General features: G+C 32.4%; 3 protein-coding genes and 2 pseudogenes across 3 annotated transcripts; all 5 read right to left on the bottom strand.

Moving 5' to 3' along the window:
* Positions 1-15,617: 15,617 nt before the first annotated feature.
* Positions 15,618-17,946, bottom strand: LOC100784901 (thioredoxin-like 1-1, chloroplastic-like). Its single transcript, NM_001289199.1, is given in 4 exon segments — positions 15,618-16,217; positions 16,641-16,805; positions 16,925-17,101; positions 17,653-17,946. Coding segments are annotated over 4 exon segments (747 nt in total). The 5' UTR covers positions 17,782-17,946; the 3' UTR covers positions 15,618-15,941.
* An 8,451-nt stretch (positions 17,947-26,397) lies between these two features.
* LOC113000397 (putative disease resistance protein RGA4) lies at positions 26,398-27,907 on the bottom strand (annotated as a pseudogene).
* On the bottom strand, positions 27,907-29,516 carry LOC102669852 (putative disease resistance protein RGA3; annotated as a pseudogene).
* Positions 29,517-30,972: 1,456 nt separating this feature from the next.
* Positions 30,973-38,704, bottom strand: LOC100814307 (U11/U12 small nuclear ribonucleoprotein 65 kDa protein). The gene is made up of 11 exons (XM_006605125.4): positions 38,237-38,704; positions 36,765-36,836; positions 36,256-36,483; positions 35,349-35,430; positions 35,034-35,213; positions 34,514-34,678; positions 34,258-34,428; positions 32,438-32,525; positions 32,184-32,242; positions 31,906-31,971; positions 30,973-31,628 (listed from the first exon to the last, which is right to left on the bottom strand). The coding sequence occupies exons 1-11, from the start codon at positions 38,440-38,442 to the stop codon at positions 31,545-31,547; spliced, it is 1,401 nt and encodes a 466-aa protein (XP_006605188.2). The 5' UTR covers positions 38,443-38,704; the 3' UTR covers positions 30,973-31,544.
* A 6,258-nt stretch (positions 38,705-44,962) lies between these two features.
* LOC100784372 (NAC domain-containing protein 87) lies at positions 44,963-47,293 on the bottom strand. The gene is made up of 3 exons (XM_003553953.5): positions 46,764-47,293; positions 46,258-46,538; positions 44,963-46,085 (listed from the first exon to the last, which is right to left on the bottom strand). Exons 1-3 carry the CDS (start codon positions 46,948-46,950, stop codon positions 45,336-45,338), a joined length of 1,218 nt encoding a protein of 405 aa, XP_003554001.1. The 5' UTR covers positions 46,951-47,293; the 3' UTR covers positions 44,963-45,335.
* Positions 47,294-62,435: the final 15,142 nt, after the last annotated feature.

Below are 62,435 nucleotides of genomic sequence, written 5' to 3'. Positions count from 1 at the left end.
AATTTGAGCCTGTTGCCTTTCATTTGGAATTCTCATTTATTCAGCTTATAAAACCTTTCCTTTTTTATGGTAGCATTTGAAACAAAATATTTCTCAAAATCATAAATTTTCTTTCATGTCTTTTTTGAGAAGCACAAACGACAAAACACTTTTTCTTTGAACTCGTGAATAGGTGAAGGGTGCGTCAACAGCTACCCTGGGAACGGATAAACCTTGCAGGTTGCACGTGGTCAATTGTTTAGAAAAAAAAAAAAAATGAGCGTCTCGGTGGATCGAAAACCCGAAAGGGCGGTCCAGGCAAAAATTAGGGACTCAAAAAAATAAAAATAAGACAAAACAAAAATAAGCATGACCACAGAAGCACCAGCTCTTCTACCATGTTTTTTGGATTGGCACGTTCTCCCCAAGAAATGTTTATTCCCCATCAGTTGCTGCATATGCCGGGCTTTACCCCGTCACTTTTTTGATATGCCCTAGTGGCATCATCCCCATTGAAGATTGCCGAGTGTTTGGGATGCGACGTCGGGTCACTTTCCATCTTACCTGTCCAATCTTGTTCCATCAAATTTATCATTCATACAATCATACGAGTCAATCCTCCATACAGTCATACAAGTCGTGTCGTCATTCAGGCATTCATACATTCATGCATATACACATTCATGCATATACAATAAAGACAATATCATGCATACATGGCTGCATTAACCATCATGAGTTTTGCTTCAATTATCTTTTCATTTCAATCAATCATGAATAATTTGTAACCCTCTATTTCCCCAAGTGTCAGCCCCAGTGTGTCTGATCCAAAGATGTCACCCTCTCTCCGCCAAGTGGCAATTTCTTTAATGAACAGCTTGTGCATCATTTGCCTCTGTTTCTTGTCATCAGTTGACTAGTTCGGCAATAACCTGAACAGTTGACATTTATCTTTGTTTCTTATCAGTTGACTAGTTCGGCAATAACCTGAACAGTTGACATTTATCTTTGTTTCTTATCAGTTGGCTAGTTCGGCAATAACCTGAACGGTTGACATTTATCTTTGTTTCTTATCAGTTGACTAGTTCGGCAATAACCTGAACGGTTGACATTTATCTTTGTTTCTTATCAGTTGACTAGTTCGGCAATAACCTGAACAGTTGACATTTATCTTTGTTTCTTATCAGTTGACTAGTTCGGCAATAACCTGAACAGTTGACATTTATCTTCGTTTCTTATCAGTTGACTAGTTCGGCAATAACCTGAACAGTTGACATTTATCTTTGTTTCTTATCAGTTGACTAGTTCGGCAATAACCTGAACGGTTGACATTTATCTTTGTTTCTTATCAGTTGACTAGTTCGGTAATAACCTGAACGGTTGACATTTATCTTTGTTTCTTATCAGTTGACTAGTTCGGCAATAACCTGAACGGTTGACATTTATCTTTGTTTCTTATCAGTTGACTAGTTCGGCAATAACCTGAACAGTTGACATTTATCTTTGTTTCTTATCAGTTGGCTAGCTCGGCAATAACCCGAGCAGTTGACATTTATCTTTGTTTCTTGTCAGTTGACTAGGTCGGCAATAACCCGAACAGTCGACATTTATCTTTGTTTCTGGTCAGTTGGCTAGTTCGGCAATAACCCGAACATCTGACATTTATCTTTGTTCCTTTGTCGTCAGTGGCAGTTCGTCGTCAACCCGAACAGCTGACATTTATCCCCAGTAAAACCATGTGATCCCCCAGTGGAGTCGGACCCCGTTTCTTTAACAGAATCGGGTATCATTTTGTTTTGTTATTCCCAGTCGAGCCATTTTCCCCGTCTTGCAACATTACATGCATAACAGATCATGCACAGCATCACATGCATAACATTGCATTCATAGCATTTTGCAGTTGAAATTGGTCAAAAATGGTGTACTTTGTATTTAAGTCTCTTCGACCCGTCGCTTCAAAAATTTCACTTTTAAATCTCCGTAACGAAGAAACTTAAATAGGGGCATCTGTCATACCCCATTTTTGACCTGTTTTTTAATTCTTTTTTTTCTCGTCTTTTAAGCCAGAAGTTTTCGTCATTTCAGATGAAATTTCGGCAGGGAGGTATTTTAAAATACCTCATTTTTGTTTCGAAGACGACCGTTTTTATTTATTTATTTATTTATTTTATTATTTTTTTTTATTTATTTATTTTATTTTATTATTATTATTATTATTATTCTTATTTATTATTTTCTTCTTTTTTTTCCTTTTATTAAGTGTTTTTATTAATATCATTATTAGTATCTTCTTTTTATTTTATTTTATTTTATTTTATTTTGCTGTTTTATATTTTGTTTTTTTTCTTTCCTTTTTTTTTTTCCCTTTTTCTTCTTTTCGGTCTTTTTTGGTCCAGGCCCAAAGGGGCGTTTCGTTTTTATTACCCTAATTCTGTCCTTTAAATACTGCATTAATTACTGTGCGTGTCAGGGGTGAATACAGACAGTCAGAGTGCCGGAATAGCCAAGCCACCACAAACCACCAACACAGCCTCCCTCAGGCCACCACCTACCACCATTTCACAAATCCGTACAAATCAACCACAAAAAAAACCAACAGAAACAAAATCCAAAACCCATTCAACACCACAAATTCGTATTCCATAACCACAAATCACACGATTTGTACCCCAATCCTCACACAGATCACGGAAACCGAATCGACATAAACCAAAGTAATACGAATCCATAACCATACACTACACGGTCCTAACTCACCAGCTACCAGCCCAAAACCATTTCAGCCCAGCCAAACACGAAAGAAAAGGGTAGGATTCTGTCCGTTTTTGAGTTTAGATCTAGGCTTGCCGCGTTGAGATTTTTGAAAACCGACCTCAGATTCATAACGAGTGAGTGAAGAGGGTTCGAGAGGTTTTTTTTTTTTAAAAAAAAGGGGGACTTGAGCTACTCCGGCACGGTGGCGCCGCCAGTGGCCGCCGCGCCGGGGGGGTGTTCTTGGCCGCAGAGGACTTCAGAAAGGAAGAAAGAGAAGAGAGAAAAAGAAGAAGAGAGAGAAAGAGTTTTTAAAAAATGAATTAAACCGGCCCCCTAGCCCTTATATAGAGGCTGGATCGGTTTGGTTTTTTTCCTTGAACCAAACTGGTCCGGTTCTCCCCTCTCTGGCCCGTTGGACTCATCTCTGGCCCATTTTTTTTTTTTTTTTCTCTTCTTCTTCTTTTCTGATTTCTGCTCTCACCCCCCCTCTTCCTTACTGCACCCCCTTCTTCTTCTCTATTCTTTTTTCTTTTTTTTTTTACGCACCATATTTATTTTATGTCTTGCATTTTTTTATTTTATGCATCATATTTAATTTTATGCCTCGCATTTTTTTATTTTCTTTATTTATTTTCCAGCACCATATTTAACTGTTTGTCTTGCATTTTATTTTCCAGCTCCATATTTATTTTTGTCTTGCACTTTTATTTTCTTTTTATTTTATGTACTCTATTTATTTTTGCCTTGCATTTTTATTTTATTTTTATGTCTTACATTTTTTTTAGCATCATATTTATTTTCTGTATTGCATTTTTACTTTCGTTTTATTTTATTTTCAGCATCATATTTATTTTATGTCTTGCATTTTTATTTTTCTTTATTTATTTTATGCGCCATATTTATTTATTGTTTTGCATTTCATGCATTTTTATTTCCTTTTTAGCATATTTACTTTAATGCATTTGCAACTTTTAGTTTATTATTTTTTGTCATTTATTTTATTGCCAATTAGAATGTATCTAGGTCCAATGTAAATAAAAAAATGAGAATCTGCACCGACACTCACATTTATTTTTATGTTTTCTGCCAAGGATGATAATGTAATTTGAACCGTATCCGAGGAAAAGGACTCTCACTTGATCCAACGTCATTTTAAGGGATCCGGCGCGTTTAGACTTATCTCTGCATAACTAAAAATAAAAAAAAATCAAAAAAAAGCCAAAACCCAAAAACTTTCCATAATCAAAATTTCAAAAAAAAGGGGTCAATCTTTATCCTTTCTTTCTTAATCAAATCTTTAATCAATCTTTAATCAATCAAAACTTTTTTTTTTTCCAATTTAAAATCAATCGAACTCACTTCTTTTATTTCTTCTATGCCTTGTCGGCCTCCTATCTTTCTTAAACTCTTCTTTTTTTCGAACTTTAAAATCAATCAAAACCAACCACTCGACTTTCTACCCCGAACTACATTTTGATCCCATTCGGGTATGTAGGCAAAAGACTTTGTCTTTCCAAATCAATAAAAATAAACAAAAACTTTTTTTCTCCTTTCTTTTAAACCTATCTCTTTAATCTTTTCACACTTGAGCATTTATTTCCAAACAAATAATCAATTTAGCATAAAGATAAAAATAAGCAAGAGGTTCCTATAGAGTACTATAGACGTTTAGGGTGCTAGTACCTTCCCTTTGCGTAACCAACCCCCGGACCTTTGATCTCTTAAAAACTAGGGTTTTTCGAGCTTTCTCCCTTTTCTTCGGAAAAATAAAAGATCGGTGGTGATCTTAAAATTGCGAGTCAACGCTAATCAATAGCTTGATATCCAAAAATCACCGCGACAGTATATAAATATTGATTTTTTTTAAGTGTTATCTATATATACATATCACATGCATAAATAGCTACTAAAAAATGCTATATAACGACAAAAAAGACATTGATAAGTTGTTTTGCTAGCTTAGTATAATTTTATAATTTTAAATAAATATAATATCACCAACAAGGATCGACACATTTAGTAGTCTTTCGTGATCTTATCTAAACTTTTATCTACCAAAAAATATAAAACATCATAACTTTGTTACACTAAAAACTAAAAAATAACACATAATTTCATAAGTTTTAATATTCAAAGTACACATAAGAATAAAATTAAATATACAATAACTTTTTGGTCTAAGTTTCAAAAACACACAGCAACATTCAACAACAATACCAAGTTTACCAGTTGGTTCGACTTCTATCTTAGCAATGGATCATCGTTGTGAGTGATTGTAAATATTCACTATTGCGATAGTTTGATTAACCCTAGGCATATCTAGATGTGACATAACTTAGAGATCATAGAGATTGAGTTTGCTTAAGAAGCAAAGGAATGGTCTAACTATTTATAATTGTGTAGATCTTGTTATTATGTATGGTGAGGGATTGGAGTAATACTTTTTGTGGGATAACATGTAACTAATGTGCAGGAGTGATAAACATGTGAGTCTTGCGTGTCATGAGTTTTGTACCTCCCAAAAAGTAGGTTCATGAAAGTTATGGAGGTCATGCACCCCTCATTTTCTTTGTTTCATTTGTTAGAAGCATGTTATTTGGGCTCATATTTTACTACATCAAGGGCTATTGGTACTATTTGAGCAATCTTCTATTCATTTACAAGTCATAAAGGCTACAACAAAACTAAAGACAAATAATAAACAAGTAAAAAGCACGAATCTAACACTCCCCATCAATGACTTTGTTAGGATATCTACAAGTTGATCATTTGAGTTAACATATCCAATGATGATCTCCTTGGATAACACTTTTTCACGAATGAAATGACAATCCATCTCAATATGTTTAGTCTCTCATGAAATATTGAGTTAACGTGAATTTATATTGTTCCATATTATTAAGTAGTAATGTTGAAGTGAGATCTTGGAAGATATAGTATGCGAGAAATTAGGAAATTTATTTGGGATGATATTTTGTAATTATGTGTGAATTATCATCTCCTGAATATATAATTTATTCTATGAATTGAATATGAGATACCTCCATCTACGATGAGGATGAGATTTATAATGATGGAAGATCCTAAATACCTCTATGGAAAGATAGTGGGTCATCCTTGCATTGATATGAGTTCACAAATCATTTGAAAATCTGAAATCCACACTAGTATGGGAGTTAAAGAGTTCAGTCTAGTAATTTTGAGAATCACTGAGTTGTGCATGTGATGTTTATTTAATTGCATTGAGGTGTCGATGTTTATTTAAATATTTTATTTATTGAGAATGTTATCAGGATGAACCGTGATGGTTTTAATTTGACTTTTATTGGAGCATATCTTATTTTAAATTCACTACGGATATCATGGTTGATTTACTAGATTAACAACATTATTTGTGAGCTCTTTTAGAACTTTTTTATTCACTGAGATTATTATCTCATTAAAGGCGTTGCTTTTAGAGTTTGAGGAAGAAGCTTTTGAAGAAAGAGGAGAATTGAAGACTTAGTTCATTATTAGTTAAACTTTGTAGAGGCTTATATTTGAAAATAAAGTTATTTATTTATGTATGAACCTATTCATTTGAAATTTATAATATTTTAATTATTTCAAACCATTGTAATTTCTAAATTATTATTTTATGGACATTTTAAAGTATATTTTTATTATGAGATGGTATTGTAACGAAGGGCATTACATTTATGGTATCAGAGCATACCTCTTTCTGTGTGGTTCGAGGACGAATCAGGCAGAATCTGGTAAGCATGCAACACCTTGAACGAATCACATTGGAATGAGAGGGATCTAAAGTTGTACAGGTATGAAATTGTACAGTTGAGGATGACTTAAATAAATTAATTGGTACTACTTATACCAACAAGATGTATCTACTTTTCGGTAGTCTATCACTTAAGAACTCTATCGTTAAGCATACTTGACTCGGACTAGTTATGGGATGGGTGACCTTCTAGGATGTTTTCCAGAATACGTGTGAGTGAGGACAAAATACGTTAAAAAGTCTCGTGTTGGTTTATGGGGATAGTCAATGATCTTGAGAGTAGTCAAACAATGTCAGAGCTGGTTGTCGAGGTCCGGGAAAGAGCTACCTATGGAGGGTTTTGACTAGTGGAGAGTTTTGACCAACAAGGATGTTAAGTGAAGTGTCATAGTATGGAGTGTCATAGTGTGAAAGTCGCCGATAAGTTGACAATCATGGGCATTACATTTAGTCCTCTCATAAAATATTGGGCTAGAGACAATGTGAAGAATAGCTTGGTTGTCACAATATAGCCTTATTTGCTGAATTTCACAAAACTTCAACTCTTGAAGAAGTTGTTTGATCCAAACAAGTTCACAAGGAGCCAAAGCCATGGATCGATGTTCTGCTTCAACATTGGAGTGAGCAACAACACTTTGTTTCTTGTTTTTCCAAGAAACAACATTACCTTTAATTTATACACAATATCCAAAAGTGGAGCGTCTATCAATAAGGGATCTTGCCTAATTTGCATCATAATACCTAACAACTTAGGCAATTCCTTTATCTTCATACAACAATCCTTGACCAGGAGTCCTTTTAGTGTACCTGAGAATGCTGACCACTGTATTCCAATGATTAACTTGAGGGGCTTGCATGAATTGACTAACTACCCTAACTGCAAAAGATAAGTCAGGTCTAGTAATGGTAAGATATATGAGCTTACCAACTAAAATTCGATATCTCTCTGGGTTGGAGTAAGGTTCATCATGGTCCAATACTAATTTTTGATTAGGATACATGGGACTTCCCACAAGCTACAATTTGTTATACTTATTTCTTCAAGGATCTCTAGAGCATATTTCCTTTGTGAGATCACAATACCATCTAGGCAACTTCAATACCAAGAAAGTATTTTAAACTACCAAGATATTTAGTTTGAAAATGTTTGAATAAGAGTCTTTTTAGCTAAGAAGTTTTAGCAAGATCATTCCTTATAATGAAAATATCATCCACATAGAAAACTAGATACACACATTTCCTAGGAGATGTATGACAAACAAGCTGAATGATCTGCTTCACAGTGTTTCATCCCAAAATTTTACACAACAAGACTAAACTTTCCAAACCAAGACCTTGGAGACTGTTTGAGACTATAAAAAGATAGATTAAGTTTGCAAACTAGAATAGACTCCCCCTAAGCAACAAACCCAAGAGGTTGCTCCATGTAAATCTCATCTTCCAATCCACCATGAGAAAGGAATTTTTAATGTCTAACTGATGAAGATGCCAATAACGGATAACAACCAAGGCAAGAAAGAGATAGACTATTGTGATTTTAGCCACAAGAGAAGAAGTATCGCCATAATCAAGACCATATATTTGGGTATATCCTTTGGCCACTAATCGGGCCTTAAGACAATCAACTTCACCATTAAGACCAACTTTAATAGCATATACCCATCTACAACCAATCACCTTCTTCCTTTGAGGAAGATGAACCAATTCCCATGTGCCACTGTGTTCAAGAGCTTGCATTTTAAAAATCATGGCTTGTCGCCATCTAGGATGATCAAGTGCTTCATAAACACTTTTTGGAATAGTATGGAAGACAAAAAGGAAACAAAAGAAAAATATGAAGGAGATAATGGTAATAACTTAGAAAATTATAAATAGGATGAGGATTTTTAGTAGACTGAATTCATTTCCTAAGAGCAATAGGCCAACCTAAGTTTTCATCATGATGAGGCGATGATGGAGAAGGATCCGTAGTAAGGGAAGCTAACAGACAAAGACATGAACTAGAAGAGTCTTCATGTAATGTTGGAGTAGTTCCTTGTGTCCCGTGTTGAGATACCATAGGACGAGGTAAAGATAACTTGACTAGACTGGTTGTTGGAGGGTGATAATGATTGTCTTCTTGGTTGGGAGCCTCATAAGTAAGAGACATTATTGGACTAAAGGATGAGATAACTAACACCTACTGTATAGAATTGGAATCTTGCATGGAAGATGAGAATAAAGAAGTTTCTTCAAAGAAGGTAACATCAGTAGACATGTAAAACCTTTTAGTGTCTAGAGAATAACACCAATACCCCTTTTGAAGATGGGAGTACAAAAAAAAAACACACATTTAATTGCCTATGCAGAGAGTTTATCCGAACCTAGAGAAACATCATGCACAAAACAAGTACAACCATGTAAAACCTTTTAGTGTTTAGAGAATAACACCAATACCCTTTTTAAAGACAAGAGTACCCAAAAAACACATTTAATTGCCCTTGTAGAGAGCTTGTCCAAACCTGGAGAAACATCATGGACAAAATAAGTACAATCCAACACATGAGGAGATACATGATATAAGGGTTCATTTGGAGAGATAATGGAAAGAGGAATCTTATTATCAAGTGTTAAAGAGAACATTCTATTTATGAGAAAACAAGTAGCGAGAATTGCATGACCCCAATAATTATCAGGAATATTTGCATTAAGCAACAAGGTATGTGCAATCTCAACCAAATGCCTATTTTTCCTTTCTGCAATTCCATTTTATTGTGGTGTATGGAAACAAGTAGATTGATGTAAGATGCCCTATAAGGATAAAAAAGAAGAGAAGGCAGAAGAGAAATTTTCTTTGAGATTATGACTTCAAAGGACTTTAAAAACTTTACCAAATTGGTTCTCAATTTCATTGAAGAATGATACAAAAATAGATAAAAGTTCAAATCTATCTTTTATTAAGTATACCCAAGTACACAAGAATATTCATCAATAAAGGTGACAAAATATCTTAACCCAAAGGATGTAACACGACTTGGACCCCAAATGTCCGAATGAATGGTGGAAAAAGGAGAATTACATCTTTTTTCAGTTTGATTTGGAAACGAAGACCTAATATGTTTTCTTAATTGACATGATTTGCATTCTAATCTTTGTAGTTTACTAAGACCAAGAACCATTTTCTTTAACTTTGACAAATTTGGATGACCTAAGCGATCTTGAATAAGTTTGGGAGATGGAGTTGCAAAACAAGACACAAAGGAACTTGTTTCTAGACAGTAGAATCCTCTTGATTCATGTCCTACTCCAATTATTTGACCTATACCACGTTCCTATATAACAAAGATCATCATAAAATGTTACAAAAAGTCAAATTTTAAGTTTAAGGAAGGAGATAGAGAGATTTGACCAACTCCTTTAAAAGCCACCTTAGAGCCATTTGTTATGGTTATAAGATTAGGAAGCTTTTGGGAAGACATAGAGGTAAATAAGGAGACATCACCAGAAATATGATTAAAAGCACTTGAGTCGATCACCCATGGCCTTGATTGTCCATAGACTAACAAATGCAAGTTGTTGAAACACTAGATGCTAAAGGAGGTTGAGTATGGTTGTTGGATTTTAACCTTAGATATTCCTGATATTATTCATCAGAGAATTTAGGCTCATCTTTCTTGAATTTGGATGTATTTGTTTCCTTGTCAGAAAATTGTAACCGCCGTAACTGTTAATAAATAAATAATACAGTAATAAGTTAATAAATAAATAAATAAATAAGTAAAAAAAATATAATTAGATCATAAATCTCCACTATATAAACCAAATGTTAACCTAGAGCAGCTTTTACAAAACACTTATGTCCCTTTTTCTTTTCTGACGCACAAGAACCCTAATAGAGCAACCAGAGGAGGAGCTCTAGAGAGCACCAGAGACGCCACCATTGCTAACAGAGAACATTTAAGCGACTACCTCGAGGTAAGGGATGAGTTACTCACGCTTGGGAATTAGAATGAACATGTGTAGGGATCCCTAGAGGGTCAATTTTGGGTTATTTGGGGTGTTTATGAATTTAATTATATTTTCATGTTTAATCGCGGATTAAGTGTGTTTGATGAACCAATTGGTGTTCTGCTGCGAGTTTGTTGTAGAATTGATGTGTTCCTGTGTTAGGTGTGTATCTTAGGAATTAGAATTCCTTATAATTAGCATAAAAATTGTGTGGTGGTGATTTTGTTTATACCAGATATGTTGGCCTTTCAATCTTGTTCTTTTTATTTTTTTTATTATTATTTTTTCACACCGCATTGTATACGTGTACATATATATTGATACTGTTTTTTTTTTTTACAAACTTTATATTTTATTTCACGTGGGTGATTTCTCGTCATGAAATTCATATGTGTAGGGATTGTTGGATAATTGAATTGGCTAAAATCATTTAAAGAAATTAACTAAAGTTATATTCACATTGTAATTAGGCATATTCTTGATGTTGGTAACTTAGTTGAAATATATTTAGAATATAGGTATACATGTTGTTCATAGAAATCAATATCAGTATATATATTTTATTGTTATATATATAATTTGTATTTACTTAATGATATATTTGATATTATTGTGATTATTTTATATTAATATATATTTAATACTTTTTATATGTTATATATATATATATATATATATATATATATATATATATATATATATATATATATATATAATATGTACGTTTACGTTTACATTAATATATATTTTGTTATATATATATATATATATATTTTGAATATAATATACTTATATATATACATATTTTATGTGTATTTTATAGTTATTTGTTTATAAGCCTTGAAGTTAAATATTGTATGTTATTATTATTATGATACATTGTTATTTAATTGTTGAGTATATTTTGTAATTAGTTAAAATGTGAAATGTTAAACTTTAGACATGAAATATGGTTGTGAATGAGTGTGTGATTGATATTTGTAGTGATATTACTTGTCATGTGAGTTATGAGTTATATAGTAACCTGACCAGTGTTTACCTTGAGAGAACTTTTATGCGCAGTGTTAAAGGAAATTGTAGGATTCCTAGTTAGGATCCTGAAGGGTTAAACTATAGCGCAATTTGTTAAATATGTTTGAAATATAAGAGTGAGGTCGTGGGTATTATATAACTCATAAACAGTGTCTGCATGTAAAAAAAAAATATTTTAGGGGTTGGACCTGAATCAGGAAGGTGAGGCCCAAACGGATTCTTCGGAGTCTAGGCCTTGGGGGTAAAGATACTCGGTTTGAGTGCTCCTTTATGCCCATGTTGATCCCATGTTGTTGGGGCATTCTCGCAAAATAGAGTAACCCTAACTAGTCACCTTATGATGTTACTTAGTGAGAGTGACCGAGTATACCCATTGTGTGGTGTGCTTTGTCATGTACTCCTAAGCGCCTCAGTGTTGTTTTTCACTGACATGGTACCACATTGCATATAGGCTTGAGTCTTAGTATAATTGTTGCATAACGCTTGTGCTTGAATTTCATTGAGTTAACAATTGTGATTGATGTTATTTTATGGAGTGTATAAACTTGAATGGGTGTGAATAATGTGTGCGATTTTGTACAGTAATGTTATTTATATAAATTCAACTTTAAGTATTATATGTTTCACATGCTCTAATATTTTATTATATACGAATGTGATAACTCACTCCCGGTGTGTCTTTGTGTTTGGACTGATTGCCACTTTGTTTCAGGTGAGCCTTCATATGATGAGTCACATGCTAGAGATGGAGAGACTTAGTCTGTGATAGGGATATGCTCTGATAAGTGTGACATTGAGGCATAGGATTTTACTTCGCATATTATGATTTTCACATGTTATGATTTACTGAATGATATAATTGCGTTATACTTTTCTACTTTAGTTTCTTTTTATTATTTATTTAGAGTGGACGGCTTTGTTTTGAGCCGGGATAATCTTACCTTTTATTAAAAAAAGAATTCTATTATGTTTCAGTAAGTGGATGTGAACCTTTATCCTTTTGAATTGATTTAAATTAAATGTGTTTAAAAAGAAAAATTATTAATTAATTTTGCATATTTTTTTTTTCCTTCTTTTATTATTATGTGTTTATAATCTTTTAATTAAATTTTGTATGATTTATTTAATTAGTTAGTTATAATTGTAAGGGTAGAGGGTGTCACAAAAACCATGTAAAGAGAATCATGCTTTCCAAGGATGGCCTGTTCTCTTGCAATGTATGCAATGAGAACGACCTCCTCTATCAATTCTCTTGTCAGACAAGACAAGGAACATACATATCAGACTTGATCATTTTGTTGTAACAAGAAAAAAATGAGACCCCAAGAAAGAGAGAGGTGTTGAACAGTGTCTTCAATATGAAGGAAAATGGAGTGAAACTTGAAATAGGGCTAGTAGACTACAACATAAGGGTATTGCTAAGCCAAATAAGGTTGATGCATTAAAATAAGATAACTACAATCAATAAAATAATTATTAGGCCAGATCATATTAACAATAATGGTAATCACGAGATTAGGCCCATGAATCCTATGATTAATTAAAATAATAAGTATAAAAAAGTTAGATTTTTTTAAATAAAATCAATTGTTTATTCTTATTTATTACATTTCCTACCTTATTGGTATTATATCTTACTTAAACATTAAAATACTTTTAATATATATCTCACCCACTAAGTACATACCAGATAAAATAAATGAAGAAAAATATCAAAATATTCTTATGCAAATAAAAAAAATTAATGTTATACAAATCCTAGATGATCATACACTCAAATCTTAAATTTGTGTTTTAAATTTAATCTATGAAAATAAATTATAAATCGATCATTCTTCATCCAATAATTACATGTTACTAACTGCATAAATGCATGTTATTACGTACCTAGTGTTGTGAATCCGAATTCACCCTTTCTTCCAACTCACTTCTTTCATTTCTAAAATTATAAAATGATTCCATAAAACAAAATGAGTGAAAAAAGGGGTGGACTTCCACTTAGCCATGTGGATGGAGTGAGACTTCACAACAAAAAAGAGCTTCTAAAAATCTGTAATGGACCACATGCTTTCACAGAATTGACGCAAAGGCGTATTAATCACAGCACTTTGTGAAAAGCAAGAAAGGCCACGTTCACCCCTAAATCAGCACAAGCAATCTGTTGTCCACCTTTTCCTAAATTTCTTCGTTATATTTTCACGTCAAGTATCCTAATCTCCAACCACCAACTTGTTTCCATTTGCCTAAATATTTCACAACACTCCAAAGCGACCCACACACACCTCGTTTTTTTCTCGGAGCTTCCATTGTCTTTAACCCCATGAAATTGTACCAAATAGGTTTTCCTCTCATAAAGTAATGGATCGATAGGACAAGAGAAGTTTGTTCCTATACGAAGGAAATCAAGCATATCTTTATGATGTTTGCTAATGTGACTCCACAAAAATTTTCTTCTCCTCTAAATTACCATTTTCATATATAACTGTCTCTTTCCTCATGGAGATATTATGCGATCTTTACTTACATTTAGGATATAGTAAGGGTGCGTTTTAATAAATATTTTAATTAAATGTTTATTTTATAATTTCTTATCAAGTACGATTTAATCAATTTCATTATGAAAATAAGTTTTTTTTTGAGAAATTAAGTTTGATTAAGAAATTTGTTAAGATAAACTAAAATGTCTTTTTTTTGAAAAATTATAAGTTACATTTATAAAGCTAAATAAATTTTGTTAAAAAGAACTCTTGAAACTTTTCCTAAATATGCAGTGTTTAGGAAACAGTTAAATCTAACGCCAACAAACTTTCATATGAAAGTTACAATATAATTATTTTAAAAATTTTGGTTTGGAAACTTTGATTTTCTTGTTCAGCGTAAATCCAAACACGCCCTATTCTGGACTCAATAATCTAAAAAATATTTTAACATAAAAAATTCTATAATTTTTTTAAAAAAAAACTTTAGTGGCAATGGCATCATCTAAAAATTCACAAGAAAAGTCATGCCGGCCCCTGCCTAGGGTCCTACTTTTGTAAAAGGTTCTAGATCTCTCTATAATAAAATATATTTAGATAAACATTTTTTTTAAATATTTTATGTACATAGTCTTATTTTTCTAAGTTATTCTGTTAATTTAAAAGAACTAAAATTTCTACGTTTTAGATTTTTTTATATAAAATTTACCCATTTTATTGTATTTTGTTAAATAAATTATGTTTAACATTTTGTATATAAAAACATAAACAAACGGATTCTAAAAAGAAATAAATGATGGTTTTTATATGATATAATTTATTAGAAGTATAAAAAATAAGATCTTTTACTTATTGAACTTTTTATGGGTACATCTTATACTTATTATTCTATAATTTTTCTAATATTTATAATAGGCCTAACTCAATTCCAATTATATTTGAGCTAGCCTATTTTGAAATCGACCAAGCTCAAACTGGCATAGCTAATTCTTTTGGTCATCGTAATACTTAAAAACTTCTTAACCCCAAACAAATTTGGCTAAAATTTCTTGCACCTCCAATAATTGCTTCCTGCACCCCATTATATTTTGGATAGCCAGAACCGTAATGTAAAATTTGCATTCCATGATGCAATTGGGACACAAGAAGCAATAATAAGTGTAGGAAGCAACAGCCATAAATTTTAAAACAGAAAGACCAAATGTGGTTTGGGCTGAGATACAGAATGAGAATCCCAAAATTTTTGTAATGAAAAAGTATATTCTAACAATATATATATATATATATATATATATATATAATGTGAACCCTCATTCCCTTTAAAATAATTATATTATCCCCTTTTTCAATTACCAACCAATTTATCACCCAAAAAAACTACCAACCAATCATGAGAACAGAAATAGCCCATCCCATTTCCTTCCCTCAAAAGGTAAGAGAAACTCATCCACAAGTCCCTCAAACCAAAACGGGATCTCAGAACCACAATACCTCTTACATATCTTTTTTTCCGATATGACAATACCTCATATCTTAACATGCACCTGGCAATACTTCAGCAACTAGAAAAATACAAAACTAGGGAAATAAATTAAACTATTACAAGAAATAACTGGCTCAGAACAAGAAACAAATTATCCATTGGTGAATAAAATGGCATTCATTTTACAACAATAGGATAAGAAGCGATTCCTCATACACGCAAAAAAGTAACTATTAACTAGTAATTCTACAGCTTCTAATTTCCCTAACCTCAGCAATGCATGGATTCAAAAAAACATGCCTTTGAGGAATACACACTATCATACTATGTGAGTTAATCTGCAATGATATCTTCATTCTCACAAGTATATTATGTGAAGATATTACACCAAACCAGATCTACACTGTACAAGGGATGGGGTCAGAAGATGGGTTTTGCTTACAAACTGACCACATCATCTCCCTGAAGTGGTTAAGGTTCTCTTTTTAGAGACCTCAGAATTGAGAATCATTGAAGGTGAAGGAAGAGATTTTGAACCAGGAGCAGGAGCAGGTTCGGTTCCCAACTCTTCATCTGCATGTGCAGGTTGTAAAGGTTCTGGTGAGTTGGTGAAGGAAAGATCTTTGTTGGCAGCAAGAGCTAGAAGCTCTTTCTCTTCTAACCCTTTGGTTGGGCCCAAGCTGCATCTATCTGGGGTGTGTTTGGCCAATGCATCTTTAAACTTCTTGATCTGTAGTTAAATCAAACCAAATATTGTTATTAATAACGACTCTATCATATTACCATGAAGCAACATAATACATGAACAATCCTACAGCAAACATGCATTTCAACATCTACTATTCAAGTATGTGCAACAAATGTTAATCTTTGATCTCAGGTTGACAGATTTCCTCAAATAAACAATCTTACTTTTATCCAAAAGAGTTGAAACAGGCATAAAGTAATATTGTAATAATGAACAATTATTAAATGCCAATAATGGATAGCTACAGAGTTAATAATTAATGAGAAAGGGAAGGTCAAATCTCCTTAACAGAACAAAGCACATAGCTGTGCCACCCAGATTTCAAACATGCATAATATAAATTAACCAAAGTAGGCATAATATTAAGCCAGATGTGAATCAAATTGACATAGGATGTACACTAACCGTGGCATTGGTGCAGCTAAAGCTACATAATCGACCATGAGCACCTCTATAGAATCGGAAGAAGGGAAGAACATGGACATTAAGGCTATAACACATGGACTTATGCTCCTCATAGTTCACCTGAAGGAACTGAACATCAGGATTCATCTCTGCAAATTGACATATCTGCCATACCATAAACAAATAAACATCAGAACAACAACACAAATTAGCCAATAAGAAATCCGAAAATGTCATGTAGTTTGATCTATGAATTAGATCAAGACCAAGGGGTGGAAGGATACCTTAGGATGAAGGGCTTTGCAGCCACCACAACCGGGAGAGAAGAAATCAACCACCACCAACTTGTCCCCTGCGCTTAACAGTGAATCCACAAAGTCTTGTGCCGAAGTCACCTCCTTCATGTTGGGTTGAAGCCCCTTTTCCCACCATTTCTGAACTTTCCCTAGTCTAAAGCTCATCTGCAAAATTCCACAAGAAAGTTCCAGAAACCCCATGAGAAAAACACAAAACCTTCCCAAAATTAAATGAAATACAAGCAATTTGAAAAATTCTCAGGAAAAATCACAAAACTTCAAACAATCAAACAAGTCTTAATTACTTAAAAAAAATATAAAATAAATAAATTCTAAGGGTCATCTGCAATATTCCATAACAGATTTCCAGAAACCCCATGGGAGAAACACAAAATCTTGCTAAAATAAAATAAAATAGAAGCAACTAGGATTTCAGGAAAATTGACAAAATTTCCAACAACAAAAGGGTCTTAATTACTATAGAATCATAAAAATAAAAAATTATAAGGATCATGAGCAACACACAAAATCTTCCCAAGATACAATAATATAGAACCATACCAATTCGGAAAATTTCAGAAAAGTTAACACAACTCCCAACAACCAAAAGGGGTCTTAAATCGATAAAAAAAAATACAAAGAGAACCCAAGAATCATAAAATAAAATAAAATAATTTTGGGGGTAAAACCCATAAGGGGTAAAAATATTTACAAACCTGAGCCCCAGTTGAAGCTCTCAAGCGCGAATTGACCCTATTGGGTAATCCTCTATTTACATGAAAGACAAGCTTTATACCCTGAAACTCAGAAGAAGAGGACCAAGATCTGAGAACCTGAGACTTCATCTTCAAAGAAGAGAACTTTCCCACGCCAGAACCGAAGCTACAAGTGTTGGAAACCGTTGAAACCCTTCGATGATGCCGTTGACCAACCCCATGCCATGAGGAAGAAGAAGAGGAAACCAAACTCGCCTTGGTCAAAACCTCAGCCATTTAATCTTACAGAAAACCACAACAAAATGAAACACAAACCAAAGAAAGTTCTCTCCTTTTGGGTTCACTAAATTTTCTCGACAGAAAGAAAATGAGAGAGAAACGCTTTTTTTTTTAGAGTGCAGAAAAAAAAGAGCTTTATCCACAAGAAGTGTCAAGGTGATGCCAGATCGACGTGTAAAGCTGCGGGTTTGAAGTGGAAACTGAAAAATAAATAGAAATTTAATAAAGTTGAATTAAACGTCAAAAGAAAAAAAAAAGATAAAGGTAAAACGTTCGGTGGACGGCTGTGATGGAGCGGCGTGGGATCGGACGGTGAGAGAGTGATCATGTGGAGACACGCGGCGAATAGTTGTGGTTGCGTGATAATCGAGTTGGATAAGGGACGTTTAACGTAGGTGGTGGGACCCGCACGTGCGGTGGAGTTCGCAGGTTGTAACGACACGTATGCGTTGCGTTTTGGTGTGATTTGATCAATGGTTTTGGATAAAGGGGCCCCTTAGGCCTCAGCCACTTCTTTTTTTTTCCTAAAACATCATCGTCGTTTAAATGATTTGATAAAAAAAAAAAAACTAAAAGGTTAAATCATCAATTTGCTGCTTAAATTATGTTAAATGGTTGGATTTGGTTTTTAAATTTTAGAAAGATTAAATTTGATCCTTAAATTTTTTGAAATAAACTAATTTGATCTTCAAATTTTTAAAATATTAAATTTGATTATTAAATTTTTAATAATGAATTAATTTGATTTTTCTTAAGACTAAATTAAACTATTTAAAATAATTTTGAGAATAAATTAATTTATTTTTAAAATTTTAAAGATTAAATTATATTTTTAAAAAAATTTACGATCAGATTAAATTATATAAAAAAATTGGAGAGCAAATTGATAATTAAGATTTTTTTTCTTCTTAAAGTTTGAGTTGTTTCTTTTTGTCCAGAATTTTACGTATTTGAATGAGAGGGAGACGGCATAAGCATCCAGCATGGAATTATTTTTAAGGTTAAATTAATATTTTGATCATTTAATTTTTAAAATTGATTTAATTTAGTTTTTTTGGTTTAATTTAATTTTTTAATTTTTAAAATTAAATAATATTTAAAAAAAATATGTATTTTGGGGGTTTAAAATCACCTAGCGATCGTTTTGAACGGACACAAAGTGCAATGTTTTATAATTTAAACCAAAAAATCAAATTAAATTAATTTAAAAAATTAAAGTATGAAATTAAACCTAAATAATAAATTAGATGACTAAAATGTTAATTTAATCCTTTTTTCATAAAACGATCTGACATGGAATATATTTAACGTGAATGGATCTTTTGTCATTGGTCTTAATCAGAGGTGACAAAATGAGGATTTAGTTGGGTCACTCTAAATACAACCCATGAAATGTAAGATTTAAGTTTAAATTTTTCAGCCCAAATTAAATATTTGTATTTTTAGTCTGATCCGATCATGAAATTGACCATATAAGAATTAATATTGTGAATGTTTTAAAAGTTGGAGACATAATATTTCAAGTAAAAATTGAAGGAACTAAAATTAAAAATTTTTAAAAAAAATAGGAGGATAAAAATTACATTTTAATCTTTATTATTTTGTAAAAATTAAATGAGGTGGATTATATTAAATTTTTTATATGTTTATATAAAAGAAAGATATACATAAAAATTTACATAATATAATTACGTTAATAATTAATATAAAAAGATTCATTGTCATCGTATGGACTAATTTGATTAGTTTCAATACATATATTCACAAATATTTGAATTTTTTTGGTGAATTGACTGTATTTAAATTTGTAAATTACTTGATTTAGTTTGACACAGCATCACCGCCCGAATTTAAGTTGCTTTGGATTTGTCAAACGAAATTTTATAAATGATGTATGGAATTAATTGCTATTTTTTTTCTAAAAAAAAAATTAACGGCATCTTATCAATTTTCCACTTTAACTACAAGTATTTTTTGACTTTTCATAAAAAAAGTATTTTTACTAAAACAATTTTACTTTCAGTTGAATATAGGATGTTGGAGGAATACAATTTTTAACTAGATTTTATTTATTTATTGGTCAAACTTTAAATTAGTAGAATCATTTTCCTCTAATAAAACTTTTTTGTTGATTTCAAAGCAATGATATTTTAATTTTTTTATTTATAGGCATTGAAGATAGGTAACAAAACATAAGATGTATAACATCTCACACACTTTGTTAATGAATTGAGTTAAACTCTCTTAATATTTTATAATTCTCTTTTTTATTGTGTGTACATAATTTTCTAATTTTAAAAATTAATCTCTCATACTACTAGTTTATTATCTATTATTTATTATTAAATGTTGATTCTAATATATGTGACTCTACACAAATTATTGATGTTGAAAAAATCTTGACATAGACTGTTCACGTGACATTATTATAGACCGCCTAATGCATGTTTAGTTTGTAGTGAGAAATGTTACAACACACGTTTTAAAGAAATTCAATGGATGAAAGCAAAATGAACCCAAAAGCAAAGATTCCGATCGGTTGGCAAAATTACTTTTGTCCCAAATATAATTTTGCAACTTCAAACCAAAACATGCATGCTCTTACATGATGATAAGGCATGGTTTAGAAATCGATAAAATGTTAGAAGTTTAAAAGTAGATGACCAACTTTTTTCATAGAAATGTGCGACATCTTCGATTTTGATCCCAAGTAATAGAATTCCAAAAAAATTCCTGAAAGTCTTTATGTTATCATTTTCATCCCTAAATATTTAATTATTTATCATCATATTTTAATCTCAAAAAATATGTTAACATTGTCACTTAAGTCACACACCACTTTCCTTTTCCAGCCTCAACTGGAACCTATCCTTCCTGCATACCTTGAGATTACTGAATCCTTGCATTTTCAGGAACCTCCTTTACCAGTATGTATTTTGATCTAATATTTGTCTCCCAACCTCCTTTTGTATGTTTTTGCCTAGTCGATCTTATTATACAGTAAATCATACGAAAGCAAACGACCTCTATCTGCATTATGAAAAAAAAAATATTCATTTTAATTTTTGTTTCATCTTTTGAAAGTTTTGCTAACTCATTAAACTATTTACTGGTTTTCCAATGCTTTTTGCAGCCTCAAAGGAAGTGGCATGGCTGAGATTATTGAGACCTACAGTGATGCAATGATTTTGTAGGTCATCCATCTTCCCAACAACCTCCAAGGACTCAAGGAGAAGTAGTATAGTGTCACTCACTGCCTTCTTTGTTTTTGGGTATTAATTAGGGGTGACAAAATAGATTAATCATCCCGATGTGTTATCAATATGTTAAAACAATTAATTTATCTCATCTTGCATTTCATATATGGATTGAAAGTCATTATCTTTTTCGTTTGTAGTTGATTTAGTGGATTGGCCTAAAACTAAATATTAAAATAATAATGATAAATATATCTTAATCGATTTTAATTAATTTTATCTTTTATAAAAATTAAATAATAAATACTTACTAAAAATTGAATTTATTATCTTAAATTTTGAATAATAATTTATTTAAATAAAAAATAAACTAATTAAAAATTAATAATATATGTATAAAATGTCAAATAAATATACTAAAAAAGATTAATGGATTGATTTCCGTTTTTTCTCAATCCATTTTTTTGACAAACCAAAATGAAATGAGTTAAAAACTTCAACTCGACAAAAAAATGAGTCAAAAAAGGTTTATCCCATGGATTTAACATGTTTTGCCACCCGTATTACTAGCGTTCATGAGAACGAAAATAAAATAGACTATTGAAGTCACATATATCTTAATCATACAAGATTTGATTTTACTTAAATTGTAATCTTATCAATGCATTTGTAGTTGGGTGGTGAAAATTAGTTTCCTCTTTAATATGCCCTCATTCCCCCACGTGATATATTTTTTGATACTATTTTATTTTTATACCATTCTATCGCGTTTGAAAATAGCTAGGCCATAGATTTTGTGTAGCAGCTTTAGAATTGCTTTTAATAAAGATTTGAATGTAACGACTACAAGAGGTTATTAAAAAAAGCTTTGTGGCAGGAAATTCACGTGAAGAAAAATTTCTGAAAGTCAAAAGACATTTCATAAACCCTGTATTTTTCAAGAATGGATCTTCTGGGGAGAGATTATCACTGCATACAGAGATCCTAACCTTTCATTGAATTTCATTAATATAATAATTTTTAATATAAAATGAAAGTATAAAAAATTGATGAGATTTTTTTATGAGTACGAATTAAAGATAGATTTACAATAACTTAATACTCTTCTCTCAACTAAGATTCTCTTGACTGAAAAATTGAAACACCTTATATATAATCTCATATTTCTTTTTCACTATAGAAAATTCCTTTTTGTATATTTCACCTATCATTAATTTTGATCCAACAGCTCAGAAGATTTATTTTCATCACTCAGCTCACAATAAGCAAACCATCTTTATGTGTGATACATGTATACATGTGTGATACATGTATACCTTAGGCCTGCTTAAATTCCTATTTTTAATTTTTTTTTATAAAAAATAACTAGTAGTTTAGTATGTATATGACACAGAATAAATATTTATTTTGGGTCTCGAAAGTGCATGTGCTATATATTACAACCTACTCTTCTTTCTCCTGACTCATTTGGTGCTAAAACCAAAGCATCACCCCACACCCACACAAGGTAATAAAGCGCACAGCTTCATCTGAAATACTTCTGTGTTGTGTATGTCTTGTTCTTTTTTATTTATGTTTTTATTATTTAGAAACAAAAAAATCACTTTTGGATGTTGCTACGGTTCCCATGGCTTGGTAAATTGGTAGTGGCATTTGTGCAAAATCCAAATGCACCGTTGTTATTACATCCAGTATATAAATTCTTGGAACCTGTTAGAACTGGTGGAAGAATTAGAGGTAAAACAAATAAACAAAGAAAAAAAGTGTTTTAGCCTCAGCTTCTATAAACTTTTAAAGAAAAAGTATAAAGTAGAAATTACACTTTTTAATTGGACTGTCCTAGCATTAGCTGCAGTTAATTCAACGAATGCTCAGAAAACAAAATCTTACAGACTTTGGCAAGTGTAAAATTAACAAGGATGTATGTGGCTTGGTGGTGGTTGTTACAAGAAAAACTAAACTAATCCAGTTTATGCTGTAAGATAGCTATTTTCTTAACTCCAAGTGTATATTAAATGAAGTACATAATTACATAAGGTGAATAGCGTGAATTTGTTTAGTCAGCATATTCAATAAGATTGTAACTATAGTCTTATTCAAAATGCCACATCAAAACAGATTATGCAAAAACGTGTTTTTAGAGCGGTGTCATTATGTTGGACACCTTGAATGTCTGTCTCAATTCTCAAGCCTACTGTTATAATTATTTGAGTTCAAAATTGAAGAAACAGATTTGTAGTTTTCTGTAAAACCATTTTGTACCTCCTTTTCTCTGTATTATGAAAAAAGCAGTTTTCATTTTACATTTTGTCTCATCTTTTGAAAGTTTTGCAAACTCATTAAACTATTCATTGTTTTTCTAGTGCTTTACAGTCTTAAGCGTGTGTTTGTTTCACATACAACAGAATCACATCAATAAAGATAAATACTTGTAGCTTCTGCTGTGATGTGACTCACGTTCAAGTAGATAAAGTGCAAAACCAAACCTCAGAAAATGATTCTCTTGGAAAGACAAAATTTGGTGAGCTTGTTAAGATGATTTACAAAGCATGGCAGCAAGTAGCAAGAAGGTAGTTATGCATGATTAGTCCAATAAATAAGAATACTTGTAATTCATTTCATATCTTTTAATCAATATGACATCTCTTGAGAATTATTCTCTCTATTTGGTTATGCCTATGATTTGTGTCCATCTCATCCTCTGGTTACCAACAATCAAGACGAAATAGACTAAGTGTGTTTTTGATTGAGCGTTGACATAGTGCATGTTTCATAGCGCGTTGCATCAGTGAATTTATCACATCCGATACCCACGTTCAAGGATAATTGTTGTAACCAAGGGAACACACATTTAGTAGTGTGGAACTGCCATTTGTGCTTATTGTATAGTTTTTTTGGTACATTTATTGTATGGTTTGAGACAAAGGAAGCAAGCACAACCAAAGAGATTAAGGAAATTTTAATCGGGTGACTTGTTGAATAACAACAAATATAGACTCTGATTCTCAATTACTGGTGAGGCTAACTGATTAATTAAGAAAACAACTGTGAATAAGGCCTCCCACAAAAAAATAGTGGCATTTTGCCCTGTGCTAGAAGTGTTACGTCAAATTCATCGACATGTCTATGCTTCTTCTCAGCCTTGCTATTTTGTGAAGACGTGTAGGGACATGATAATCTCATTTCAGTTCCACATTCTTGAGCGAATTTCTGAAAGCTTCTGTATTCATCTCCCCGATTACATAGCAATTTTTAATTTTTCTGTTTAACTGATTCTCATATAAATTTTTAAATTAGTTGACTGCATGCAATGTTTCAGACTTTTGTTTCATAAGATATATCAGAGAAAATCTGCCACAATTATCAATGAAAATTACATAATATCTAAACCCAAAAACTCAGTTTATTGGTGTTGGACTCCAAACATCATGTGAACTATATATCTTAGGGTCCTTGAGCACGTGAAAAAGATAACTTGAAAGGCAACAAATGTGATTTCCCATACTGGAATGCTTCACAAAAAGAAAGGGAATCATTAGACGACACATTGACGTTGCAATTCTTTAGTACCTCTTCTATAACTCTACTACTTGGATGTCCAACTCTCAAGTGCCATCTTTCTTTGATTGATAGAAATGCTTTAGGACCTTGTTATTTGATTGAGAGGAAACATTTATCAACTGGTACAATCCTTCCTTAAGCTTCCCTTCCACTAGAAATGTCCCTGTCACATTGTCCTTCACAGAACAATTGTTTGCATGAAATTCAGCAATCATATCGTTATCAGCTGCACGCTTTGATATGCTTAGAGATTTATATTAATTTTAGGAACAAATAACATTTTATTTAGATTAAGTGGTCTGTGATAGGTATTAAGCATTGTGGAACCAGTGGCAAGGATCTTAAGTTTATCACATTGGTGAGTTATCCATTCTACGTGAGCAGGATTACATTTCTTGCTTGTTCCTTCGGTGATAAATTAACTATTCTCAAGGCAGGCATGACTTAGTTCTCATGTTGTAAACTCCACATAGAGCCATTCATTTTTCTCTCTTTTCATCAAGCACGTGAAGCAGTCCTGGTGAAATTGGCTGTTTAAATTATGCAAACACAAGACCTCAAATTTTTATGCTGAAAAGGAGATATCAAGGAAGAATAAATAAACAATGTCACAATTGCTTATTCCCAGCTCCTACAAGTTGTTAACAAACTTCAATTAACTGTCTTCAATACATTGATAAGAAGACACAAGAAATCAAATAAATAAAGTAGTAAGTCTATCAAATCCATTTTTTTATTACATTTATAAAAAAGACTATACGAGGTCTGATATACAAAGGAGTTAAAAATACAATATGAATATTGTACAGTTACATGTTTATCAAAGCTTATTATATTAAACATTGTTGTGAACTTAAATGAAAGGAAGAAGCACTGTTAAAATCTTCAAACACACCTGCGGGGAGCTTCAAATTTTGGATTTCAAAGTGCAAGAGTTCTTCTGATCACAAGGAAGGATACAATTTTCAGTTTCAGAACAAAACACATAGTGCAGCATAACAAAATAAGATGGAAATCTGAAATCTGTAATAGAATGAAATATTCCCGAAATCCCTCTCCCTTCTTAACAATGTCAAATGAAGCTATTATTTTTAAACAAAAATGGAAGAAATTCAATTCTAAGAAAAAGTATTTTAAATTCTAAATTGAAACATTCCAGGTGATTGTTAAGTTTTGATCAATCCAATATATAATATGGAATGAAATATAGGAGAAATCCTAAAATTGATGTCTTTGTTTGAAAACTTAAAATTCTAAAATTTTGTGACAAATGATGTTATTGTAGATACATATAGGAAGGAACAACATCCACAATATACCTGCAGAGGCACACCGATCATAATATTTGTCACCTCGCCTTGACGTAAATACATGAATGTGAGATAATTTTTGGCTTGTCCTCTCCTGTTTAATTCTCACATTGATTCTTTAACTCAGGCCTCTGGGCAGACTTAAATCTCCAAACTTTTCAGACAGCTAGGTAGACACCTAAATTTGGAACAATCCCAAATAGTTTTGACATTGGTGAAGAAAGATAAGGTTTCCAATTGTGTTTGTATCTGCCACATTTGTCTTCACTCTTCAATATCAAAAAACATGAGGAAACTCTAGCAGGGACAAGAATTTTAACTTGCTTCCAAAGCAGCAATAACAGCCAAACTATTCACACTTTTGGCCTCACATAGCAATACTAGGAATGTGAGCTATTTTAGAAAGTCCTCTCTCGTTTCCTTCTCAAAGTAATAATCTGAATTTCAACTTTGCTATGGATTAGACTCTTTGGAAGACACCTCAACTTGGAACAGCCAACAATAGTCAATTGGTGAAGCAAGGGAAGGTTTCCAAAGTAGTCAGGCAAGGATTCTAGGATTGATAGACCTTGTGATGTTAACGACTCCAGTGCTGTTATCTGTTGTAAAACCTCATGGAAACCTGCCGAAAAATTAAGATCTTGCAATTTTAACGACTTCAAGGCTGTCATGTGTTGTAAAGGCTCATGCAAACCTGCTGAACATTTAGATTCTACGTTTGGAACATCTTGTAATTTTAATGACTTAAAGGTGGTTATGTGTTGTAAAGCCTCATGCGAACCTGCTGAAAATTCAGATTCTAGGTTTGGAAGATCTTGTAATTTTAACAACTTCAAGGTTGTCATGTGCTGCAAAGCCTCATGCGAGCTCGCTGAAAATTCAGATTCTAGGTTTGGAAGATCTTGTAATTTTAACAACTTCGGGGCTGTCAATGTTTTTTCTTGGTAGGCTTCAGGGTTGTCATGTTTCTTTTTTTTGCTAGGCTTCGGGGCTGTCGTGTGTTGTAAAGCCTCATGCAAGCCTGCTGAAAATTCAGCACATTCAGAACATGTTTTCCCATCCTCCCTTGACAACCTTATTAGGCTTGGCAGCTCCACAAGGATCAAAGATTCTAGAGCCATGAAAACTACTCCACTGTCATAGCACTCCTCGTATACGTAATTTACATTATTCATCTTAGACATCGATAATTTCTATAGAGAAGGTAGTTTCCCCATAACTGAACATTCTAAACAGCTTACGCAACCCATCAGCTCTAAAGAAGTTAAACATTTGAGAGAAGGACTAGATATCCATTGTGGGAATTAGGAACCTTTACATCCATGCATTACCAAAGTTTGAAGCTGTAGGGTATCAGGTTGAAGCACTTCAAGAATCTCCTTTTAACATTTTCTTGTATTTCCGACTCTTCATTTCTGTCCCATGACAACCACAACTTGTTTAGTTGCTTACTCGACTTATTAGCTTCTTTGGCGCCCATTACACTTTTTACTCACTCCAATGCTTGATGTGAAAATCTCCTTTAAGCTTCAGTGGTCCCAATTCTTCCAAAAGGAATCCTCTTTCTTTGCCAACAATATACATGGTTAAACTCCTTAGGGAAGTCAACTTCCCCATCTGAGGAGGCAAGCTTGATAGAGAGAAGCATTTGTTCAAAGATAGCTGTTGTAGAGCTTTTAAGCGTACCAAACTGTTAGGCAACTTTTGGAGCAACTTTTGGAGACTTTCACAGTAGTCTAATTTCAATGTCTGCAAATTCCACAATTTACCTAACGATTCTGGAAGACTTTTGAAGTTACCTTGGGAAAGATTCAAGTATCTTAGATGTTTTAAATCACCAATTGAAGATGATAATTCTTCTCTAGGTTTATAGTGAAGCACCCGCAAAGAGTAACATTTGAATGAGAAAGTTGGTTAGTTTCAAAGCTAATTGGCAATTGATAGGTCCTCAAAGATTTCATTTGCTGCAACTGGATTGAATTGGGCCAGACGGTGGATTCTTTCAAACATACTAGTTACATCATTGTTAATTGTAATGCAACAAACCTCTTCTACAACAAATTGTGCTAGACCATGAATAAGGTCATGCATCTTGAAACTTGTAACTTTGTCAAATTCATCCGAATCAAGATCTTGAAAGAATGATCTCCAATATAATTCACGCCACACACCATCACCAACATCTTCAACATCTTCATTAGAAGAAATAAATCCATTAGCCATCCAAAGTTCAATTAAATGTTCTTTTTCTATTCTGTCATCTTTGGGAAATATTGCACAATAAGCAAAACATTGTTTGAGTTTCATTGGCAAGTTCAAGTAACTTAACCTCAGGGCAGGCATTATGGAGTTTTCACTTGGTGGTAAACTCCAAAGGTTGCTTTCCTTAATGTAGAGCCACTCTCTTTCCTCTCTTTTCAAGCGCAAAAGATCTCCTACTGTTATTGCTGCCAGAGGCACACCCCCACACTTTACTATCTCTTTCCCTATGGCCACAAGCTCTGGTTGTTCTTCCTCATTTGGTCCAAAGGCTGGATGTTTAAACAATTCCCAACAATCATTGTGGGATAACTTTGATAATTCATGACAAGGCATTGTTCCCATGATAGTTGCAACCTTTGAAAGACGAGTAGTGACCAAGATGAATTGAGCAAGTGTTGTTTTTTTGAAGTCCCCCTAGACCTAAGATTGGATAGACCGATAAATCCTCAAGATGAGAAGCATTAGCATCACCAATCAAAAAGTCTACAATTCTTTATGTATCTTTTTTTCTTCCATAGACTTGTTGTGGCTGGGCCGAGATGGTTTCACAGTACTCAGTGACTCCACTGGTTCTCTCTTGAACCGTTTGAGTGGAATGAAGTTGGTTCCTCTCTTTAGCAATTTCATCTAATCTCTCACTTATGTCTTTCATTCTCTTGGCAATTTTGTAACGAAAAAACAAGATGCATACGATGAAAAGAGGATAAGGAAGAACTTAGTACCATTTCTGATAGACAACACTTGACTCCTTCAAATTCCAACCCCAATTCTTCATAGGCACACTCATCTAAGATGTCATCCAGCTTGTAAGCCGCATCTTTTAGCTTTCTCAGCCAATGCTTTGTAGCTTCGTCTGAGAATTGTTTGTCCTCAGCATCTTGAAGTCTAGCCTTGATTTCACTGAACATGCTGTCATGCTTTCTCTTGTATCCATTGAAACCCAGAAATTCTCCCAGCTCTGTTCCAGCGAGAGAGCTCAAATTTCCAAGCACACCATTAAGTGCAGCCTCAACCATCTTGCAAGTTGTAACTCACAGAATAAAAATTCAAGAGATGTTGTATGCTTCAGAAATTGCAATGCAATTGTAAGATTAACAAGATGAAGAGACGTTTTGTATATGCATGGAAAATCAACAACCAACCCGCTAAGAAATGTATTACATAAAATGTTAATGAGGTGGCGGCCCACGGCGGCTCGCAATATTTTATGGTCAATGTCCTGTTTTCCGGTTGATTATTGTGATCTCATGGAAGGAACAAGTGGTTGGAAGAAAAAACAAACAATACAGACACGTTAAATATTTTTGTATTGCAAGAGGTTAATTACTTGCACTTAATTACTTCAGTGAATGATGTTAATGATGATGTTCAATGTAAAATTTTTGTAAGCTTATTTTGTCTAAAATTTCATTTTAAAGTAATATTTCCATACATGCTTCCTAAAAAAATCAGTACGGTAATTTAGACTAATTCATATATTCCATAGCATGTTACTACGAGTGAAATTGGGTTTGGATCGCTTAAGATCTCAAGTTAGGAAGGGAAACCTACTGAAAATGGTGGAAAACAATGAGTTCAGATAATTTTCACCGCGAATGTGTGTCTCTAGCCTGTTGTTATATAATAATTTGAGTTCAAATTGAAGAAACAGATTCTGTGCTGTAAAGAATTATCAGTTTGTATCTTAATCTAATATTTGTAGTTTTCTGTAAAACCATTTTGCAATTCCTATTCTCTGTTTTTACCGAGTTGATCTATTATATAGCAAATCATATATGATAGCAAGTGAGTTTCATTAATATTATCTCTGGCAAAAGAGACTACATAAGTTATATTTATCTTAATCATACAAGACTGATTGTAATCTTATCAAGCATTTGTAGTTGGATGATGAAAATTAGTTTCCTCGTCAACATGCCCTCACGGCCTCACGTGATATTCTTTGAAGATTGCTAAGCCACATTTTTTCATAGCTGCTTTAGAAATACTCTTATAAAGATTTAAATATGTGCAGCTCCAAGAGGTTATCAACAACTTTGTGCTAGGAAATTGACGTATGTTTTTTTTTTCTTTGCTGGAAATCAAAAGACATTTCGCCAACCCTGTAATTTTCAGCAAACATAGTTAGGTTAGGGAAGGTGATAGAGAAGGATGATGAAGAGAAAGGGAAAGGAACGAAAGGAGTTTCCGCTGCTCAATTTTATGTTTAAATTTGCATCCATTTGTTTAAAAAAAAAAAAAAAAAGCCTCTTACGTGATAGAAATATATGCATGGTTATCAATCTCTCCCACTCATTGTAAATTTTATTTTTAGTAGACTCTGGATAAATTATATAAACTCTAAAGTAAACTCAAGAAGTTAGTAAGTTAAAAAAATTATATCAAAATGTAAATCATTTTGGATTATTTTTTGTCCGTTAGTATTCAACATACCTTCATTTAATATATTATTTCCGAATAATAAATTTTCATCTTTAATAACATCAAACTCTTATTCTCTAATTATAAATTATTATCTAGTATTGATGCATTACTAGACTTGATTATTTAAGTATTATGAAATTTATGATTTACTATTTTACTATATTATATTATTGAAATGTTTAATTGATATGTTATTTATAGATATTTTGTTATTATTTTTATATGAAGTGGACTCTTACGAGTCTACGAGTCGAGTTCATGAGTCGAGTCTATAGAACTTTCACGAGTTTACATAAACTCTCGAGTTTGATAACTTTGAATATATGTTGGCAATTACAAGCTGCAACTCACTAGATTTTCCTTGGAAAAAAATGTGTCCAATTACTAGTCTGATAACAAAAGATTATCTAAACCTAATGTAATGTCCATGCCGGAGCCATTGTTGTCAGAACCATAATTGTCCAACGTTGCTGGATCCAAGTTTCCTATATTTTTGTTTCCACAGCCTAAAATGAACCAAAAAATCATGTATTTCCTATATGCTTAATTTAACCAAGAGGATCCTCTTAGTTGAATGTACAATACATTAAAAAAAAAATTGTTACTATATACGACGTTTTCTGCAATGACCTTGGTCTGCATTTCCAACGCCTCTTGCCAGCAATGTGACTCTAGATTCATTTTTCATCCATAAATCCAAGGAGAATGTACATGCCAGCATCCATATCACTGACATTCCAGAATGTGGTGGTGGCAGTGGTCTAATGCAGAGTCCTCACCAAGGAGTGAACGAAGAATGCATCATTAGCTGTCCGTTATACGTGCAATCAAGCAAAGAGCAATTCCTGTGTCCATAGATTTAAGTTGCCTTAGCAGCAGTAGGATTTCGACCGAACTGGATGATCATTGGCTTGCCTTTTAATACATATCCATTCACTAGATTCTGCAACCAACGATAATATGCAACATAAACCATTAATAACACAAACAAGTAAATAACTTCATGAAAAAATTCTTATCGGGACAGTTCATGAAAATTAAGAACAATTATTAGCATGTCTAACTGCACATGCTGCAGTAACAATCTACACACACAAAAAAAAGACTACAACAGAAAAGGAAAGAAATATCTGAAAACATAATCATCTTGAATAAACCATCATTTTTTTTTTCAGCGAACAATTAAAAGGAGTAAAACCAATCTCGTGTTAGAAACATACCAAAGCATGATGGGCCAACTCAATGGAGGGAAACGTTATAAACGCTTGACCCCTCATCCGTCCTTCCTGAAATTCGAAACTAGCTGTCAATTTCAGGCTCACAAATATGCTATCACATGACTTTCATGGGGATATAAATACTGGTTAGTTGATTAGTTGACTCAGCACACCAGCATGTTATTCAACTGGATCATCTTATAAGTAGGCAATGTTTATTTTGGATCTCTTTTTGCATAGCATCAACAGTAAAGTTGATTATGGAATAATGAAGACTTTACCTGCATCAGTTTGACTTGAAGACCAGACTTAGCAGCATCAATACTTCCAAACAAGGAGCCTGTAGCAATAAAAGAAAGATAAATGTAAACTGTGGAGTTAACATTCATACAATATATAATATGAAAATCTCAGTAGTTTGTTTCATTTTGTTTTTTTATAATATCATTATTTCATTTTTAGATATAAAGCATTCAAATTGCAAGTGAAGACTATTAAACAAATTCTGAATCCAGTAAAAGTCTTGAGAGCTCACCAAATATAAAATAGAAATCATCAGCAATCACATCTTTTGCCAAATTCTTAATATACAACACAGGAGCAGGATTTCCAGCTGTATAGTTCTGCACAACACAATCCATCAGTTCAAGAAAGTCGCAAAAGGATAAATTTGTGCACTATAGAAGCTCTAATAAATTATTTCTTGATAGACCTTTCATAAGTCATAACTAAGGTATACTGTAGGAGAAATAAGGTGAGAAGCAGAGAATCAAGCCTCAAAGGTTATGAGGAAATCACGAAGAATACAAACAATAGGAATGTGCAGCTTAATGAAATGGACAGGTGGCAGAAAGAGAATGAGTCAGAGGAGAATTCTGTTGGGAGGGCAGTATAAGGGGTAGTGGAGTGTGAGAAAGGGGAAGAGAAAAAGTAAGGTTAGTTTTGGGGTGGGAGGAAGCAGGGCCCTCAAAGAGCCTGCAGTATTGTTTTTCTATCTTTGCCATATATATTTATTTTTCATGAATCTGTACATTGTCTCCGGACTGAAATCAGTTCCGGAGCTTATATACAGACAGTTATAAGGAAACAGGAACCATTGGACAACACAATGCATCAGGGGCATTTAGAGAATAGTAGCAGCAAAGTTCCATTAGTTAAATAACTTCATCATCCAAAACTCAGTAATCAGTACCCATTGATGACAAAAAAATTTTTATGAAAGGCCATGTACTGTGATGAGACTTATGATTACATAAAAGGCTAACTTGCTACTTGCTAGCAGTAAGAGTTCCTCACTTGAAAGATGAAACTAATTCAAGTTTACTGCACAAAAAAACTTGTTAAGGGGGCTTCTAAAAAATTAATAAAGGGAAATCCAAGCTACTCCTAAATTTATCTGTGCAAGCTCACAAGAATGGTATCCATGATAGAGACAGGATAGTTTTCAAAGGTAAACAAAATCTAAATCTTTTTCCCCTGCCCAACCATGCTAGTGCAAAAACTGGTTCAAAACTCATCCTCTTTACCCTTGCTTTCAGGTAATATTCTAATGGAAAATAATCCAATCAGATATTTTAGGACTTGTTCCATTTGGAGAAAACTTTTTCTGTTTGTATTTCTTGTTTTCACATATAATTACAAAAATGTCACCTTATTATCATTTTGTTTCTTGTTTCTGAATATTTGTACTGGAAGTGGTGGAAACAGAGAAAAAAATGAAAATAAGATGGCTTTTTTTATTTTTTTATAACTGTTAGTGAAAACAGGAAAATGGAAATGCAAGCAAAACATTTTTCCAATCCAAACAAGCCCTACATTTAGCTTATAAGTTATAGAAATGACTACATCTAGCCTTCTATTAGACTCAATAACTCAGTTCTTGTGAAAATTTTGACTAATATTACTACTCACCAAAGTTAAAGAAATACAACCTGTATGCAGGATATGACATTGTGAATTTGTGATATAAATTACATCCAGCAACAAAACATTAATATTAATATCCTATACAAAATAACAAAATAGAAACAGTAGGAAAATTCCTTAAGCCAAGTGTATTGTGTTTTCTTATAGAGTATTGAAGCAAATTGTTCTTATTTATAAACCAATGCAGAACAGGACAGTTACAGCAGTGAAATGCCACAATTAGTCCTCAGCCACATATAATAAACCATGAATTTTTATGACATTCACAAAAATTGTCTTTGAATCAATTAGCAGAGACTAAATTGGAAAATAACTTTGACTACACAGTAAATATTGGATTTCCACATAGACTGGTATAAAGCTTGCTTCTTGTCGTTGGGCTTATAGTACTGGAATGGAACTGTAAATTCAGATATTTTATATCCATACCTTAAACATTGGAAGGGATAAGATTTCCTCAGGAGGCAACTTTCCTCTCTCCAATTCATCTGGAGTCAAAAATTTGTTAGGATCCGGAACATCTTTTTCTGGCTCTTGTAACTCTTGTGTTGTGTCATCATCTTTATGTTCTTTCACTGTTGCTTTGGGAACAATGTTTATCTGTAAAATCATAATGCAAACAAAATTAAAGAGCTAAAAACATTGTTAATTGTTATCCAAAAATCAATCTCTGGGAAAGAAATACCTTTAAGACATGGTTCTTTTTTATCACAGGGATTTCCTTTGGAACCAAGGTGGCTGGTTTTACTCCAACAGACTCATGAGCCACACCCTTATCAATAGCAGGGCCAACAATGGTCTCACGCCTGGCACGCTTTTGTCCAGACTTTCTTATTCTTGCTTCATCCTCCTAAAAACTTGTTATAATTTCCAGTAATAACAATTTGACTAAAAAGATAGGAAAAAGATATCTCCTAATGGCATCATAATTTTATAGTTTGATAATCACTTATGAAATAATTTATGTTTCAGTAATAATGTTTTCAAATTCAAACAGAACAACAGCTTGAAAGTGTAGTGTAAGTATATTGTGCAGTGATAAAAAGGAATGTGAATATCTATGAAATATTACCTTAAATACATAACATTAGACTTTTAGGTGGATAAAAAAAACACATGTTTTATACCAATTCTGAAATATTTAGGCAATCTGCATATTCAATCATAAAGGATGTTACCAATTCTGAAAGCAGTGAAGATGTTACCTCATCTGAAGATTCCATCTCAGATTCGCCACTAGACAGATCTGCAGACCAAGGATTCACAGTTACAGTAGGTGCAGGTAGAGGTGGTGGCGGTGCTGGTACCTCTGGAGGTAATGGAGGTGTGGGCAGTGCCATACGAAACGGAGCCGGGATGTTCATTTTGTTCATCAAGTGTAGAACCTGTATAAGAGAGTTACAATCAATATGATTACTATTTGTGGTCAGTTCAACACAAAACAAGCACACAGAAAAAAGTTACATTGGTTGATAAAGAAACCAATAAATCCTAGCAGCCTCAACTAATACTGGAACAACCTGAGTGTAAAAGCGGGGAACAGCAATTAGAGCATTCACAATATTGGTCAATATATTTCCATCAGGTGGAGGGTAAGCATACCTGAAAAACAAGTTTTGTTAGATTATATGCAAACCAAACAAAATGATACTACACTGCAAAGATGGTTTTTAAAAACTTATCATCATATATAATATCATCCATAATTAATATTAGGATGCATGATAGTAAACATATTTAACAATCTCAAATGTATTTCATTTATTTATTTAACAACAACACAAAAAACTAACTTTATTCGGTAAGATTTGCCCATGAAATAATATTTGGTAAAGCTATATCCATGGTTTTCTTTTCAAGTTTCCACCCCAAATGGCCAAATCTAACACCTAAGGCAATAAAAGGGGCAGAAATAATCATTGTACACATTAGATAGTATTACAGTTTGCAATGACATTATGCTTTGCCTAATTATACTATTATTGAACCATATGCAATAAAAAAAAGTCAAAGATGTTAAAGGAGAGTAAAAAAATTTAGAGGAAGGGGAGAACATATCAATAATAGACTGTTTATTCTTTAAAATGTCCTGTACTCAATACATTTATACTTGCAAGAAGAATGGTGTCAATTAAAATGGGTTACCATGACATTACACTAATAAATTAAGTTGCACAGAATTCTTAAAATAATTCTTTCAAATTGATTCAAGATTATACCCCATCAACCTCAACAATATATAACCATAAACTTCTTATCCTTTTCCTCTGAATTTACAGTAATTTTCTTTCATTTTTTACTCAAGTCATTTCATTTTGTTAAACTATTTTTCATATTTGTGCACCTGGCAGGCTGGCATCCCTTTAGCATCCTATTGCAATAAAGCAACAAATACTAACAACTGCAAAGTGAGAAGAAGCAGCATACTCAAGATGTGGAGGAAATGGATAATTGACACCAAGTCTATCAGCAATAGGTTCAGGAATAGGGAGGGCTCCTGATTTTGTATCTCCATCAATAGGTTTGGTTACATTTGCATTCTTCAGCATTGATGTTTTAGAGTCCTTTCCCAACTGGTCTCCGCTACTTTTTTCACCATTCTCAGTTGGGTTACTAGCTCTCTCTGCTGACAAGACTTTACCAAGAAATCTCAACCTGATCAATCCCAAGCAAAAAAAAAATTATAATCATTTAAATCATTTAGCTTAAATATTTTATGGTTTTATCTTTGACTCATCATGAATTTATTTATACGTATTTTCTTTGTGTTGCAAAATCATGAACCCACTAAAAAAGATATCAGAATAGATTACTGCAATGTAAAGCCAAACAAGAATACTGTATACCAAGGTTTTCTCTTCAAATATGGAGCCAAATTATTTCTATATTTGAAATAAAAAAAGTATGCTGTATGCAAATTATTCAATTAATAATACCCATTTAGTTGCCGTTGTGCTTGAGATGCCACAATCTCATTTTTGAAATCCGCAAAAGCACAATTTCTCAACCTGAATGAGATCAAGAAATTAAGATTAAAGCATCATTTGGCAGTATTCATGAATAAAGAACATGTATGGATGAATTGGAAGTACCACCAAGGACAAAAACAAGGTTCAAGTAGCACAATAAGTTTAGCAGTTAAACATAAAGGAATATAAAGTTGAGGCTCACAATTAAAAACATAGGTAGATTAATGAGCAGGAGACTTATAAAGTTGCACCCAATACATAGTTCTCTCCGAGATATGATAGCACAAATAAGTAAAGGAATTATTACTTCAATGAAAAAAAAAAGGTTCAATAACAGACAGTCTCAAAATGAACTTAGTGTGTGTCTGGTTACGCTTTGTAAACTCATGTATTATTAGCAAATTTTAACATACAATCCATTAAAATGTAGCAGAAGCTAGTAGACTTTGCTTTGATTCAACACGCATGACGTGCAGCCAAACACACTGTCACACTGTTACAATTTTTAGATGGCTTTCACTACTAAGCAAGATTAAACTCTTGAAAGGGTAAAAAGTCACAACCAAACGGTGGAAATAGTAGGGAGAATGAGAGGATGGTTTCTTTCCTATAAAGAAATACAAAATATTGTTGGTTTTCTTTTACAGTCAACAATTGTTGAACTCCTTTAAATTTAATTAGCCCTGTGATCATTCTGCCACAAAAGAAACTCCTATTCTCTGGTTTCATTTCATGAAACCACAAATGGCCAAACACATCATGCAAAGTAAAAGACACATAAGCAATGTTAAAACACAATTCCACTCTAAGGCTCCGTCACTGCCTGAAATGAAGAACTACATCATGTATTAATACAAACACAGAAGGCTCTGAAAAACGGTCATGCCCATTATACCAACCGCAACATCAATGTTTTTGAACACTGTGTAACCGCAAGTGCAACCACATTGGCTACATTTGTCCAAAATTTACCACAAAATCAAGGATTGCAACGGAAAAAACTGCAATTTAAAACCTTACAAACTCGCATTCTACTAGTTACTACTTCTGGGAGATATAAGGTTGCCCCAGTGGTCCGGGAAGGGTGAAGGGAGAAGGTAGGGGGGAGAGGTCGCGGATTCGATTCGTCCAACTAACATTTCTAACAAAACTAACTAACATTTGTCAATAAAAAAAAAAAAAACTAGCTACTTCTTCTATTCTTCCTCACTACCATTTTGTCAAACCCCTCCTACTTATATTTTCTTTCTCGTTATGTCCAATTTAAAGGATACATATCAACACTGAAATATTTCTACCTCTACAAATAAACTACGAAACTGACATCACAACATAATACTCACAAAAGTGTTAACCATAGTCATATTCAAACAAGAGAAACGACCTTCAAATTTTTTTTTAAAAAATGTTGGAAATTGAAAGGTGTTGCAGTTAAATACCTGCCAGTAGAGCAAGGGCGAACTGAGGAAGCGCCGAAATTGGCCAAGATCCGAGAGAGGGTGACGTCAGGAATGGCTTCTGGCAAGTGCTTAATCAAAAGGGTCGCCGGCACCAGTGATTCTGCGTCACAAGGCTTTGACTCTGTGCCCTGTAACGCAAACTGATGCTGATGCATGTGCCCGTGAGGGGAAGGATTGCTAGCCATGAAATGTCACCAACTGGCACCGTCTCTTTTTTCTGTCGAATTTCAATTTATTTGAAGGGTTAATTAACTAGGCTAAGCACAGGGGAAAGGAGAGGGTTAAAGGAGAATTCAAATGCCCAAAAATTTTGCAGTTGCTTGTTGTGCAGTGCTCCCGGCAAGGATTTGACGGAAAGAAAATTTGGGGTAGTGAGCAAGGGAGTGCATTTTTAGGGATATTGGAAGAAAAAAATTATGGAGTGTTACTGCAATGCTATCGGTCTTGGATGACTATACTAAACATTTAATGAGTAATAAGGGTTAAATCATTAATCACTATCTAATCATAAATAATAAATAAAGAGAATAATATATAATTTAACTTGTTAAATGTATTAATTCGTTTAAGTGATAATTTAAAAAAAGGTCGATTATCGTTTTCACATGAACCGGAGATGATATATATCTAATTTTTGTACAATTAATGAATATATTCATGAAGTGCAATCTGAGGATTATTTTTGTAAATTAAACAAACTATACTATTTTAAGCCATGATTGAGTAAGGAAAACAAATGCCGGGAGTGACGAAAGATCGTGAACGCACGATTTGAATATTTTGGGGGCTTTCCTATATGTGATTCCTCACATGAGAGGGACTAATTCTCATAATTTCTTTCTTAATCACTCAAGAACTAAATTAGTTGAACCGGATGACTAATGGAGATGCATAACACACGCTAAATCATCTCACACTATCCCTAGCAACGAAGCATTTAGATGTTCTTTCTAGTTCTAAGGATTAAAAATATTTTCCAATGCCTAAACCCTAAATATAGCATATACATGGGTGATCAAATCAAATATATGTGAATAAGCACAAAAAGATACAATGAAATTAGAAATAACATTAATTAGATAGTGAGAATTATTATATCAAGAGAGTTTGGTGAAAAGCTCCTCAATCATGAGTGGTTTAACCTCTCATGAGTCATTATCATGAGAGGCTTAACCATACAAAAAAAATTAACAATGTGTGGGGGAATGGAAGGAAGATGGTGTGGAAGTAGTCGGTGACTTCCAATGACTTTCTTCTTTTTTCTCGAGCTCTAGGTTTTTATCTTGTGTTCCAAGTCGGAAGTCCTCTCTTTTTTCTCATGTTTTTTCCTTGGAAATAATCATGGACTGAGTTTTTCAAAATAAACCATCTTAGAAAAGATTTTTAAAAAATAAAAAATTTAAAAAAGAAAAAAATTATTAGAATGATTAATTTTCTAATATGATTTTACATTAAAACCGATCTCATTATTAAAATAGTTTTTCATGCCTATGACCCATTGCAACCCACCACTTTTCTGTAGGGTTAGGACCAATGTTCTCTAAGCTTTGAAAGAAAAACATGTCTCAGCAAATATTCAATAAAATAAATAAAAACAGAAAAAAATTAAACACTCATTTAATTTGAAAATACAGGATAACATAAAAAAAATCCAAAAACTATAGAAGAAACTTTTGATGAGACTTAATATTAAATTTGCTTCAAATTTTAATTTAATACACTTTGTTATTTTAAAAAAAAATTATGATTTCATATCTTAAATATTATTCAAATTTTAAGTTGACTCTCAATTAAAGATTTAAATTAATCTATGATACAAAATATCAACATGAAATAAAATTTTAGCTAAATGTGTGATCTTATAATCAATAATTTTCGTTAAAATATCTTTTTTTTTTATATATCAACCATAGGCTCACTCATTAAATTTAAATTTTGTACTAATTTTAATAGATTTTTTAGGTAAAGGAGAGATTAAATCTAAAATAAATATAAAATAATTTTCTTTAACTTTTTGAAATAAAATTAAAATTTTATTTAAATGATTTATGATAATCATTGCATTCGTAACTTAAGATTATATAATCTTATTAATAAAAAAATAATTACAAATAATACATCATATCTTAATAAAATTTTACCACTTAATAATTTAAATTGATAAAAAATATTAAAAATACAAAATAAAAATGAAATCCTTGAGGACCTAGGGCAAAGGCCTCGTTGACCTTATGGTCAACACGGCCTGTCTGTTCGTGCCAGCCTCGAGAATTATTTTTTTCCGGTAAAATAAAAAAGAATGATGCTAGAAATTGAATGCCAAAAGAATTTATCCCAAAACCTATAAAGATACATTTATATGCTTATCGGGTAAGGCACACTCCTTTCTTGTCGTAGATAGAAGATAGCACACATAACTGTAACATGATTCAATGGGTCAAATCCTTACGCGCCAATTTAAAATCGGAGTGAGATGAAAATATAAAAATAGAAAATAGTACTACTACTAATAATAAAACTCTAGAAGGTTAATAACAAAGCCAGGCAAATGCAATGGACGGGGAATTTTTATTTTTCTAATTGATTGAGTTTTTTTAATTAAAAATAAATTATTTTTGTGAGTAAAAAAAATAAACCACAAAAATATAAATAGTAAAAAAAAAAACATAAAAAATTTACTCGCATATCGCAGTGGGTGTGGAATAGTGGATCCGTATAGAAGAAATTTGCATCATCCTATTCTAGGATGTTAGGAATATCATTTTCATTAGGACATTGTTCTAGAAGATCGTTTGTTGGAGGCCCCTCATTGGTCGGTGAGCGATCTCAAACTCCTCCCCATGTTTTCATGCAACAAATCAGGTTTGATTCACGATCAAACTATAATGATTCAATTTTTGTTTTTTACTTAAGTTATATTTATAAGAAACACCTAAATGATACTATATTTTAAAAATTTATACTCTTTTCTTATAAACATAAAATATTATGCTTCCTTTTTAAATATTATTACTTGATGTTATATTACTATTTTAACAATAAATCATTATATTTATAACTTAAACCGGTTTTTGATTACTGTAAAATGTAATTTTTTGTGCTTTTAGTTTTAACTATTTATAATGTGATAGTTATGTTAGTTTTAAAGTTTAGTGTAGTTTTGTTAAGTGATAAATCCGTCAGCTTGTAAATTTGTTGCTCTAATAAGTGATAGGCTCATTAGCCTGTGTAAGCTTATTGACATGTTTAAGAACAGGCTCATCAACTGGCTTAAAATCATAATATGAAGTAAATATTTAAATAAATGGACAAAACTTATATAAAGGTTAAGTTACTCTATCTTAAGAAAATATTGTAACATTTTCAAATTTGAATCACAGGATTATAAAGTAGGTAAGATTGACTTAAACAAAGTCTAATTAGATTCGACTTATTTTTACTCCCAGCTACTTTCATTAATTTCTTTCTTTTATATGCAATCTCATGTTTTTTTTATAAGATCTGTTAAAAAGCACATTTCAGATTAAATAATACGTAAAATGAACATTAAAAACCTTAATATGAAGAGAAATTTAAGAATCAAATTCATATTAATCTAAATACTCGAGTTTAATTTTGAAATTTAAATAATATTATAAGAGTTTAATACTTAGGTAGTGTTTTACGTATTATCTAATCATAAATTACTATTTAAATTATTTTAAGATAATTATTTTAAAAATTTATATATTATAGGTTATGATTGGATGAAAGACCATATAAAAATTTTTACATTCTGCATAACATTTTTTTTTTCATATTATAATTTAATCATTGGAGTAAATTGGGTTTGAGTGTGGGACAAGTATCCATATTCCATACCCACAACCCTCAACCTATTTACACATTGGGAAACTCCAACTCTAAACTTGATGAAATCCGGATTTTATACCGTTAAAATTAGAATGAAACGAATTGAAACATGTATTTGCATACATGAATTGCTTCTTTTTTCCATGTTTAAGGATGACGTACAGTATAATTTCGACATCTTTTAGAAAAAGAAGACTAAAGTTACTCTTTCTTCCAATGATTAACGAGTGTATTGGTCGCTTTTTTCCTTTGCTTCCCACAAATATCACTTTCGCAACCTTTGCGTGTTTTCCCCCTACTTTTCCTCCCATGAAAGAAGCAACAAAAGCACCAAGAATCAAGATCAAGTAGCAAGCAGTGCATTATTAATTATAAGATGGAAGAAGCCAAAAGGCACAACCATAAAAGTGCGGTTAACTACCCCGCAAGCATAAAACCGCAATGAACGCTTTGCTTTGAATGGAAAAGAATATGCACTTAACATTTTCCCATTATTAATCACAAAAAAAGAAGAAAAAAATAAAAAAAAAACCTAAACTCAAAACTCACATCACATGAATATGGAGAAACTAAACCTTTCTTCTCTTCCAATAACCGATACCCTCTAATTCCTTGCCCTTATCCCATTCCCCCGCCACCTCTACCGTGCTTGCTATGTACCCCATCATTTATCCATCCATCCATCAATCTTTCTCTCACCCCTTTTTAGCCTTTGCTTATAAATCCATCCCTCTTTTCCCCTTTGATTTCCCACATTCACATGGATATTCCAGCTTTTTATATATACCCTCCTATGATCTTATCCATTGAGACTCAATTATTAATTTGCCTAACACGCACAACTCATAAATGGGCAAAAGCGGGAAAAAAAAGTGATCACATATATACGTATAAATAGAAATAAATTATAAAGTATAAGATAGCTTGAGAAAGGTATAGATATACACCCATGAGTCATGCATATAGGGTATGTGTGTGCAAAACATGTACAATGATTTGCACAATGTTAGAAAAGAGGCTTAGAAAAGGAAGATAGAACACCTTTAACCTATGGCATATTTAGGTGGACATTGATGATGAGTAGGTTAATTTCTTTCAACAAAAGATTCCGGCGGCAATCATAAACAATGTTTGGATCCTTTATAACTGTCCTTCCTCTGTAACAAATTAAGACATACTCCTATATACCATTGGATTTACACCAATGATTAATTATTAAAAATAAGAGTACTTTTGTAATTGGTTAATTCCGGTCAAGATAATTATGACATTCGTCACTGTGATGCTGCAGAAATTCAAATCATCAAGAAGCCTGTGGTCACAGAAACAATTACTTTGTAATTATTATTGAGACTTTATGCTTTATGTGCTTCTATTATGGTTTGCTTTGAATGAGAAAAAAAATCCAAGACAAAATATGAATAATAATATACTACCTATTTTGTTTAGAGAAAATAGTATATATACTGATCATATATATGGTCATTTAATTATTAATATATAATAAATTTGTGGTATTTTATAATAGCAATCTTGAAAATCACACTGATATTTTATTAGCTGACATACAATGTAAAAAAAAAAAAATCAAAGTTTTATTTTATTTAACTAAAGACAGATATTACATGTTTGTCCATTTGTATTTTCTTAAAATGTTAAATTTAATTTATTTAACTTATTGTTGTAGATTAAAGAAAAGGAAAAAAAAAAACTTCTGAAAACAAGATTTATTTTCTTTCTTTGTATTTTAATGTTTATATTCAATTTAAATTTCAAAATTTTCTCTCCCATCTCATTTTCGTTATTTTTCTATGCTTAACACAGGTTGATTTTAATGTTAAAAAGAAAACACAGGTTAATGTTCTGGAAAATGCTCCTCACAGTCATCTTCTGCGCAGTTTCAGGGAATTATTCACATGCTTCATTAGCTTGACTAATTGGTACTCACTCAGATTCCAGTCACATATTCATTACTCCATTTATATATATCAACCAAATTTAGTTAAGTTTCATTAATTCCCTTAAAAATACTTAATTTATTCATTATGTAGTTTATGATAATAGTATTCATCATTACTGCATTTATATATATATATATATATATATATATATATATATATATATACATATATATATATATATATATATATATATATATATAATAACCAAATTTAATTAAGTTTAATAAATGCCCTTAAAAAATTAATGTATTTATTAAGTATCTTAATATATCCTAAAGCTGATGATTTAAAACAGCTTGTGTTAAAGCTGTTGACACTAATAAAATGTTATTTTTGCTGGTAAAAAGAATATCTTAAAACTGTGTTAGTTTCATGCAGAACCAATTCCAATTCACTAATAATTTTTTCACGAAAAAATTCGACGTGATCAAAGGCATCATCATATCTTGTGGTGTCCAGTACATGAAATTTTGAAAGGAAACAATAGTCGTGTCTTGGAGGTAGGCACTAGCTAGGTATCCGGAAACTTTAAATTCACAGGTTGGCAAAAAAGAAAAAAAAATACACAATTTTCTTAGGAATTAATGCTCCGCACTGTTGGTGGGGTGTCACAACTCACAAATACATATTCGACAGCGTATAAAATATATTATGCAGCAGAAGAATCAAATTAAGGGTAATTTATAATTAACGAGTAAAAAATAATATAGATTGAATAAATATTTGTTGGAAATATCTACAAGAACAAATGGATAGAAATTATGTATATATCCTCCGAAGAATTCAACTAGATTTTTATAATACAAAGAAAATTCTGGTTTGTATACAGAAGGGACGAGTGTGAACTTGGAATTAATATATGACGCAGCTAAAAAATTCAACGAAAAGAATAAAAAAAAAACCCACTGATATAACAAAAGAATATAGATGTACATGATTCATCAAGTCCTTCCCCTCGATATAACCTATGAAGAATAGAAAAAAGGAAAAAGAAAAAAACTAACACCGAAAAGGCCTGGATATCATAAATCTATACAGTGTATGTATGTGTACCCAAGAACTTTTCCTATGATGATGTCCTAATAATGTGTATGACCATGTTTATAATGATAATTAAAATCAAAAGAAAAACAAAAAAAAAACAAAAGGGTATGTGATTACTATGCACGGTGCTTATGATCCCACAATGAAAAAACCATGGATCTGCAAACTTGCTTTTATATATATATATATATATATAAAATTCAATTCTCTTATCTTGTTCTTCAGTAGTCATCATCCCACTGCAGGCATTCCAAATCTGAGAGAGGTGCAACTGAAGAAGGGCCTTCAAGATCCTCGTACAATGCCCTATTATTATTTCTTCCCATGTTGTTGTCTTGCTGCTTCGAAACCACAGAGGATGTGTCAGTAGTGTTTCTGTCGTTGCTCAAGCCCGTGTCTTGTGAGTGATTAGAAGAAAATTGCTCCATCTTGCACTGTATGTGCTCGTTGTTCTTGGCTGCAAATGCTCTTAGGATAGCTTCATGATGGTTATTGTTGTTGTTAACAAAATCTGAGCCTGCAACACTTGGCATGATGGAACTTTTGATCCTGTTTTGGTGCACATAGTAATCAGCTGAGAACATGTTTAAGGGCTGTGAGAGAGTGTTGTTGCCCATTGCGTTAACGTTGTTGCTGAGATTGGCTTGGTTTGAGGTGTAGTTAATTGTGGGAATCTCATTATAGCTTCTGTGGTGGTGGTGATCTTCTGGCTTGATGAGAAGCTGCTGCTGGTGGTTGTTGATGGAGAAACTGGGAAGATAATAGCCCTCTGATTGTGATTTAGTTGATGAAGAAAGTGGGTTAGTGTTGTTGGTGGTGTTGGTGTTGCCATAAGGAGGATCCATGAGAGGTGGTAGTGAAGAATAATCAAGAAGATCATCCCCAATAGAGTTTATCCTCAAAAGGCCAGGAGTTGAGGACTTTTTGACATCTGTGTTCTTGTGAAAAACCCTTGAGACAACCCATTCATCCTGCAATAATAAAGAAAAAATGGAAAAGAAAAGAAAACTGTTAGCTTTCTTGAGACAATTAATAAAACTAAAGCTATATGACTAAAGGAGATACATGAAAGAAACTCCCAAACTAACACAGAAAAGACACTTCTCTAAAAAGAAAAAAAGGATTCACTTTTTTTCATAATACCTTTGCTGCCTTAGGAAGGTTGTAACTTGCAAATTTGCCCTCCAATCTGAACTCATGCATGACCCAATTGGTCTTCTCCCCCTTTGGAGCTCTCCCTCTATAGAACACAAGGGTCTTCTTCATCCCCACAAGGTTCCCTTTCCCTTTGTAAATCTCCTTATCTTTTCCTGTGGCCTTCCAGTACCCAGATTCTGTTGCTCTATTGGTCCTCATCCCAGTTGGGTACTTCCTATCCTTTTGGCAGAAGAAGTACCACTCTTTCTCCCCTATCTTGGCTTTCTCTGCACAACACATTAACCCAACCTAGTCAATATTTCATTCGAACCTCAAAATAATCACAAGAAGAATGTTTGCTATTACAATGAATTTATTACAGTTGACCACGAGTTTGTCTGTAATAGCCGTCGATAAATTACAGACGACTTTAATTTTCAAACCATCAAATTTACAAACCAGAAGCTAAAGTTTATTACAATATGAGAGAGAGAGAAATTAAATTAACTTACTTGGTAAATCCCAAGGTTCACACTTGTTCAAATCAGCCTCTCCAATAGCAATTGCACTGAAACTGCTATTCCTCACCTTCTCAGTGAGATAATAAGTGATTATCTCTTCATCTGTAGGGTGGAACCTGAAACCTGGAGGCAAATCTAGAGGCTCCTCACCTTTGTTCACCACAATAGGCTCTTCCATGAAATCAAATATATATATATATATATATAAGTTTGAAGAATTCAAAAATATTATATGTATCACAAAACCCTTTCAAGCTAGCAAAAGAAGAAAGCTATTATAACTAAGAAGAGATTGAAAAGAGGAATGAAGAATCAATTTCTAAGAAGAAGAAGAAGAAGTGGAAAGAGAGCTTTTAAGAAAGTAGAACGAAGGGAAGATGGTGTGTTTAAATAGAGGAGCGTGTGCATATTACACCTCACACGCTGTAAGATCCGTAGTGTGCAAGGCACTTGCTGAGAAAGCCTACGATTGGTGTTTTAATTTGTTTTTTTTTTCTTTCTTTATTCTTTTTTGTTATTTTTTCTTTCCCCCTTATAGTTTTGTTTTTTCCAATATATATACGTGTATTTTTATTGGTATATTATGACGTATGTCCTATCCGGGTGGTTTCTTCGCTATATCTACCCCTTTGAAAATGAATGTGATGAGAAAAGAAAAATGGTAAAAAAGGAGCTTTCAAAGCTTGTGGGCCCCACTTTCTCTATAGGCCCCCTCCCCCACTTTTTCATATATATTTTTTTATAAAATAAATGAAATATAACAACTTTATCCAACCAAACTTTTGCAGATTTCAATTGCCTGTTTGCATCATCTCTGTTTAAATGTGTGGAAGGGTGGGAAGAAGTAGAAAATAAAAATGAACTGTTCCTCCTTCATGTCAATTTTTTTCTATAATGTGTACTATTGAAAGCAGAAGTTGCTAGTTCTGCTTCTTAGTTGAATACTTAAATTTCATTTTGTCTACAAATACTAGTAGCAGCTTTAGGTGGGTGGTGGTTGTTTCAGTTGGTAGCTTGGCTCGGCTGCTTCACATAATATAAATTGTACACATTTGTTTCAATTCCTAACCTTATTGAAAAATTAGACCAATAATATTGATCGTACGTATCTAATGCTTCTATGATTGGCTAGCTAGCTTTTATTTATTTTACTAATTAGGAGCATGAATTGTGAAATATTCATAATGGAATTTATCGAAATGATGGCAGCAATTAATTCCCCACACAACAAATGGAAGGAAAGTAAAAAGCAGGTGCATGTTGAGAACCATATTCCAAAGGCTTTTTCACAGTTTCACACCAATAATAAGTCAAAAAAACCAAGCAGTAAGAAAGGATTGGGAATTTTCCAAGAGATTTCTAATGTTCGATCCATTCTTAGCAGGCAATGTGTACATGGTCTACCCTCTAAAATTTTGTGTTGATTTGTATAATGTGGAGACTCTTTTGTTAATTGAAAAAAAAAAATGATCTTTACAACTGTTATCCTATCATCAGTAAAATAAAAATAAGAATTAACAACTGTATCCCTCTTTATATATTTATAAATATCAATTGAAAATAACATTCGGAAGAGTGAGTATGTACATGTGTCAAAAGAAGGTAAGTATTGGAATATTTTCTAATTTTGTTTTTTTTTAAAATAAGGTATAGAAATATTTGCCCTTTTGACATCAGAAGTCACAACTAGGCTTTAAATTAACATATAAATTTAAAGGCTAAATTAATAAATCGGGGAGAGAATTAATGAATCTGTCTTACTCTCAAATTTAAATGAAATATATGCTTTTTATAATGTAAAGCACCGAGAGCTGATTTTGTTGGTTTGGAAGAAAACAATGTATATTAGTCATTATCATCGATAAATATTTAATTTCACCACTTGTCATGTATATATGAGTACGATGGACTAGCCACTAAACAAATGGGGCTAAATATTGTTGACACCATCTCTGCAACTTCCTTGAAACTTCTAAACCAAATTTGCAAGATTAAAATGGTCAATTTATGAAAAACATGGAACAAAAATTAAAATAATGGCAACAAATAGCCATTTTAGTAGACCCTCCTCACTAAATTAAGCCGGAAAAATGTACCATTAATGTTAATAAATAGAGATAAGCACTCATCAAAGCCTCACTTTTAGAGGAAATTAAGAAGGTGATTATTGCTAATGATAATCATCTTTAACCATGGAAAAGGTCAACAAGATTACTACTACTATTGCTTTTGTAATTTGGCTTTGGTGAGCCGTAGCTGCCGTCGTTAATCAATTACTACTACTATTAAAGAGGAAAATGAAAACCAAGAAAAAACAAAATTAAAAAATAACGCGTCGCAACAGTAACGAGATCCAAGGGTGAAAAGTGAAACATTCCGGCGCCGACATTGAAAACTAGGTTGTTTTTTGGTTAAGTATCACTGTTCCAATCCAACACCACCACCTCCTCCTCGTTGAATACTTGCATTTTGCTGCAGCTGCATAAAAAGTTGCACTAATGACATTTGTTTAAGCAAAACCAACCAGATTAATTAACTGACTATCTCTAGCTAAGATTTATTAATGCATAAATAATTCTACATAATATTTTGTAATAATTATACATGTTACTAATTTTTAAATATTGTTCATATACTATTTCTTATTTTTATATCTTAGTTCCTTAAAATCTACATCCACTTGACACGTGTTGACATTATCGGCAACGAATGTGGGGTGAGCTGGAAAATATATATATATATATATATATATATATATATATATATATATATTTAAAAAAGTCGATTATCCATGTTAATGGTTTTAATTTAATTAAACGTGTCCTAATCGCAAAAGGGGTGGTGAGGTGAAAGAGTTAAAATGGGTACGCGCCCTCTAATGTTTGGCTGTGGCTGATTCTCCCACATGCCCTCTGAATTTTGCTAGACAATATTCAAACCTTACACCACTCGATACGGAATAAATTCCGTTATGCACACTTTATTTTATTCAATATTGAATTTGATTGGCGTTTCTTGTTTTGTTATGGACGAAACAGTGATATCTTATTTATGATATGTGATTTTCGTTGATTTTAAAAAATTATAAATAAAAAATTTAGACATAAGTTTTTATATTAAATAGATTATTTTTCTGCATGCATAGAATTTTACACTATTACGTCAACTTTATAAATTTAATTTGCATTTCTAGTATTACTGTGTTGATAATTAGTTTTTGGAATTATGTCAATTAACATAACAAAAAAGGGAGGAAATGAATAAAATACTGAAAACGTGTGGACCCCTTCTTTGCTCGGAGCATGCTTTCTTGATTATTTATTATTTATTATATTGCTATGTAATAATAATAATAATAATAATAATAATAATAATAATAATAACAAAAAACAACATAGAGGGATCTGAGGGTGGTTTGGATTGGAATGGAAGGCTTGAGAGACTCTTTATCTTGCTCTTAAAACTGTTTGACTTTTGCACAACGAAACTCAACGGCAAAAGCAAAAACGGAAGCATCGCCCACAGTCCTCGCAAACCCCAAACAGCTGACGTTTTATGACAGTATAACTTGAATAATAGCAGTATATGCTATTTTTTAAATACAAAAGCAAAAGGGGATTCTTGGTTGCAAAGTAGGATAATGGCACGCATATTAGTGATTTAACTACTTTAATTAAAGTATAAAAATTACATTTTAGAAAATTAAATGCATTTGTGATTATTTATTATAAAATCTATTAAGCAAGATTTTAATACTGTTTTATGTGAATATTTTAATACTTTAGTAATTTTTCATTTAGATGCATGTGTTTTTTTTTATTAGAATCTCATTTATTCATTTTTTTTCCAATATGATTCTTCAGTTGAAAGTAATTTTGTTCAAATCATTGTTAATCACTATTTAGTAAATATGAACGCCTTTTTTTTAATGAAAATTCAAACTTTGATTCACTGTATTATAGAAAAAAATTAATTTATTCCCTTAGTTTTAATTGACATCACTGCACTGAACACTAATTAATATTAATTATTAGATTAAATTATTCATTTAATTTGTAAGATTATTTCATTTCAAGTTTTAATCTCTATAGGAGAAACTAGTAAGTTTTAGTTTTTATACATGCATAAATGCCAAGTGTTGGCCTCCATTTTTTTTTTACAAACGTGTTGGTCTCCATTGATAATACCAGAAAAAAAAAGCTTTTTTCAGGTATTTTAACATGTTTATTTATTTTTATCCGTAAACTTTTTTATGATATAAAACAACAACAAAATTGTCCAAACTGTGATAAATCACTACAAACTACTGTGTAAGCATAACAACAAAATCAGTTTTTAGTGGCAACTATAGGTGATATTTACGGGCGGTTTTAACCTCCAATAAATGCCTTTAATTTCCATCAGTTCCAAAACTGATACGAATTCCACCATCCTAAAGAATCTAACTGCGGTTCAATTATTGAACCGCTGGCATAACTGCCACAAATGTGACGAAGGACAGTAATATCATATCTTTTTATATCGTGTGAATAGCGGCAGTTTGAAACCGCCGGTAAAATATTATTACATTTTAAAATTTTTATTGTGCATAGTGACTGTTTAAACCACCAGTTTATTTTATGTATTTCTTTTTTTTTTTAATGTTTTCAAAACAGGGTTGCTAATTTTATTTTCAGGTTGTTAATGTCTAATTAAATATTAAATAGCAAAATATCATAGGAGAAAAGAAATGCAATTATAACATACAAGAGGAGAAAAGAAAAAAATATCATAGTCTTGAAAATATCAAACTTTTGTTAATGCTTAATTAAATATTAAATGAAAAAAAATACATTAATGGAGTGTAGGTTACTTATTTATAAATTAAATAGAAAAAGGTATTCAAGAAAAGGTTAAATGGATGAGTGACCTTCGTGACATTGGAGATCTAGCCCAATGCATCTAGTGTATAAATATCTCTGATGTGACCCATTCAAATAATACTAATATTATTTATTGTCATTTTTTGCGTAATGAAGAACTAAATTTTATTATTTTCTTTATGGACTAAAACTTAAAAATAAGAATAATTACAGAGATTAAAAAACAGTTTAATCTGATTATTATTATCAAATAGTTATAATTATGATTATTTTTTAATCTAAAATAGTTAAATCTAAGTATTTGTGCCCCATTGCACGCCATGGCACACATTGTCATTAATTGAATGAACAAACCTCGACCCTCTGATGAGAGCACAGTGATGTCAGAAAAGCTTTTGATTGTAGCTGTGGACTTTACTGTAACAAGCGACGCATATAATCCAAGTTCTCTTATCCTTAACCTGATTACTATGAATATGATTAATGAATTGAATGGCATGGTGGGCCAATTGGGTGGGGTTGGGTAGCACCAATTATTGGTGATATATACAAACGTAAAGCGCAGCAAATTCAGATTAGCGGGGAAGTATGTAGGGACCATTCATTCAAAAAAATATTACTGTTTCATAGGTTGAGACAGTTGGCTGCAATCGGACAAATACATTTTAAGATGTTTCTTCTTTAGGGACGAAGAGAAGAATAGTGAGAAAGAGGAGAAAGAAAGCTTATTTAAGCATAATTAACGTTTACTTTTTTTTTTCTATTTTAATCAGTAATATTACAATTTCAGATTTTTGTTAATTCGCGTCACAGTAGTAATATGTTGAATAAGTTATTTTAGTTAATTTTTAATTTTTTATTAACTGAAAAATCTGTTTAGTTGTAAAAGAATAAGTTTTTTTTAGTAATTTTTAATGTTTTTTTGAAACACTTTTTAAAATAATATTTTTTAAAACCTTAGTTACTAACTTTTTATATTTTCTTTCATTTATATATTCAATATATTTATCTAATTTATTAGTTACACTTTTTAAATAAATCATTATTTAATTTTTTTTTTCATTTTACATTTTTCAACTACTTCATCAATTAATTTTATTGAACACTATAATTTAATTAGCTAGTTTTTTAGTTTTCAACTAATTTTATCCAACATAGCCTAAGTAACAAGTATATTAAATAGTGTATCAAGTTTTGTGAATGAACTAATAGTCCAAATAAATAAATCTTGCGATTCGTTGAAATGAATAAAATTGTCTATTATTGTTTATTATTATGTTTCCCTTTTGGCCATTTTTTTTACCATAACAATAGTAAGAATCATTAGGTTGATTGTTAGTCTTTGATTTTTGATTTTTAAATGTAATTTTTAAAATAAAACGTGTTTGACAAAAATGAAACTTGAATGATTTTTAAATAATTTTTTAAACATTTTTACATTTATTTTCAAAATAAAAAAAATGTTTTATGAATTTGATTTTTAGTTTTAAAAAAACACATTTTTGACATTTGATGATCATATTTTTTGTTGTCATCACCACTACTACCACCACTATTATCATTACTATTACTACTATCATGTCGCTGCCACCACCATCACCACTGCACCACCAATAGCACCATCTTGACTATCGGCATTGCTACTATCACTATTGTCAATGACATCACCATCACCATCACCATTGCTACCATCACTATCATCAATGTCACTATCATCACCATCACCATTGTCATTGTCCCTATCACTACCACCAACATCGTCGCAACCTCCACCACCATCATTACCACTTGATGCCACCACTAACACTACTACCACCATCAATGTCATCATCGTCGCCATTGACATTACCATTACCATCGGCATTGCTATCACCACCACCACCATCATCAATGTTACTGTCACTGTCATTGTCACTACTACCAATACCACCTTCGTCATTGTCACCAGCACCACAACCACCACCAATGTCATCACCACTTGCTGTCAGCACCAACGTTGTTACCACCACCACCCCACTACTGTTACTATCACTACCACTGCCACTGGCTACCACCACCATTCCACTATTGTCACTATCACCACCACCGTCACTAGCTACCAACAACAACACTGCTACCTCCACCATGTTATCACTATTACAACCATCGACATCTTCATCATCACTAGTATTCCTACTGCCTCGTCGTTGCTGTGGACATCACTATTATCATCATTGTCGTTACCGTTATACAAAAATACTTTTAAACTAAATTTAATACGATATAAAACTCTCAAATGAGTTTATTTAAAAATTAATCATATTTAAAAAATTAGATTGAAATTTTTTTAAAACTAAAACTGATTGTTATTTTTAAAATTTTCGAAACTCAAAAGTAAAACGATCCTTAATTAAGGCTAAAATTTTTATACATCTACTCTAATCTCTCATAAGCATGCTAACCTTAATGGGTATTTTAGCCAATTAAATATATGTACCATACTACCAAATAAAGTCTAATAGAGACGCTAATTATTGAAAGATGTAAAGTTTATTTTAGTGAGTTGTGTTTCAAAAGAGATTAGTCTCTTAATAGTAAATATTAATTTAGGAAGTATCTTTAATACAAAAAATACACAATATATACTAATTGGACTAGAGAGAGATCCTCCAAGTTTTAATAAAACAGTTTTTTCTAAAGTGTAAATTGTATGCCAATTAGCATTTGATTCTTCAACATTCAAACTAGCTTTAAACATAGAGACGAAATTATGAAACTGCGCCTGATTGGTAGTTACACCTGCAAATCTCTCTTTCCCATTTTATAATAAACTAAAAAAAAATACTAAACTAAATATCCTTTTCGGTTTATATCATTATTGGTAGTAAAAATTTAATTAGTAGTGGTAATGGATTCAAGTATATATAAATGTGGCATTTCATGCATCAGACTGAGTGAATTCATAAAAATATTCATACACTCTATCCGTGCGAGCAGGATTAAAAACCTATTTTATTATTATTATTATTATTATGTAGTTGTTGTTGCTTTTATTATTATAATTGTATTCAGGTCACGATGAGAAAGTCCCTCTCACACACATACATGACCAAATCATGTTGATATCAATTAAAGAAGAGATAAGGTGCAACTGATGGAAATTGCTTTTGTTTTTTGTTATGCAAAGGAATCACATTTCAAGTCAGTTTTAATATTAAAGTTTCTTACAAAGTTGGTCGCTTTTTTCTTTTTTCTCATCTTGAGTCAAAGACAATGAGATTTCCTTAAATTACGGAGTTAGAATTCATCTCACATCGATTATTATTGATTTAAGAAAATTTTACGCAGGAAAAAAATTAAATATAATTCGTTCTGTTAAATAAATTTTTTTCTCAAACATAAAAATAACAAAATTTTACAATATGCCAAACATGAGTTAATGTTCACCACCTTTAAAGTTATGAACCGGAGTTTAGGTATATTAGAAGGCCCACAAGTGTAGCCCATACTTATCACCAAGCGTCGGAGTAATCAAACTTCAAAGATCCTTTTCCTTTACCTTTTTATCTGAAGAAACACAGAAAAAAGAAGGTGGGGGCAGGGAAATGAGGCTTATTCGATACAAAATCAAAAAGTTTTGAATGCACTATTTCTAGAAACCATGGAATATCCATAACAAAGGGGAATGGATTCATTATTTATAATCCGATGAATATATAGAGGTAGTATATCCGTTAAACCAAACAAAAAATGAACCCCTAAAATTTTGGGCACGTCATATATCTCTTGAAAATGTTATATCATATAGTATTTGAGTGTTAATTACATAGTCCTCTTGGGCATAATGAGTAACAAAAACAGTACAAATAATCATTAATAAGCGAATGAAGACATAAAAATAATGACAAATTTGATTGAAATTGAATGATATAGCAAATTTTAGTTGGCATTACTGCCAGCATCAAAATGAGCACAGCCTGGTCCATTCATGATCCTAACACCAAAGCTCGGTAAAATCGTGTGGCAAAACACAAGGCCATGGACCATGGTGCAGCTGTTTTATATATATTTTTTAATAAAAATAATAGAACAGGAAAACACTTGTAATATTACTGAGCATAGCACCAATAATAACATATTAGAGCTGTGAGTAGAAATTTACTTAAAGGATTAGTGTATAGGTCTAAACTAAGAGATCTTTATGGAAAGCGTTGTCCATCAAACAAAGAAAATAACATAAGGAAAATTTAAATTCGCACCAATGAAAAAAGTGAAAATTCATATAGAATTTTTAATATTTTTTATTTACAAGTATAAACAATTAGTATATTATGTTAGTAGTTAACCTCATAATATGTTATCTTATTACTTCAACTATAATCTCTCTTCAACCACCAAACCATCTTGTAATTATTCAAATCACTTGTTTTAATCTATTTTGTTTTTTCATAATCACTGTAATTAAGATCTTTAGTTTTTTTTTTTTTTTAAGTTTTGATTTTTTAATCGATTATAAAATTAATCCTGAATTTAAATTTAGTGACAAAGTTTTTTTTTCACTCCAAGAATGTATTCTTGTAATATTGTTTCAATCCATATTATCCACATAGGTACTACCCTAATACACTAGGTTCCCCTTGTGCTTACGCATCTATTGGCTCCTTCCGATTTGGAGACCAAGAGGGAAGTACTACTATTGACCAAGAAGAAGGTGATCAGTGATGACACCTTCACAACTAGTTACGCTTATCAAGGTTTGCCAGCATAGATCCCCGTCATTACTCGGTTAAAATTAATCAGCAAGTGGGTCTCCATTGACTAGAGTATTTCAATCTATATACCTTTTTTTAAAAAATAAAATCAATGGGACTTAAATATCATAGGAGGTAGGTATTTTACCATGAATTGGTAGCATTTAGGGGTGGTACTTGGCTTTTAATTATTAGGTCGAAAGGGTATGGTTGCCATTAAATTAAAATATATTAGGACAGTACACGGCTCTGATGACATAATCATCATAAACAAATTAACTGGTTCAAAGTTGAATAAAATATCTCATGTACCATGAGTGGGAGATTTATATCTCAACTGTTCTCGTCATGAGGTACCCTTCGGAGCTAGTACATTCTACACCATTAAAGGAGCAAAAATCTTCAACGGGAAAATTCAATGCTTGAACATCTTGGTCAACTAGGAAAATGGGGAGCAATAGATAAAAGCAAGGGACAAATTTAAGCCCATTAATAATGAATCAGTGTGTACGGAGGAATTTCTCAAGATAAAAAATGTTATTTGACTTTAATTAGGTATATAGATTTAAAGAAAAAAAATGTATACAATGATATGAAAATAAGTTTTTTTTTTTGTTTAGAAAACATTGCAAAGTAAAGAAAAGAAGAAAAAAAACTCAAAATCATATGTAAAGTTCCAAGAAGTCATAAACTGTTCGAGTTTGATACTAGGAAACAAGACCAAAGAAGCTACGAACAGCGGCAATTGAGGTGAAATTTTTTAGCAACTGTTCACGAAATGAATACATAAGACATGAGTGTGTATTCAAGACATATCTGGTCATGGCTGGCTCGTTGAGTCAACCGCCTTAATTAGACTCTATTCGAGTTTCTAATATTTTAATTTTAAAAAATTAATTTAAATTTGAATTATTAAATGATCAATTTTGTTATATTATTTTTAATTAATTTATTAATAAGATTATTCAATATATATAGAGAGAAATTAATTGTCGTATATTGTTTGTATGTGTGACATTTAAGGTGATTAAGATAAAACTCAAACTTATTAAAAATGTAATTTTATGATTGATTCTTTATCCTACAATGCAAAAGTTTATTAAATAAAAGAATGCTAACATTGAACATAACACATACGTGCCCAAACCCACCATTCAAAACACCAAAGATTAAATCCAAATAAATGTCTCACCCCTTAAATGATAGTAATAGAGTTTTCGAAGCACCAAGCAATAGGAAACTACCACGGTAAGGCAACCAGGAGCTCATCTCAACTAGGGATGATAATTATACCTTTTTTCCTTTGAGCACAGGGATGATAATGGTGGTACCTATATCCTATAGTTAAGTGAAAAAATATTCATAAATAAATAAGGTAAATATTCACTCCTTGGGATGGGTCAAAATTAGGTAATTGTCCAAATTTTTAATAGGGATGAATAGGAGTATGAGTATTATAATATTCAACCTGGTTTTTTTTTTTTTTTGAAATGCAAAAAGAATATATTAATGAAGAGTTGAGTTTGGCATAAGATATGACAAATCCAACTGCAAAGTTACATCAACTTAGTCCACACGTGATATGTAGCAAGAATTGATTGCCAATACTCACGTTTAGATCAATAACCAAAGGCAATCAAATATCCTAGGTTGAGTACATTAACAAATCACAAAGTGCGCCTCTGCAACACGCTACCCACAATTAAGTAAAGGTAATTATGTTAGTTGCTTTAATAGTTCTTTTGGCTGTAGACTCCAGGCGTAGAGGGATGGAGAAAAGCCCTTCACATATGCCTTTGCCCAGGTCGAAGCTTGGTTCCTAAATGTGTCCACTATAGATTCTACGTCCCAGCTTTTATTGTTGAATTTAATCTCATTTCTATGCAGCCAAATCCCCCATAAAACAAAGGCCCACACAATCCACCAATTCAACCTCGCATGCTTCCCTTTGAGTGCCCCTTGGTGTTGCCAAAAGTGAGTAATGCCTTCATTTGGCAGCACCCTTGTGTCACCATACCATGAGTAGCAATAATTCCATATGTGATGCGAGAACTTGCATTCGAAAAATTAGTGTCGAGAAGTTTCCACTTGCTCTCTACAGAGCACACACTTCATGTCAATGACATTAGTAATGATGTTCCTCTTATGGAGATTATCCATAGTCTGTAACTTGTCGTGGGCCATTCTCCAAATAAATCCTTTAACTTTGGATGGTATAGGCAACTTCCAAAGTTGTTGAAAAAAATCTGCTCCTACCATCGTGTCCCCTATGTTTAACATATTATAAACCTTCCCTGAGTTTGTAGACCAATCCCAACCATCAAGTGCAGTCAATTTTGGTCCGTGACACTCAATGGCATTCCACATGTGACACACCACTTCTTGCTCCCAATCAAACCAATGCCTTTTCCATTGCAAATTCCATCGCCACACCCCATTATGCCAAGACCCCACATCCTCAATCATATAATTCTTTTTTTACCGAATTTAGATACACATGATTGAAGCTTTTGCATAAGTTCTCTTCCCCCACCCATTTAGCTTTCCAAAAGCTCACATGGTTTCCGTCTCCCACCACTCTTGACAATTTATCTTGAAACCACCCAAGCCTATTTTCATAAACCTCACAACTTTTTAAAATATCACTCCACCATTGGGTTTATAAATGCCCCCCATAAGGTCATCCATACTAACAATGTCATATTTCCTAATGAAAATGTCTCTCCAAAGACCACTACTCTCACTCAAAAGTGTCCAAAGTCATTTCCCTAAGAGGACCTTATTAACGAGCTCAAGGTTTTTTATTCCCAATCATCCCCTTTTAAAGGAGAACAAACAACCTCCCACCTTACCCATGAGACTTTATTTTCCTCACCACTTGTTCCCCATAGAATTTTTTTTTTGAATGCTATTAAGAATAATAACCATTTTCTTAGGTACCTTAAGAAATGAAATGTAGTAAAGGGATAAAGAAGATAGTACCGATTTAATCAAGCATATTCTCCCACCAAAAGACAAATGGTACCTCTTCCAAGGTGCAAGCTTCTTTTTCATCTTGTCAATGACTGGTTGCTAAGTGTTAATCTTTCTTGCATTCACCCCTACCGAAAGGCCCAAGCATAAGTATTCTATCAATTTTACTCATGTCATTACCGCCGATATGAACCCAAGTAAACCTTTTACCCACTATAGATGTCTCCACCAATTCCATCCCATCAATGAAGGAATTGAATTCTTCTATCTTTCTACCCCTTTGTTGGCTAACACCTCCATATACCATCCTTTCCTCCTTTTTTCTCACGACATTGAAGTCACTCGCCAAATTTCCTTCCCCTATAGACATAGGACTCCTCCGGTGTGATTTACAGCTGGAACAAACCTCCATTCCACATGAACATCCCCCCAAATTTCTCTACAAAGCTTGTCATTGATATCCTCCATTTTCTTTCTTGTAAACATACAAAATCTGGATTTTCTTTCAATATAAATTTCCTCAACTCCTTCAACTTCACCTTACTCCTTAACCCTTGTACGTTGATACCTTCGCGGACAACTTCTAGTACCCCTTTCCAAACCCCATTTTCTCTTTGAATTTGTTACTAGTTGATCTCTTGCACCCAGTTGAATCATTTTCTGCACAAACTCTTCTTTAGAGCCTTTGAAAACAACCCCAACTTAATTAGTAATGTCACATAATTTCCCTGCCTCTTCTTCATCCATTTCATCTCCTTTCCTCCCCTTTCTTTAGTATATTTACACTCCTTAGTAATTAGCATTGATGTACACTTGGTCTTCCTTTTGTTTTTTGCCTATCTGCCAATAGTTTGCGTTTGCATATTCTTCAATAGGGATATGCGTTACTTCCTCAGTTTCCTTACATGAAAACAATTCATCATTAGCAACATGGGCTTTGGTATTTACTGCATGAATTTGTTGCTTCTTAGCCCCGGTAACAACCTTCTCTCGCTTCTTACCTTTACAATTATACTTTGGTTTAGGACCATTAAAATTTAGAAAGCTACCTCCAATAACAACCTGCTTATTTGCCTAACTATTGCTCTAGCGGAATGCTTCTTAAGATCCTAGCCCAACAATTTCTTCTAATACTCCATTCTCATGATCCCTGCTATATGTTGCGATAACATCATGACGCCCATCCATCACTGCAACTTCCTTAAGGACATAAGATCCAGATTTTTCCTTTGAGCCCATAATATAGAGTTATCTATCCCCTTATGACTTCCTTCTTTTTGAGTCCCACAAACATCAAATGGTTCTTTCCCTTTTTCAATTGACACCTCCATTATTACTTCCTCAGCCTCCAAGGTATTACTAAAAGGTTCACTCCACCCACCTTTTTTTTGTTAATATTGTACCCTGGCTCAAGTGAGTCCTACCCACAATGATAGCGTGTCAGTTTGCTTTTGAGTTGCTCCCTTCAAACTTTGTCTCTTCTGCCCCCTCTCCTAACCCTACTGCCTTTTTCTGATGTCTTCTTCACGTCTACCAACATAGTTTGACCGTCACACCTTCTTGTCGACTCATAAGCATGCTTCTTTGTATTTCTTTCCTCTACAATGTCAAGTTTTTATGTGTTTGAGAAGTGACTTGTCCAACAACCTTCTATGACTACCCTTCCTTTCCCATTGTGCTTTATTTGTAGAGTAGGATTATTTTCATGTGTCAGAATATATACAACACTCATTTTTCTAATTGAAAGACAATAATTTGAAGAGCACAGTAACCAAAAGTTTATACTCAAGATGTAACTCTGAGTTGAAGTTTGTTTGGATGAATTACATAGCTTTTGGGCTAAAGAAATAATTAAGGTCCATTTTCTAATTTTCCTCATGTAATAATTTTAGATGACTCATGATATGTTTTAGGTCAATTTTTATGTTTTTTAGGCTTCCTAAGCCATTATATTGGTTAGTGGGGTTTTTATTCTTGGTGGGAAATAAATTTAAGTGGAATTTAGTTGTTAGTGGTAATTAATTCCTAGTGGGATATTTAGAGAAAGGTTAGCCTATGAATAGGAGAAACTTTGTAGCTTTGACGCAAATTAAGTCTAAATGAAAGTTTGAATTTTTTCCCTTTGTGAGAACTTCCCTTGGTTCTTGGGTAAAGAACTAAATCTAATCTTATGAAGACAACCTGTGGTGATCAAACTTATGACTTATAACTCACATTCTCACTTATATCTTGAGTGTGACATCAATATCCTTCCTAAAAAGAAAACTAAATCAATTTTTAACTCTAAAATCTTTAGGGCGATTCATCCCGTTTCCGTGTTCTTATCACTTTTTCCTCCCTTTACTTAATAGTTTCCTCTTCACTCTTATCAATGTCTAACCACCTCATATCTTGCTGACCCCACCACACCTCATCCACTGAGTCCTCAGATGGTTCCTCTTGGTCTTCTTCTAACATCTCTTTGCAACAACGCCACCTTGGTCCCATGAAGGTGTTTCTTCTATAATCCTTACACCAAATAGTCTCCTTTCAACAATGAATCATTGGAAAAAGACTATTGGGGTCATCCCTGATGTTTAGATTAGGATCCTTGTTGCATCCAGAGTGTCCAAATTTTTGGTCTCCTTTGACATTGTAATGAAGGTTCTGTACATGCTTGTAAAAGTCGAGAACCCATCTTCATTCTAGAAATTCAATGGAACACCATATACACATGTACTCAAGCCAATCTATTTCCTAGTAAAAGATATGGTTACCCCGACTTATATGTTTTGAACCATGCACTTAACCATTCTTTGGCTTTATCTATAATAACATGTAAGTCTTCCCCTTGGTTTCCAGAAAACAACATTAGGTTAACCCCCAAATTTCTAATTCTAATTAGAGCAAACCCTTCAGAAAAATGCCTCCTTGATGATGATTATGGATGCTTTCTCTACCGGTCTACCTACAAGACATTTCTTCAACTAGCTTTGATATGTTGACTTTATCCTTATCTCAACTCCTCCCTATTTATAATTAGTTTCCCTTCGAACCAGTCAGGTATTACTGATTGCTTGGGCATAAGAACAACCCCTTCCCTTCTGTATGCTAGAAAT

Source organism: Glycine max, chromosome 19 (assembly GCF_000004515.6).
Source record: "Glycine max cultivar Williams 82 chromosome 19, Glycine_max_v4.0, whole genome shotgun sequence".
Taxonomy (NCBI): domain Eukaryota; kingdom Viridiplantae; phylum Streptophyta; class Magnoliopsida; order Fabales; family Fabaceae; genus Glycine; species Glycine max.
This window is presented reverse-complemented; position numbering and strand designations above follow the sequence as displayed.

What these genes read in the sequence shown, in the direction of transcription:
- LOC100814307 (XM_006605125.4), bottom strand. Translation starts at nt 38,442, where the DNA reads ATGGCTAGCAATCCTTCCCCTCACGGGCACATGCATCAGCATCAGTTT. An exon ending in TTCCCCGCTTTTACACTCAG is followed by an intron (nt 35,214 to 35,348) that starts GTTGTTCCAGTA and finishes TCTCTTATACAG; the next exon opens with GTTCTACACTTGATGAACAA. An exon ending in TATCCCTTCCAATGTTTAAG is followed by an intron (nt 32,526 to 34,257) that starts GTATGGATATAA and finishes TGTGTTGTGCAG; the next exon opens with AACTATACAGCTGGAAATCC.
- LOC100784372 (XM_003553953.5), bottom strand. Translation starts at nt 46,950, where the DNA reads ATGGAAGAGCCTATTGTGGTGAACAAAGGTGAGGAGCCTCTAGATTTG. An exon ending in TGAACCTTGGGATTTACCAA is followed by an intron (nt 46,539 to 46,763) that starts GTAAGTTAATTT and finishes TGTGTTGTGCAG; the next exon opens with AGAAAGCCAAGATAGGGGAG. An exon ending in ACCTTCCTAAGGCAGCAAAG is followed by an intron (nt 46,086 to 46,257) that starts GTATTATGAAAA and finishes TTATTATTGCAG; the next exon opens with GATGAATGGGTTGTCTCAAG.